This window comes from Micromys minutus, assembly GCF_963924665.1.
Source record: "Micromys minutus genome assembly, chromosome: 32".
Lineage (NCBI taxonomy): Eukaryota > Metazoa > Chordata > Mammalia > Rodentia > Muridae > Micromys > Micromys minutus.
In genome coordinates this window covers 15744548-15795951 of record NC_137967.1, presented here as the reverse complement: position 1 = coordinate 15795951, position 51404 = coordinate 15744548, and the positions used below count along the sequence as shown (strand labels likewise).

Sequence of the window (51404 nt, the reverse complement as noted above, 5' to 3'; positions counted from 1 at the left end):
AATGGGAGCTGAGAGGTGGTGGCTCACACCTTTAATCCCAGCACTCACAATAAAGAAGCAGGCAGGTCTGTCAGTTCCAGGCCGCCAGCCTGGTCTACATAGAGAGTTCCAGGCTAGCCTGGTCTACATAAAGAGTTCCAGGCCAGCCAGATCGACAGAATGAGACCCTGTCTCCAGAAAAGAAAACAATTTTTTAATCAAATATGGAAGAGGGTATGTTAGGGATCCTCTAAAGTCTAGGAAGGGAGGAAGTGGGTGTCACATTGCATCTGCGCAAAAGATGGTGTGAGTCAAGAGCTTTTCCAGAGCTTATCCCCTCCTGCTCTGTAAGGTCCTGATGGGAATGCTCTCCCCACCCCCGAGATACATGGGCCTTTCTCCTGGGGCCCTCAGAACTGTCTGCCACTCAGCAAGTAAAGAACGTCATGGCCACCCCAGCGAGTCATGTCAGCTCAGACTGTTATCTCTGCGAGTGAGAGCTTGAAGCAGGAGGATTGCCGTGGGTCTGGGGCCAGTCTCAACTACAGAGCAGTCCGAGCTAGTTTGAGCTGTCTCAAAAGAACAAAACAAACAAAGGAAAACCAGTCCTTGGCATAGTTGGGGCCCTCTGAGGTGTGCTCTGACCAGGTACATGTAAGAGAATTAAAATATTCTTGCCCTAGCTGAAGCAGCCTTGAGTCTTGCCTTCCTCCAGAAGACATGGCTCCAGACTTCCTTCAGAGCGTGGCTCACTGGTGCCCGGCAGCATGAGGCTAGCCCAGCCGGACATGGTGTCTGCAGCCCCTACTGAAGTGGACAGGTGAGGCTGTAGAATTGGCTCTGGACCAAAGTTCCCCCTACTCGATCCCTTCCCCAGCTCCATCTTTGTCCTTTTGTTCCTGAGCTATCCCTACACTTGGACCCCACCTCAGTGGCCAGCTTCACTATGACCCTTGACCCCCTGGAACCTGCACATTCCAGGCTGGTTTGGCCACTAACAGATGGAGCCAACAAGAGCCCACTAGGGGTCGTCACGACAGAGCCACTTCTTCGACTGCAGAGGACACAGAGGGTTTGGCAGGTCCCAGAGCTGGATGTTCAGCATGCCAAGGCCTTTCTGGAGCTGTGGCCACTGGGGGTGAGTACTCAAAGCTGGGCCTCACTTCTGACCTTGCCTGTGTCAGTTTGGATCGGGTAGGTAGGTGGTCAATGCAACACAAACTGGGCTAACCTAAAAACTTAGGAAAGTATTTTAGGAAAGGCTAGTCCCCAACTCACTGTGTAACAGACTGGCCTCAAATTTCTGATCCTCTTGCCTTTACATCCCCTGAGCGTAAAGATTACAGGTGTGTGTGGGGTGTGTGTGTGGTGTGTGTGTGTTGTGGGGTGTGTGTGTGGTGTGTGTATGTGTTGTGGGGTGTGTGTGTGGTGTGTGTGTGTGTGTTGTGGGGGATGTGTGTGTGTTGTGGAGTGTGTGTGTTGTGGGGTGTGTGTGTGTTGTGGAGTGTGTGTGTGTGTGTGTGGTGTGTGTGTGAGTGTGGTGTGTTGTGCATATGTGTGTATGGTGTGTGTGGGGAGTGTGGTATGGTTGTATGTGGTGTGTATGTGTGTGGTGTGTGGTGTGTGTGGTGTGTTGTGCATATGTGTGTATGGTGTGTGGGAGAGTGTGGTATGGTTGTATGCGGTGTGTTTGTGTGTGTGTGTGAGGGGAGTGTGTGTGTGTGGTGTGTGTGTGACAGAGAGAGAGAGAGAGAGGGAGAAAACACTAGCATGTGCAGTACTAAGTACTAGGGATGGCTGAGCCCAGTGTTCGTGCAGTCAAGGCAGGCACTCCCCCAGCTGAGCGAAATCTCCAGGCCTGTCCTATAGGGACACCAACAGATGGTTTGTCTTTCCAACAGCAAGGCTCCTGGCAGCCAGACTTTAGTAGCCCAGGGCCATCAAGACTGAGCTTTCCTCATTTCACCTAGGGTGTGGCCCTGACCTATGGTATGTGCATCCCAGGCAGGAAAAACACAGGTGCCAAGTGTCCTTGTGCCTTTGATCTGAGGAAAAACACATGGCATGGACCTGAGAGCCAAGCTTTTAAAGCTCCCTTGAGGCGGGGAGGGGCTGGAGAGATGGTTCAGTGGTTAGAGCACTGACTGCTCTTCCAGAGGTCCTGAGTTCAAGTCCCAATAACCACATCGTGGCTCACAACCATCTATATACTAGGATCAGAAGCCCTTTTCTGGCATGGAGTTGTACGTGCAAATATATTCATATTCACAAAATTAATAAATAAATCTTCAAAAACAAATAAACTAAAAACCTTACTTGGAGCCAGGCAGTGGTGACACATGCATTTAATCCCAGCACTCGGGAGGCAGAGGCAGGCAGATCTCTGAGTTCGAGACCAGCCTGGTCTACAGAGTGAGTTCCAGGACAGCCAGGGTTACATAGAGAAACCCTGTCTGGAAAAACAGAACAAAACAAATAAAGCTGGCTTGTGAGTTATACAGCACAGCCAAGCCAGCACAGAGTACCTTTACCTGAGCCAATTATCACTGTGTAATCAGGCTGTTCTAGAACTGGCCATCCTCCTGCCTCAGCTCCCAGAGTGCTAGAATCACAGGTGTGTGCTACCAAGCCCAGATGTCAGTCATTATTTCCTATAGCTCAGCATACTAATGCCTTGAACAAGACATTCCTTGGGGCTGTGCCTGGCAGCACACAAGGAGTTAGAAACAGAGGCTCAGGAGTACAGGCAGTTTTGGCTACTTAGTGAGTTCAAAGCCAGACTGTGCTACATTGAGACCCTGTCAAAATATAGATAGGTGGGTGGGATGGATGGATAGGTGGATAGATGGATGGATGGATAGGTGGATAGATGGATGGATGGATGGATGGATAGATGGATGGATGGAGAAATAGACTGATTGATTGATTCTTTGGGGATTATTAGGATAAATTTGGAGAGGACAACTGGCAGGCCACAACTGCCCCCTGGAGAGGGTGTTATCCTTGTTGTGATAAACACACTTAACAGTGGCAGGTATCATTTCTTGCACAGTGAGCAAAAGTCCCTGGCTTTAAGCCCCCGCCCAAGAGGAGGCTAGCTTTTTCCAAAGAATTTTCTCATGCTAGGTGTATGGGATATGTCTATAATTCCAGCATTTGGGAGTCTTCTGAAGGAGGGTTTTGAGTTTGAGGCTAACCTAGACTATATAGTAAGACCCCATTTGGGGGGTAAAAGAGAAAAGTTTAAAAAGAAACAACCAGTACAACGAATGTAGCTCAGGGGTCTAGGTTCAATCCTCCCCAACACTGGGGGCCAGGGGAGCCCACAAATAAACAACAAAAATCAAGATCTCCAGCAAAATCCCAAGACAGATGTTCATGAGTTAGAGAGACTTAAGCAATTGCCCATCCCTGAACCAGCCAGTAATCATGCAGTAACTCTTCCTATTGGCTAGGTCTAGTCCTGACTCCATCCCCTAGGGTCCAATCCACAGGAACTGAAAGACGGTTTCCCTGATATCACTGGGTTGCTAAACTCCCGGCTATCAGGTGCCTCCCTGATGGAAAGATAAATCTATTTGTCGATGTCCCTATAGGACAGGCCTGGAGATTTAGCTCAGCTGGGAATGCCTGCCTTAAAGGCATGGGGTTCAACCATCCCCAGAGGTGCTCAACCTGTGGGTCACAAACAACCCCTCTGGGGGTTTGAACGACCCTTTCACAGGGGTTCACGTACCAGATGTCCTGCATGTTGGATATTTGCGTTATGATTTATAACAGTAGCAAAATTAGAGTTATGAAGTAGCAACAAAAATGATGTTATGGTTGGGGGGGGAGGCGTCACCACAACAGGAGGAACTGTATTAAAGAGTTGTAGCTTAGGAAGGCTGAGAACCGCACCCCTAAATGAAAGTGTCAGCAAGCAGCAGAAAAACAACATCCGCACATACCTCCATCAAGCTGAAGTTCACCCTTGCCTCTCCTCTCCAGAGCTTCCTGGTCATCGGACAGGAACCTGGCCAGGTCCTGATGTTGAAGACAGGACCTTCATCGGGAGATATCAACACCTATCACATCCAGAAGTTTCCTGGAGGTGAAGTACCTGTCCTAGGTTTCCAGTTCACGCAGCTAATGGATGGAGAGCTATCTGCTTTGATCCCCAAATATTTCTTGACTCTCCCCAGCCTCACATGCCTCCATCACTTATTCTGAGCTTGCCCGTCCTTTGCCTGGACCATTGCAGTAACCTCCTTCCCTTACAATCCATGCTGAGCACAGCAAATAGGTATGTTCACACGTGGATGACCTGTGGTCCAACCCTACCCCAAACTCTGGAGGCCTTTGTTAACATCCTCAAATGCAAAGCGAAGTTCCGCTGTGAGCTACAGCGCTGTCTGATTCAGCCTGCTTCTCTCCCTCGTTGGCTTCTGGCCCGCACTCACGCTCCGGTTCCTGCTGCTCTGGTCTCTGTTCCTGCTAACCCAGCTGCAAGATGTTGCTCTTGTCCTTCCAACTGAACCATTCTTCCTTGAGTGGTTGACTTAGTATCTGGCCTTGAAAACCTTCATAAATAATAACAATAATAATAATGATAATAATAACCTGTGTTGATTGAAGAATTCAAAGGTTGGAACTGGAGAGATGGCTCCATGGTTAGGAACTCTATCAATATTCCAAAGTTCTCAGTACTCATGGCAGATGGCTCAAACCCCACCTATAACTCCAGCACCAGGGAATCTAGTGCCCTCTTCTGTCCTCTATGGGGACAGACATGGGCAGGCAAAACAACCATACACGTATAATCTTTAATATAATAATAAAAACAATTTAGTCTAGCCTACAACCATACATGTATATTCTTTAATATAATAAGAAAAACGTTTTAGTCTAGCCTGGGCTACATATAAAGGTCAGCACTGGCTTGAGTTACACAGCAAAACCCTGTCTCTAAAAGAACAAAAACTAAAGAAAGCTTGGCATGGTGGCTCAGGACTGTATTCTCAGGCAGAAAGATGGCCACATGTTTTAAGGCCAGTTTGGGACACATAGTGAGTTCTAGGCCATCAGATCTCAGAGGGTCTGAGGGATGTCCCAGGTATGCTGGGGATACCACTGAGTGCCTTTAGAACCCAGGGATGATTTTTTTCAGGTTTATTTACTTATTTTATGTATATGAGGACACTGTAGCTGTCTTCAGACACACCAGAAGAGGGCATCAGATCCCATTACAGATGGTTGTGAGCCACCATGTGGTTGCTGGGATTTGAACTCAGGGACCTCTGGAAGAACAGTCAGTGCTCTAACCACTGAACCACCTCTCCAGCCCCACAGAGGTGCTCTTGTCCTCTCCCATCGCAGCTACCTCCTCCTCCTACACAGGGCTTCTCTGTGTAGCCCTGGCTGTCCTGGAACTCACTATGTAGACCAGGCTGGCCCACCAGAAACAGTGAGACCCCATTTCGACAAAACAAATAAACAAAAAAACACTAAAGACGTTTTTGATGAGTCCTATCTTGTGTCAGAACTGGGATGTTAGAACTGGGTGTCAAAACATCAAGAGAGAAGATGTCAGCTCCCAGTGATGGACATTCCCTGTCTCTGAGGGAGGAGTACAGGGACAGAGGGAAGGAGAGCAGGAGTAGGGGTGTGGGAAGGCTGGGCCACAGGGGTGGTATAGCGGTGGCCAGTGGCCAGCCTGCAACTTCCCTTTCTCTTCCCCTCACCAGGTGTGTCCCTGGAATCCTCCAACCTCTGCATGCCAGACTTTCCCCACCTCCTGGCCTTTCTGTCAGCCAGCAGGTACAGGTCATCTGCAGAGGGGCGTGGGGATCTAGCTCTCCCTGAGATACCCCATCCATACCAAGGTTTCTCTTTATCTTAACTCAGGGACATTTTGCCAAGGACTCTGCTCTTGCCCACGCCTACTGCGGAGCCTGGAGACAAGCACTCAGGTGAGGTGCACTGCTCCTGGAGGGAGAGGCAGGGGGATCTCTGTGAGTTCAAGAACAGCCTGGTCTACAGAGTGAGCTCCAGGAAATCCAGGGCTACATTGAGAAATCCTGTCTGGAAAAACCATAAAGAAGAGGAAGAAAGAAGAGGAGGAAGAGAGGAGGAGGAGGGGAGGAGGAGGGGGGAGGAGAAGGGAAGGAGGAAGATGGGAGGAGGGGGAAGGAGGAGGGGGAAGAGGAGGGGAAGAGGAGGGGGAGGAGAAAGGAAGGGGAGGAGGGGGGAGGAGAAGGGAAGCAGGAGGAGGGGAGGAGGGGGGAGGAGAAGGGAAGGAGGAGGAGGGGAGGAGGGGGAAGAGAAGGGAAGCAGGAGGAGGGGAGGAGGGGGGAGGAGAAGGGAAGCAGGAGGAGGGGAGGAGGGGGGAGGAGAAGGGAAGGAGGAGGATGGGAGGAGAGGGGAGGAGAAGGGAAGGAGGAGGAGGGGAGGAGAGGGAGGAGAAGGGAAGGAGGAGGATGGAAGGAGGAAGAGGAGAAGGGAAGGGGGAGGAGGGGGAGGAGTAGGGAAGGGGGAGGAGGGGAGACAGTGGCTGCATCCACAGCTGTGTAGGAAGGGATAAGATAGACCCTGGGTTCTAACAGGATAGAGCTGGAGGGCTCAGAAGCTAGGGAGTGAGGTGGGGGGGCGGGGACTGCTTTCTTGGTCCAGAGTGAGGAGGGATGGGATGAAGCCTCCTGGTTCCCCCTGTACACCTGGGACTCCTTGTCTCTTCTGCTGACGCTCAGATCCCAGACGACTTGGCTGCATCCAGGTGGACACCTCAGGGAGGGTGCTGTCTGTGGTGAACCAGCTCTACCTGGAGACGCATGGAGGCTGGGGAACAGAAGAAACTCCACAGCAAACAGAGCCAGAGACTGGCCAGAAATACAGTCTAGGTTAGCTGGGCGGGGCCTGGGTACCTTGAGAGATGAGGGAATGGATACAGTAAGAGACCCAACCTACTTCTCACATTCAGCCCCCAGGAAGCCCACCCCACACCGGGTCTCCTGGGTGGAAGACTCTCTGAAACCGGAAGCTCACCATACTGGGCAGGAAGTGCATCATCCAGAAAGACAAGTGTATGATCCTGGACCAGAAGCTGACTCACTTGGGCCAGAAGTACACTTTCCTAGTCCTATTCTAGAAGAGGAGGAAGTGAACGACAGCTACAGAGATGACGAGGAAGGCTGCGAAGATATACTCACTGCCCACATCCGTGCTCTGGCCAGGACCCGGAGCAGCTATGTAGCCAGGCAGTACCGATACCTTCGGGCACGCCTCATCTCAGACTCTGGAAATCCCAGCCCTGGGGACCGGGCCACAGAGCTGCTTCAAGATGTGCGCCAGCATCTCACTGACCTCCAGAATTACCTGGCAAAAGACCCCGATGTCAGAGCTGTTTTGGGGAACAGGGGACCTAGCATCCCTCGGGAAGAAGATCTTGGTAATGGGAATTGGAGGAAAACTCCCCAAGGGTTTGAGGGTGCCATGAGTTGGTCCTGCATGTGTTCATATCTAATCTCTGAGTCCCCAGGGGCAAGCACACTTTCTTACACAATATCTTTTGCTTCATAGCTCCACCTAACACGTGCATCGCCCGCTAGACCCCCTCTCCCCCATCCTTGGGAGTGTTCATAGATTCCCCACAGCCTCCTAATCCCGCCTACACTATGTAGGTGGCCTGGCTCAGGAGACAGGGTGACTAGGGATCAGGGTGGGTAACCATGATGGCATTGTCCTCACATGCCCCACGCTTTGCAGGCCCCGCTGTGGAGGTGGCCCTGTGTCGAGCAGTTCTGGAGCCCCTGAAGCCCGCCCTGTGGACCAAACTCCGAACTCTCAGAGCCCAGGAACTGAGGCGACTGCGCCGGCGCCAAATAGCCTTGAGGGTAGGAGCGGGGCCCGAGGGACAGAGCCCAGCCTTGCGGAATCGCATCCACGCACGCCTCGCTCACCTACACGCGGCGTGCGCCCCGCGCCGCAAGGTGGCGCTGCTGCTGGCGGTGTGCAGCGACGTCTATGAGGGCCTGGCCGGCAGCGAGAATAAAGGTAAAACATCTGGACTTAGAGTGTTTTCATGGTGGGTACACACGTCCAGGAAAAGGGTAGCCCCCTTTGGTGGCAGGCACCCACTTGGGCCTGGGGACCTAAAGGAAGGTATCTGTGTGCTCCCCTGCCAAACTTATGACCTGTCTTCTGGTTTCCTTAGAGCCCCTGGGGGCCGATGCCTTCTTACCTGCCCTGACCGAGGAGCTGATCTGGAGTCCACATATTGGGGAAACACAGCTGGATGTGGAGTTTCTTATGGAGCTCTTGGATCCAGGGGAGTTGCAAGGAGAAGGTGAGCTCCCACTTCCGGGATGCTCTGACACTGAGAAGGAGGCGCCCTTTGATGAGTCCCAACCTCCTGTGCTTCCAAAGGGGAGGTGGGCATTCAGAGAATCCCAGAGGGCCATGATGATCTTGCTTTCTCTCCCGCAGCCGGGTATTATCTTACCACGTGGTTTGGGGCTCTCTACCACATTGCTCACTACCAGCCGGACACTGGCCGTGCACCCCAGGGGCTCAGCTCCGAGGCCCGGGCCTCCCTGCGTCAGTGGCACCGAAGGCGGACACTGCACCAGCAAGCCCAGCCCACAGCCCAGGTATCCACCTATGCAGGATCCAGGTGAAAGGGAGGGTGGGATCTGTTGCCTCTTCGACACAGCCTCCCATTTCTTTCCTCAGGAAAACCAGCCCTTTGAGGAGCCATGGGCAATAGGAGACCCATAATGATTGGAGTCCTCGGTCCCCAGCCACTTCTGAAGCTTTTGACCCATTTCCTCTGCTAAGCAAGATTCTGGAGGCATCTGGGTCAGCACAGGGGGTGGAGCAGGGAAAGGGACACGCTTTTCTGCACTGGCTGTTCCTACTTCCTCCCTTTCTTCCCCTCCTTCCGGTCTGTCCACGTGTTACCCAATGAGGCTCCCCCCAGCAAACAAACCCAGGCCCTAACAGTACTACGACTCTAACCCTCTCACCTGTCTCTTTGGGGTGGGTAGAATAAAGGCACAGTCCCCAAAGGGTGTCTGCATCCTGATCCTGTCTGTGGCTTAACCTGGTCAAGGGATCTTTATAAAAATGACAACGTGACTGGACCTGAGACGGAAGCTTCTTCTGGATTCTTCGGTGCCTTATGTAGTTAAGGGGGTGTCGGAGGTATGGGGGACATCTTGTGCTTGTGCCCCCAGCCACACAGCAGAATGGGGGCCAGGACCGTGAGGACATCGTGGGACTGAAACATAGTAGGTGTTCAGGACAGTAGCACTGAAACATAGTAGGTGTTCAGGACAGTAGCACTGAAACATAGTAGGTGTTAAGGAATGCCTGGCTGCCATGAGATCACACCACCTCTGTGACCTTTCCTGTTGTTTTGGTTTTCCAAGACAAGGCCTCTTCTATGTAGCCCTGGCTGTCCTGGAACTTGCTGTGTAGACCAGGCTGGCCTTGAGCTCAGAGATCTGCCTGCCTCTGCCTCCTGAAGGATGGGAATAAAGATGGGTGCTGCTGCCACCACCGCCCCGCTCAGCGGCCGCTACTGAAGAGGATAAGACGAGGGGTGGCGTCCCGGGGGTTGTGTCAGTGGCTCCAGGAGCATCCGCACAGTCCTGGAGACAACAGAGGGAAACAAGAGGAAGAGATGGGAGGGTCCGAAAGAAATGAAAAGATGCTGACTTTGACGTCTGAGTCACGGGACAAGCCACAAGACACAGAAGCCACCAGATGCTGGGCAACTCTAGCAAAGGCTTCTCCCCCTAGAGCTACACGGGGCCCTGCTGACTCCCTGGTTTCTGATTAGTGATGTCAGAAGTCTGACTTCCAGAATTGTGAGCAAATAAATCCCTGCTGTCTTAAGACATCAAGGTGGTAGTAGTAGTAGTAGTAGTAATAATAATAATAATAATAATAATAATGCATTTTTAAATGACTGGGAACGGTGGTGCAGACCTGGAATCCCACCATTTGTGAGGTAGAAGTCGGAAGACAGGAGACTGAGGCCAGCCTGGGATGCCTGAAGCCCTGTCTGACTCAGTAATGAAGCTCTTACCTAGAATTCGCCAGTGAAGGGCTGTGGATATGGCTTCCTTAGAGTTAAGGAGCTGGAGCATGACCTGGTGGTGAAATGTTTGCCTTGCACGCTTGAGGCTGTAGTTTTTATTACCATCACACCACACACACACACACACACACACACACACACTGGAGGTCAGTGCTGGAGAGCTGAATCAGCAATTTACAGCACTGAGTATTCATCCAGAGAACCAGGATTTGATTCCCAGTCCCCCCACCCCCACAGCAGTTCAAAACCATCTGTAACTCCAGTTCTAGGGGACCTGAGACCCTCTTCTGACCTCCACTAGTATCAGGTATACATGTGATACACAGATTTACACGCAGACAAGACACCCATGCACGTTAAAATATAAGTGAAGCATCCTAAATTGGCGAGTGTGCATATTAAGTTGATAAGGGTCTCTGAGTTCTGTGAATCGTCCTAACAAATTAAGTCCACGGAGTGCCCGTGGGAATGAGGAGCCCACTGGCCAGTATACAGTTCATTACCTGAGACTCAAGGCTGGTCCTGAGACAGCAGGAGCTGGGCGCATCCTGTAGGCCCAAGCTCATTATCTGTGGGATGTGAGCCTATCTCCAGATAGTGTCAGGATCAGGTTAAATTATAGGACATCCATCTTTATTGGCCATGGAATTTCTTGATGCATGTGTGGGAAACCTCTACACACATCTGGTGCCTGAAGTGTGTGAATTGTGTGGGAGTGGGAAAAAATGTACGTTTGGTATTTTGTTTGTTTGTTTAGTTGGTTGGGTGTTTTGTTTTGTTTGAGACAGGGTGCAGCCCTGGCTTTCCTAGACTCTGCTTTTAGACCATGCTGCCTCCAAACTCAGGGATCCGGCTACCTATTCTCCCTGCCCCCCACCCCCTTTTGTTTTGTAGAAAAATGATGGATCAGGCAATGACGCAGGTCACAGAGCAGAAGAAAGGGCGGGGCCACATCTGAGTGCATTCGTTACTCTGTGATAACGCCAATGACCAAAAACAACCTGAGGAGGAAAGGGCTCAATTTAATTTAAGGTTCTAGAAGAGTCCACAGTGGTGGGGAGACATGGCCTGGGGCAGCCCAAGCAGGAAGCTGAGAGATCGAATCTTCAGCCACCCACAGGAAGCACAGGGAACTGGAAGGAGGGGCTCAGCTGAGAACCCTGGAACCCTTTCCTCAATGACATAGTTCTCCCCATAAGGCTCTGCCTCCAAGAGGCCACACAACCCCCCCAAACAGTGCCACCCACCAGGGGCCAAGTGTCCAAGTACCTGAGCCTAAGAGGGACATTTCTCATGCAAACGACCACGACATCAAAATCGAAAACTACTAAACATGCAGGCCTAGCGTCCACCACAGCATTCAGAAAGCAGAGGCAGGAGCATTCCCTCTAGTTCTAAGCCAGCCTAGGCTACGTAGTAAGACCCTATCTTCAAAACCAAACTAGACTTGGGAGATGGCTACTGGACAGGCGTGAGGACCTAAGGTCAGGCCATTGGTGTGGTAACAGTGCCTATAACTGGCATGCTGGCCTGCCAGACTAACCAAAGCAGCAAGCTTTTGGTTCAGCAAGACACCCTGTCTCAAAATTTAAAAAAAAAAAAAAAAAAAAAAGAAGAAGAAAGAAAGAAAGAAAGAAAGAAAAAAGTAGAAGCTGAAGAGATGGAGCAATGGTTAGGAGTGCTCTGCTGCTCTTGCAGAGGACCCAGGTTTGATTCCCAGCACCCATGTGTCAGCTCAGAACCTTCCGTAGGATCCCAGTTCCAGGGGATCCAATGCCCTCTTCTGATCTCTATGGGCACTAGGCACACACATGCAAGCAAAATACTCACATAAAATGATGAAATGTGGTGCTAGCCCACCCCCCAAAAAAGAGTAAAGGGTTAAAGGGTTCTGCTGACAAGGCAGATGGACAACTTGAGTTTGAGGCCCGTAGCCCATGTGGCGGGAGGAGGGATCAACTCCTCTGACCTTCATACCTGTGCCATCAGACGTGTGTGAAGCATGCACAAATATAAGTTAAATACTGTTTCCAGGAGGTGGTCGCACGTGCCTTTATCCTAGCACTAGGGAGGCAGAGTCAGGAGATCTCTGAACTCGAGGCAGCCTGGTCTACAGGGCGAGTTCTGGGATAGCCAGGGCTATACAGAAACCCTGACTAGAAAAAAAAGTACAGAAAGTATTGAAGAATATACCAGTATCAGCTTTCACAGCATATCCCTGTGCACACGCACATATACCAGAGAGAGAGAGAGAGAAAACCCTGACTCAACCAAACAAACAAAAGAATGTGTGTGTGTGTTTAGGTTTTTCACCCACAATTCCTGCATCATGACCCTGACCTACTTCCTGGGCTAGTAGGTCACAATGACACAGGAGGAACAGGGTGAAGCATAAATGTTATATGAGGAATTCACCAGTCGACTTGCTTAGGAGATACCGCCCTGCACAAGGCAGGGCTTAGCTCAACCCGAGCTGTTCCTAAGTGACTTAGGATAAGTAGCCAGCTACCCAGGCTTGCTAGGAACTGTAGGGAAATTTTAGTGAATGTAACTGCAGTTTGGGCTTGCTGAGGATATATTTCTGTTAAGAGTTGTTCACTAAGATAGGCACCAATTAGGTTCCATCCCCATCTCAAAAACAAGCCTCTACCTGGCTTGATTAAAGCAGATGGCTCTGGCTAGCAGCCGCCATTAGGTCCTGCTTCTGTTGTTAAGAAGAGAGACTGCTAGGTAAGCAACACTGATATACTGACGGTGACAATCACGTTGGCTGTGTAAGTCTCCCAATTGTCTAAGACGGCCAGACTTGCAGGCTCTTGTCTGTGTAGTTGTGGAGTGTAATTTGGAGCCAGGACCTCAAAGAGAAGTATATTACAGATCACAGTGTGACAGCCTAAAGACTGGATCCTGTGTAGTTTGAAACAAAGGTTCGTCGGTGGCTGCTTTTGCACTATTAAAGAGTTGTTGGGTTTTTTTTTGTTTGTTTGTTTGTTTTGTTTTGTTTTTGTTTTTTTTCTATCAAAGAGGTTTTGTTGTTGTTGTTTTTTTTTTCTTGTTTCCCCAAGAGTTTGGAGTCAATTCAGGGGAGCTGAACCAGCTGCTTCAACCAGACTCTGAGCGCAGATCCTGCCCTTTGCCCCAGAGGAAAGAATGCTGCGAGGGAGACCAAAAGAATCTGAACCAACAGGGTTTTCTGGGTCTCCCCATCCAGCCTGTTAGCAATCCTGCCTGGGCAAGCTTCATAAAACCTCAAAAAGGGTTGGGCTGGGAGAGCTTCCAAACCGCAGAACTTTCTGTGGGAGGTGGTCCAGCACTAGGCCACTTGCCTGGCAAGCATCTACCTTCTGCTAGATTCAATTATTAGAGGAAATCTCGGGCACACACTCCGACTCGAACTCACACACACACCCTAGACAGCCAAACATACTACAGAAAGATTGTGGAAGCCCCAGGATTCCTTCTGCGTGGCCTGTCCTGAGCCCCTAGCAAATTTAACAACCGTGGAAGGAGGTGGTGTATACTAGGTCACTTTAACTGCCGATTGACAAAACCCAGACTCACCCAAGAAGGTAGTCGCAACTGAGAAATTGCCCAGATCAGAATGGCCTGTGGGGCAGAGACTGGGGTGGGGGGTGGGGACAACATTCCTTAGGCTGGTAGTCCTGAGCTGTAGATGGAAACTACCCCAGCATGAGCCCAAATGTGCCAGCCAAGAGCACTTTTCCACCCTTTCCGATTGAGTTCCTGCCCCGCCCTTCCTCATGACGGGACTATGGCCCTGTAAGTGAAACAACCCTCTCTTTCTTCAGAGTTGCCTTATCAGAGTGTTTTATGGTAGCAACAGAGAGGGAAAGAGAACAGATTGGACCCCTGGTTTCTACTACACTGTACTCCTATTTTTGTATCACTGTATCCAAAATATCCAACAGTTACAGCGTAAAGGAAGCCAGACTGATTTGGACTCAGCACTTCAGAGGGGCCCACCCCATCATGGCCAGAAGGTATAGAGGAGCCACCCCCACCCCACCCCCTATTTGTGAGTAGCACAGGCTGTTCAAATCATGGACTAGTGAGCAAGACAAGAATCAGCAACAAAGTCTAACTGCCCTGCCCCCAGTGACCTAGTGACCCACTTCTGTCAGGTAGGCTTCAGCTTCCAAAGCTTCCCCAAGTGACATTGACCAGCCAAGAAACAAGGGCTCCATGGCAGGAAACAACGAGGGACACTGCAGATTGAAGCAATGACATAAGCAGTCCCCTAGAAACACAGAAGCACATGTGTGAAGTCTTAGGATTGAGACCTCAATCTACATGTCCTGACATATCATAGTCGACAGTATCAGAACAGGGTCGGACCTGATTATCCAGTTAGGAGAACACCAGCTGGTGTCTGAGACAGGTACTTGCTTGATGGGGGAAGATCTGGTGGGAGTGAGTGAGTGTGTGTGTGTGTGTGTGTGTGTGTGTAACAATAGAATGTGGTGGGGGGCAAGAAGGTAGTTCATTTCAACACAACTAAGTAAGTAGCCAGCATAGGTTCAAACTTTGAGAGTCTAACCCCAAATAATTTATTTTAGGCATATTTAAGCACAGCACCATTTGATGAGAAATGTCCTGGTAATAATTAGCCCAGTTCCATGAGCACAGTAAAGTTTAAGACGTGACTTCTTTGAAACTCTTTGTAAAGTACATGTGACATCTTCCGTAGCGATGGGATCTATAGGTAGATACTATAAAAATGGGTTCCACAGATGGACAAGCTCACGATACGGATCTGGGGGGAGGATCTGGTGTGGTCCCAGCCACACAGAGAGTGCAAAGGTCACCAGGCTATTCTCCGTTCCCAGCTTTTTGGGCCGAAAACAGGTTACACGCCTCTGTCTTTGAAGAGACAATGTGTGTTTAACATTCCTGGTTAACCTGGTGCTTATATGTGAGCACAAGGACCTCCATGCCTCCCACACAATGTGCATACTCATATACATACACATAGATGTATATTTAATATATGGATGGGTGCTTTGCCTGCATGTATGTCAGGGTATCATCTGTGTGCCTGATGCTCACAGAAGCCGGAAAAGAGTGTTGGATCCCTTGAGACTAGAGTTACAGATTCTAGTGGGTTGTAGGAATCTCGAACCCAGGTCCTCTGCAAGAGCAGCCAATCTTCCCAGCCTTCAATTTTTTTTTTTTTTTTTTTAAGACCAGGTTTTACTATGTAGCCCGGGGTGACCTGGGACTCATGATTCTCCTGCCTCAGCCTCCCTGCTGTGGGAACTACAGATGTACACCACCACAGCCATTTCTTCCTCACGATTTCGTTTAATTCCCCAGGCTCTTCAAGATTTGGCCAGTGGGAGTAACTTTCAGGTATGTTCTTATGTTGGCCAGATGTTTCGTACAGGGAATATCTTATGTCTGTGTGGATGTGGCACCTGTCAATAATAAATCTGATGGCCTATGGCTTAGGCAGGAAATAGGAGGTGGGACATCTGGGAGAAGAAAGGATTCTGGGATAGAGCCAGGTGAGTCATGCACCCAGGGGAAGATGTGAGGAAACGGAAACACAGTACCTGAGCACACGTGGCCGAATGTAGATCAGAATAAATGGGTTATGTTAAATTATGATCTAGTCAGAGGACAGCCTAAACATACAGCCAGAGTATTTGTAAATATGTTTTGAGTCTGAGTCTTATTTTGGGGAGCATGGGGCTAGGAGAGAGAATGACCAATCTTCTACAATGTTTTCTGAATACATCTCTCTTTTCTGGCTCAACAAGACATTTCAGGCAATATAGCCTTAGGGGGCCACAAGGTTAAGTGCCATCCACTGTGGAATGCAGTGTTCTTATACAATGTGTGACTGTGCTTACACAAAGCCTAAAGAGCCCAGGTTCTAGACAAGAAATTAGCTGCATGGCTCCATAAGGAAATAAATGCTGGACATGTCAGACATCAGCCTACCTCTATATCCTAAATGCAGGGTTTAAAGGTGTGCACCAACACACTTGTCATGAACACATACTTCATGTATTTGTTTTTGCTTGGATGTGTGTGTGTGTGTGTGTGTGTGTGTGTGAGAGAGAGAGAGAGAGAGAGAGAGAGAGAGAGAGAGAGAGAGAGAACTGCTAGAGAAGCTGGGCATGGTAGTGGGCATGGTACTCTTTCAGCAGTGGAAGAGGCAGGGTCAGGAGGATTGCCATGAGGTCAGGCCCAGCCAGGATTCTACAGCAAGACCTTGTCACAACCACCTGTAACTCCAGTTCCAGGGCATTCAACACCTTCTTCTGAACTCTGAGGGCAGCTGCACAAAGGCTCTGTACATAAACCATGTGGGCACATATACATAGAGCATATAAATGAATAATACATAAACGATGCAGGTATATACATGCAGAACATATAAATGAATAAATAAACAAATAAAATACCAATAAAAGGGCTGGAGAGAAGGCTCAGAGCACTGACTGCTCCTCCTGAGTTCAATTCCCAGCAACCACATGGTGGCTCACAACCATCTGTAATGGGATCTGATGTCCTTTTCTGGTGTGTCTGACAGCTACAGTGTACTCACATATATTAAATAAATCAATAAACAAATAGATAGATAGATAGATAGATAGATAGGGAAGCTAAGCACTGTGGCCCATGGCTTTAATCCCAGCATTCAGGAGGCAGAGACAGAGGAACGTCTGTGAGTTCAAGACCAGCCTGTCTACGTAGAGAATTCTGCCAGCCAGGGATATATTTTATATCATGATAAAAATAACAGGAAAGATACAGGAGAGCAAGGTGAAATCTGTTTGGGGCTGTTGTGTCCCATACCTGTTTGAAGAAGGGTTTTTTAAATATATATTCTTCGTTATATTTAAATATACTTTAAACTTTTATTATTTTATATGTCATATGGCCTGCATGAATGTCTGTGTGTGTTATGTATGCCTGTTGCTTGAGGAGGCCAGAAGAGTGTATAGAATCCCCTGGAACTGGAGTCACCGTGTGGGTATTGGGAGTCGAACCCGGACGATCTGAGCTGCTAAACCATCTCTCTCCAGTCTGTGAGTACTGATTTGTTCACTGTCCTGGATATGGTAGGCAGGGCCTCTGCCAATGAGCTATGCTTCCCAGCCTCCTCTGGATGATTCTAGCAAGCTGTCTACTGCTGAGCTATAGCCCTGGCCCTGGAAGGGTTTTAATTTCTATTGATTGTTTCCGTTTTATTGTTTGCATGTGTGGGGGTGGGGTTTAGGTGTCATGGTACATATGTTGCAGTCAGGGGACAGCTTTGTGGAGTCAGTTTTCTCCTTCCACTATTACTGAGTCACCAGGCTCGTGGACCAGGCAGCTTCCCTTGCCCACTGGTCAGTCTCTCCCGCTGTTTTTGTTTCTTGAGAAGACAGGATCTCTTGTCCCTCAGGCTGGCCTCCGCTTCATCAAGAGTGGAGGATGACCTCGTACTAGGTTCTGAGGACTCAGATTACTCTGAACTGAGAAGTGAGGTACAGCGGCAACACCCCTGACCTTCTGGCTAGGAGGCAGGGTTTAAAGGTTAGGTTACATGAAGACGTGGCTTCATTAGCTGAGCTGGCTTTGTCCTTGTACCACTAGGGAGGATTAGCCAATGTAGCAGGCCAACAGCAAGAAGGCTCATTTTATAACCCTTTCTGTCCCACCGTGGGCCCAACATTCCAGGGGAATCAATCCATGGCCCTCCAGGTAGCCCTTGAGGCAAAGTCTCTCAGTCTGCCGACCTGCTTTCATGACTTCTTCCCTTGGCTATAACCTTGGGAATAAAACTGTGAGTTTCTGTGATAGTTGTTGCCCAAACCAGTTTCTCTCAGGAAATATACGTAATTAAAACTGAGTACGCTTACAGACTAAAATGGCTTAAGAGGTGCCATTTTAGCTGGATGAGAAGGAGCAAAGATAGAAACAGACTGGAGAGTTGGCTCAGACGTTAAAAACACTTGTTGCTTCTATAGAAGGCTGGGGGTTCAACTCCCAGCACCCACATGTCAGCTCACAGCCAGTCCCTGTCGATCGATCGATCTATCGATCGATCAGACCCTCTTCTGACCTCGGCAGAGAATCGGCAGATTTTGGTAGGTGTGGGTTTACAGAGGCTGTTAGAGTCAGATGAACCGCGTGGAGTCTAGATACGTAGCCCCAAGGTGTCCTTAAACTCAAAACTCCCTCCTCAGCTGCACAGCTGAACCCAGGCATAGGGTATAATCTCAGTGCTTAACTACGGTTCTCCAGGGTTCTCCGATAGGCACACAGACATCACCCTGCACCAGTTTCCAGCGGCTGTGGCATCCATCCTAGGTCCTCTGAGCCTGCTTACCCATCTGTACAACAAACATGTCTACATTTATCTCCCAAACACTCGGCCAATGGGGAAGAAGTGCCACGTAAACCGCAAGCAACTGGAGGACTTATTTTCCTGGCTAGGATGGAAAGAGGGACGGTGGGTGACCCAGAACGAGGATCCCGAACAAACACAGCGGCCCAACGTTCTTCCCATTCCGATCCAGACTCGGTATCTTCCTCAGTCCCCCCTTTCCCCCAGTGAAAAGAGGTCGTGGGCCCTTTAAGGTCCGCCCCTCCCTCCCCCAAAACTTCCCAGTGTCTGCTCTTTTCGATCCCGGACGGCCGGCCAAGCTCGCCGCCGAGCTGGTAGGGGACAGGGCCAAGGGGTCGGGGAGGGACGTGGGGGAGGGTGTGGGGGGACCAGCGGGACGCACGTCGCCTCGCCTGCGGGAGGGCGGGAGACGGGCTGCGGGAGCAGCGGGCGATGGCGCCAGCAGCTGCCCCGGGCGCGCGTAGTCTCCGAGTCGCTGGCACCGCACGGGGTCTAGCGGAGTGCGGACAGAGCGCCCCAGCGAGGGGCGTCGGGGCCCAGCGCGGGGGAGGACAGGAGACCTCCCGCTCCCCTCCCCCACCACCGCCTCTGACGTCGACGCGGGACCCCGCCCTCCCGCGTCACCTGCTGCGTACCCCATCTTGGGAGTGCCTGTGTCCCGTGAGACCGGTGGAGGTCCATTTATGTTCTCATCAGCCTCCACCGCTAGCAAACTTTTTTTTTTAATTGGGAGAATCCCTGTGTAGCCCAGGGTAGCCCCGAACTCAAGGCAATCCTGCCCGAGTCCGGAGCGCTGGAATTATATAGGCTTGCAACCACCACGCCATGCTCAAAACTTCTCCCAGCACACGGGGTTCTGTTCTTTCACTCACGCTTCAAACTTAGTCTCAAGCGGATATCCGCTTTGGGAATGACCTGGTGGAAAGGCGCCACAGCACGTTTTGGGGCAGCCTGTTAATCTTAAACCGTCTCAAGACCTGTGTGTGTGTGTGTGTGTGTGTGGCGGGGATAGAGATGCTCCTTGTCTGTGTTAGCCAAGCTCTCCATGACTGAACTCCATCCCAGAGACCGTTTGACCCTCTAGCGTCCCCATAAAGCGTCTGGATGGGACCGTGGTCGGGATCCGTCGTTAGAACGTTCCCTGAACGCTCGCTTCCCGGCGGGCACTGGCCCGCGATGCTGCTCTCAAGTGTCGCGGGACCCTCGGAGGGAGACCGAATGCTTCAGGGCAGTCTCCGAGGAGCGAGTCTAGGCCACAAAGCACTCTCGAGGACGCCGGGTGCTCGGGTGCCACGTGGGAACCGAGTTAAACTATAAAGATCTGAATTTAGAGCGAAATGACGGTGCCTGTCAGGGTCCGAAGTCAGATGGTAATGAGTGCTTTTTCAGTGAGAGGTGCTCAGATTTAGAGTTTTTTTTAAAAAAAAAAAGAGTAACAACCTCCAGCTTAGGCTAGCGTAGAGGTGAAGTAGACGTTTTAATGGATTATAGCTAGTGCAAATTGCTGTCTTGGTGTAGATCTCCAGGGCTTGCAAACAACAGGCAAGCAAGAGATGGTCCGGGTAGTCCAGTAGTCGCATCCCTTAGAGTCACCTCTTCTACGAAGGCCCCCCAAAAGTACATTAGCGCATGCGCCTTCACCCGTTCCTAGATTGCGCCAGAGAGCGCCTACGGGCTCTCCTTTTTCACCAATCAGAAGCTATCAGTTGCCCTATACCATCTGGCAAAGGGTATTCTTTCCACTCTCCATTGACCAATCGAGTGGTGACGTAGGAGACGGGCACCTAAGGGACCCATTGTAGAAACACAGAAGGGAAGGCCTTTCTTGTATCCCAGCGGAGTGGCGCGGGAAGATGGTCGTTGTGACTGGGAGACTGAAGGATTTCAGAGTGACCGATAAGCGAGGAAACCAATGAGAGTGGGAAGGAGGCGGAGTTTCGGAGGCCCTCTTCCATTTGCTGTCTGTGGGAAGGCGGAGCAATTCCAAAAATCTGGCCTATTAAATCAGAGTTTATTTTAAAGAGGTGGGGCCTGACGAAATGACTGACGGAAAGCGCTCACCTATAAGGAGTGCGATTGGGGAGCGGGGGCGGTCTTTCCAATAGAACGGCATGCGTTCTATCCAATAGAAACGAACCGTGCGGAAACTTCCCCTCCCCCCAAGATAGGGCCAGTGGCTCCCCCTATCGGGTGGGGGCGGCGAGTGACGGGCGTGTCCCTCCCCCAATGAGAGGCGGGGGGAGGCGGGTTCTGCGCCGCCATGTCGCGGAGGCTGCTGCCCCGGGCGGAGAAGCGGCGTCGGCGGCTCGAGCAGAGGCAGCAGCCGGACGAGCAGCTGAGGCGGGCGGGAGCGATGGTGAAGATGGCGGCGGCGGGCGGCGGAGGCGGCGGTGGTCGCTATTACGGCGGCGGCAACGAGGGAGGCCGAGCCCCTAAACGGCTGAAGACTGAAAACGCCGGCGACCAACACGGAGGCGGCGGCGGCGGAGGATCCGGGGCGGCGGGCGGCGGCGGCGGGGTGAGGCTGGGGCTTTAGACTCCCGGGAGGAAGGGGAAATTTCGTACTTTAAAGCTATTTATTTTTACGGGGGAGTCTCTGCGCACGCGCTGCGGCCCTCGCGCTTTTTCGCCGGGTGGGGGAGGGGCGGTCGTTGGGCAAACGGCGGGGTTTGCGCGAGGACAAGCGCTTGCGCGTGCGCGCAATCCGAAGCGGGGCTTGAGGGGGCGGAGGAAGCGGCTGACTCTGCAGGCATTGCACTGCGCAGGCGCCTCGGACCGGCATGTGGGGGGCCCAGGCACGCGGCCGGCCCGTTTTTTTTTTTACTTCTCTCTCTTTTTTTTTTTTTACCCTGTGTCCCTATGCGCAAGCGCGTTTCTACAACCGGGTCTAGTGAGCGGGAAGCGGGGTGGGCGGTGGCCTGACCCGGTCGCCCCATCGCCGTCTTAATTACGGTCGCATCCATATAAAAGTTCACTTGATGGAATCACAACGCCCGGGCCAAACGGTTTAACCTCTTTTGCTGTGTGCTTTGTAAAACGGAAGATGGGTTTGTGAAAGGCGGATTTCACTGCTTGAGACTTGAGCCAGGCTTAGAAATTACCACTCGGTTTGCTTAGGGCGCCGGGGCATTTATAAACTAAAATGTGTTACGGCCCTGTGGCCATGCACCGAGGTTTCGGCCTATTTAGTCTGCTGAAGGTCACAATTGTCATTTCTGAGTTCGGATGCGGTCTGCACTCCTTTTAAAAGTTTTACTAAAGTCCTCCTGCTGGGCATGGTGTCACAGGCCTTTAATTTCAGCGGTCGGAGGCAAAGGCCGGCGAAATCTCTTTGAGTTTGAGGCCAGCCTTTTCTGCATGGTTAATTCCAGGCCAAACAGGGCTATAGTGAGACTCTTCAAAAAGCCATGCAGTTCCCTCTTTTTGGGGTGCTTCTCGTGCTGTAGGCATTTATTAGCTTTTCCCTCTTGTTAATATGTTGGGATTTTTGTTTTGTATGCTTTTTTGGAATACATTTTAGTTATGTCTGGTAAGTTAGAAGGGGAGAAAAGACTCTAAAAGGTTGTTCTCTGAACATCTCATGGGCTGTGTGGTGTACAGTACACCCATCCCCAATAATTTAAGATGAGAGATACCTCACGTGATGTTGGCCCTCTGAGGTGGGGAAATTTATGGGCCCCCTTTACAAAGCAGGAAAGGGGTTGGAGAGGAGGTCCTGAGTTCAGTTCCCAGCAACCACATAGTGGCTCACAACCATCTGTAATGGGATCTGATGCCCTCTTTTGGTGTGTCTGGAGACAGCTACAGTGTTCTTACATATAATAAATAAATAAATCTTAAGAAGACAAGCAGGATTTAATTATAAATTAGCATTAAATCTTCGTGGTTAAGTTTAACCTGGAAGAAGACTATAAAATTGTTTTTTAATAAAAGGCAGGAAAGACTGGGTAAATTAGGTTGGGTTTCACCAGTGACAGACATTAGAACTCTGTCTAGGCTTAGAACTCAAGGCTGTGGAAGACAAACCTCAGCTGGAAACAGCCAGGAAGGGTGTGCCTTGTGTGGTTTACGGGGGTAGAGGAGGAAGTTTTCTCCAGAGCCCTAGAAACTGCGTGCATGATATAATAGCCCCTACAGAAGAGGAGGATCTGTGGGAGATCTTACAGGTTGGGATAGCAGTTCAGTGTGGAAGACTGGCCTAGACAGCATAAGGCAGGAACAGCATAGTGGAAGCCATGTGTTTTTGCCCTCCCTGGACCTGAAGGTGACTTGTGGTTTCGGGCATTCTTCATTAAATGACCACAGTTTGCTTAGCCAGAGAAAACACAAGAAGCTAGGGCACATTCAGAGGGTGTTCTTAAGACTAGCAGGCAGCCTTTCTGTGGGTGTGGCCCTTTCCCAAGCCGCCCTTCCTGTTGTACTTTGATTCAGAGATGGATTCCAGGAAGAGTGTCAGAAGTGAGGCTTTGGGTCTCCCTACGGATAGCCTTCCTTAGTAGCTACACTCATCACAGAGCCTAGAGGGTGGCACATGGCCACCCAGTCAAGGCATTTGGTGATCAGATGGCAATATATTGGGGTCCCTCTTCTCACTGTGTGTCCTTCCTTTTTCAGGAGAACTACGATGACCCCCACAAGACCCCTGCCTCCCCAGTTGTTCACATCAGGGGCCTGATTGACGGGGTGGTGGAAGCTGACCTTGTGGAAGCCCTGCAAGAATTTGGACCCATCAGGTACTTCTTGATGCCAGAGTTAGAGCTCCTTAGCATCCCTGGGTGTCACTGCTGTCTGGTTCTGAGCAGTGCGTCCCAAGGTCTGTGGCTGTATTCAGTCACCCAGAGAGTTGACTCTTGCTGTGTTTCAAGTTTTAGTTCCTCATTCCCCCATTTATTTCCACCCCACCCCTGTGGTTGTAGTCAGAGCTCTTTTATTCTGACTCTGGCTGCTTGAGCAGACCAGGTGCTTGCTGTGAATAAATGGTAAACCTGGCCTAGAGCCCTTCTCCCACAAGGTTGCCCAGGCAGTGATTGATTAGCACTGTGATGCTCACAGGAGAGAGGCCGGGGTACGGGTGACTGGCTTGGAGTGTTGGATCATTGTTCAGAATAGCAGGAATCACTTTGAAAGGTAGACTGGTTCCCATCCCCCAAGAGGACTAAAGCCTGCCTTCTCTCTGCAGCTATGTGGTGGTGATGCCAAAGAAGAGGCAGGCACTGGTAGAGTTTGAAGACGTGCTGGGGGCTTGTAATGCAGTGAACTACGCTGCAGACAACCAGATCTACATTGCTGGTCACCCTGCTTTTGTCAATTACTCTACCAGCCAGAAGATCTCTCGCCCAGGGGACTCTGACGACTCCCGGAGCGTCAACAGTGTGCTTCTGTTTACCATCCTGAACCCCATCTACTCCATAACCACGGTGTGTGCTGACGGCAGTCTACAGGCTGCTGAGAGCGCCTTTCCCTCTTGATCCAGTTTCACTCTCAAGCCAGCCAAGGCCCCTTATTTTGCTGTTTTTGCTTTTATAGGATGTTCTTTACACTATCTGTAATCCTTGTGGCCCTGTCCAGAGAATTGTCATTTTCCGGAAGAATGGAGTCCAGGCTATGGTGGAATATCCTTTTCTGGGGAACTGGTCTTTGTGTCTTGGAGCTTAGCAGGGAGAATCCGTGCCATGTACCTTCATAGAGACAATTATGTGTGAAACTGAACAGGGAACCTCACACTGCAAATCTTAAAAGATAATGCTATGAGGTTGTATATAACAGTGATCAGTGTACGTTCTAATGTGCTGTTTTGTTCGTATGTGTGTACCCCTCATGAGGATTGAGCCCAGGGCTTTTGTAGCTGTGCAAGTGAGCTAGACCACTTAGCTGTACCTGTGGTCCTCTTGCTTTGAGGTGGTTGGGTCCATTCTGTGTTAGAGGAGCTTAGATAAGGAGAAATCACACTCCAGAATGACGTGAAAGGAAATGGGTTTTGATAAAGATGGCTTGCTAGATTTTAGGTAAAATGACATTTCAGGTGGCAGTAGGTGTTGCTGCCCTCTCTGTTGGTAGCTAGGATAAGGTGTGGATTACAGTGAACCCTAGCCAATGACTTACTGCTGCTGAGGGCAGTCCCTGGTGTGTGTCCATAACTTTTGCTTTGGTGGTACTATGTGGTCCTTGTTTTCTTTGGCAGTATAGTAATTCTTTCCCAAGCTCCAAAGTGCTTCTTCCTTAATTTCTCTCACATTTGATTCTGTGCAAAGTGCTCAGCGCGCCAAGGCCTCACTCAATGGGGCTGACATCTATTCTGGCTGTTGCACTCTGAAGATTGAGTATGCCAAGGTAGGTCTGGGAAGTGACTCCCATGCTGGGTACCTGGTGAGATGAGGCATGGCCAGTTTTAGACTTTGTCTTGTCTTTGCAGCCTACACGTTTAAATGTGTTCAAGAACGATCAAGATACTTGGGACTACACAAACCCCAACCTGAGTGGACAAGGTAATCCTGATGGCTACTTGTTCTAAATACACCGCCTTGCCTCTTCACTCGACTAGTGCACTTGATAGGCCCAGGCTCAGGGTTGTGTAATGCCATTGGGCTCCCTGTGGACATGGGAGGGCTGAGACTGGGGCTTGGGCAGGGTGGGAACAGGGCATTGCTGAGGAGGAGGCTGGCAAGAAGGGCAGAAATGGGTAGCAGCTCCAAATGACTTTGCTGCCTTCGTTCTAGAGCCTGGTTAGGGTTGCTGGAATCTCCATTCCCTGGAAGATGAGAAAAATCCCTCGATCTCCATTGTCAAAGAGGGACTGAAGTGGGGGTGTCAGCAAGAAGGGGTGAGCTCTGCTAGGGTATTTGAAGCACAGCCTCCAAACAAGTAGACCTTGTAGAGGTCAGACACTTGGGATAAGTTGAGGCCAGACATTACTGGTCTCCTTTGTAGAAGGGACTCAGCATCTCTTCTGGGTCCACATGCACAACCCACTTGTAGTGTTGTCAAGAATGGTTTGCCTTGGTAAGCGGGTGAAGGATTATCTTTGAAAAACATCGTCACCCCTGTGAAAATCTGCAAGATGGACCATCTCTTGGTCTGATAACGTCGGACTAGTCTTGGGCTGTGGGAGGAGGCTTGATGGCTGACATTGCAGAGGCTCTGGGGGGCCAGAGACTCACTCTACACTTGTAGGGTGGGCCTGTCTTGCTTGCTTTGCAGCTAAGAACCGGTGGGCAGGGTGGGCTAGACTCTCCCAAGGACCCTCAGAACTGGCCCTCTGGGCCTGGCTGCTCCCACCAGAGGTCAGAGGCAAATTATGACCAAATGAATGTACCAGAGCGGGCAATGGCATTACATGACTGCTGACAGAAACATGGCAACCAACCATTTCTTCTCCAAGGAACACAAATAGAAGATGTGCAGACCGGCAGGGGCTAGTAGCAGGGGCTGGCTATGCATTGGTTTTGATGCCTCTCAGCTTGGGCTGATGAGGTAACCTGGAGTGAGGGCGGTGCTTGGCCACCCCCTCCGGAACCACACTTCAGCGGCTCTGCCTCTGCACATTGCGCACCAACACACAGGGCACAAAACCACTAGTTCTTCCTGGAGAACAGAACATGCAGCCTCCACCACGTTCCCAGAAACAGCCGCAGATTGAGCTCACTACATCAAGAACACCACACCGCGCTCCAAGGAACAGCTACAAGCACAGAGACAGAGGCAGACAGAGACAAAGAAAGAGACGCAACATGGCAGCAGACACTGCTTTTTTATTAAACATAAAAAAGGTCAAAATGCAAGCAAACTTGAACCCAAGAATGTACACAGACGTAGGAAACACAGAACAGATCTCGCCCAGCCAGCCAGCGGTGCTCCTTTCGGAGAACGATTCGATTCGTAGACTGAAGTAGATTCCATGAGCCTCCAAGACAATAGGATCCTCTCTCCATTCCTCGCCATGCGGGTTTTGATTTTTAAGTCCTTTGGTTTGGGGAGGGCCTTCTTTTTTTCTTTTGTATTTTGAATTTTTTTTCTGCAGTCATCGGCTGCCAACACAGTCTGCACCAACTGGAGATCAGAAATAAAAAACCACAACAACAAAAATCAGAAAATCAAACAGACCTAAAATCAAAAATCAGCTCAGAGGCACACAGTTACCTGCTGGTGGGTAACCGGGCACGTTACCAAGGCCACAGCGCGAGCATAGTGGGGCCACTGGCACACTTCATACCAGGAGACACGCACACGGAGCGCTACACAGCCAGAAGCACCGCACTGCAGCACACAGTGTGAGGAGGTGACAACATGGAGGGACACTACCCACTTCATACACCTTCATTTCCACTTTTCTGGTATCTTCTGAGGACAGAACATCTGTGTGCCATTGTGATTTAATCAGAACATTGACTTTTAAGACGGTTCTTTAAAGAAAATGTAGCGGATGTATGCCGTGACTTGTATTTATGACTGTAAAACCATGTGATGCAGGGTCGCAGTGTATGTTTGATGGGACGCCATCTTTCAGAACTGTGCTAACTCACTGTTGAAGCGTCCAATGGTAAGAGAAAAATACAGATTTGTTTTTTTGTGACAAATGGACATTGTACTCTGTACTTCTGCTGTAAGTAGCCCTTTTCCATCTTTGTGTAATGACTTGAAGACAAACTCAGGCAGGGTGGCAGGAAAGGGCAGTGGTTTTAAGGTCTGGGTCTTGGTGTCACCCAGACCTGGGTTGAGGTTGTGGCTCAGCCACTGATTTTGCAAGTGTCCTAACTGCTCTAATTTCTTATCTGTAAACTGGGGCTAAGAAATGAGTACCTACCTCATAGGGTTGTTGTGAGGAATCAAGCTGTGATGTCTGTAAAGTGCCTGTCAGTGTCTGCCACTTCAGCGCTGAACTAATTAAGAACTGCAGCTGGGGTCGGGAGGGGGCGCTGCGCCATCACTGGGTCTGGAATTGTTGATGCCTTGTATCCACCTAACTGCTCTTTCAAACTGATGTGCTCTTGCCCTGCTTGTCAGCTCCTACAGTCCCTCTCCGCTGGATGGGATGTGGAGGGTGGCTGGGTCCAGGGTTCATAAAGATCCTGGAGTGTGGAGCCTTGAGCTCCCAGGACATAGAGGCATTGAGGGCAGTTCACCTCGTTTGTCCACCTTGGACTACGTAGTTTGGTGTTACCCTTAATCTTTCTCCCTTCATTGGGAATTACGTCATAAAACTGCTCTTCCCTCCATATGTAATACACCCATGCTGTACTTCCTTCCATGGCCTGGGAGCCTGGCTGGTCCTGCCTGTTTCCTACTATGAACCTTAACATGGGAGTGCAAGGGATCCCAAAATCCATAGCCAAAGAGAGCAGCTGGTCTGTGTGGACAGAGGAGGAAAAGTGGATCCTAGCCGGGAGACCTGGGCTTCATGCCCCTTCCCTGCATCTTAAGAAGGAGGCCCCAGCAGCCCTTCTAAGGAAAGAGCTTGTAGCCATGCTCACAGAGCTCAGTGGCTTTGACATTGGCCTCTGTAGTCAGGAGTCCAGGGATTCTTCTTGAGTTCTCTTCCTAACTCTGTTTTCAATCTACAGGTGACCCTGGCAGTAACCCCAACAAACGCCAGCGGCAGCCCCCTCTCCTGGGAGATCATCCCGCAGAATATGGTGAGGGCAGGGGGTTCCCTTCCGTGGACTCCCGTGGCTCATGTGCCCCTGCCCGTCGTCCGCCGCGAAAATTCTCACCCGTCCTCCCTCTCTTTCCTTCCCACCCCCCAGGAGGGCCCCATGGTGGGTACCACAGCCATTACCATGATGAGGGCTACGGGCCCCCCCCACCTCACTACGAAGGGAGAAGGATGGGCCCACCTGTGGGGGGTCACCGCCGGGGCCCAAGTCGCTATGGCCCCCAGTATGGTCATCCCCCACCCCCTCCCCCACCACCCGACTATGGCCCCCACGCTGACAGCCCTGTGCTCATGGTCTATGGCTTGGATCAATCTAAGATGAACTGTGATCGAGTCTTCAATGTCTTCTGCTTGTATGGCAATGTGGAGAAGGTGAGCTTTCTTTCCTTGAAGAGCTAAAGGAGGTCCCATGTCTCAGACTGAGGGGAGCAGAGGGGAAGGAGCCAGTGAGGTGTATGCTACAGCACGGACAGCCTTCTTCATGAGAGCGTCAATGTTTGCGGTCTGGGTTACCCACGTTACAGTCCAGTGCCTGCCTTGTCGTAAAAGTATTGAGGGTTACTGTTGAATAGAAAGTCCTGAGAATATAGGTGCTGAGGACTGTGATTGCCTCTGGATAGCTCCAGGTAATCTGGCAACTCAAGACCTTCCTGCATTCTCTCCTGGAAAGTTGAGTTTGCCTGGCTAGTTGGAACAAACTAGTATGGTCTCAGGTTCATCCAAATGTGTATGCCACAGAACTGTTTGAGACAGGAGCATTAGTGCTCTTTCTGTAGTGGTTTGAGGTTGTGTCTCCGCTGTGTAAAAGTGGAGAGGAAGGCAGGTTAAAATAAATGTCATTATGTGGGAGCATGACTTGGCTAGTTGGCCTGGCTTCTCAGTATTCTGTGGTGGCCGCGTGGAGATGTTTGGGTCAGAGGCACTTAGGAGGCTCAGGATTCTTGGTACTTTGAGACTGTGACAGGATAGACAGCCTGTGATGGTGAAGTGCAGGTGGCTGGCGTCCTCCTGTGTAGTTGGCTTCATGCAGCAGCTCTCCAGTGAGAAAGCAACTGCCTGGGCTCCACTGCCCGCTTTGGATTGAGCTCATTGCACGGTCCAGGCCCATTGTGGGATTGGTTCTGATCCCCATTCACCTGGGAAGAAGTGGAAGTCTAGAACCAGAGCAGGAGTTAGCTTGTAGCTTTCGAGGGAGAGGAGCTTCACAGCCAGACACTGGTGCTAAATCAACCTTTTCTCCCTAAGGTGAAATTTATGAAAAGCAAGCCGGGGGCTGCCATGGTGGAGATGGCTGATGGCTATGCTGTGGACCGAGCCATTACTCACCTCAACAACAACTTCATGTTTGGGCAGAAGATGAATGTCTGGTGGGTACTGTAATCAGGCAGGGACAGGTTGGAGGGAAAAGAAGGACAGAGGGGTTGGTTTAAGTTGTGATTGAGATCAAGGTGCTGACATAGGATTGGGGGTGTGGGGATGAGAGCCATGCTCTGCTTTCTGTGAAGCCTTGGGAGAACAGGATGAGCCTCACTGCAGCTACGAAGCAGTGTGTGTTAAAGCACCCTGCAGTATCATATAGGCATGAGGCCAGCTGAGCCTCTGGCTGGTCTTAGAGGACAATTCAGCATATAACAAAGACTTCTTTTCTTCCTTCTCAGTGTCTCCAAGCAACCAGCTATTATGCCCGGTCAGTCATATGGGCTAGAAGACGGATCCTGCAGTTACAAAGACTTCAGCGAGTCAAGGAACAACCGGTTCTCCACTCCAGAGCAGGCAGCTAAGAACCGCATCCAACACCCTAGCAATGTGCTGCACTTCTTCAATGCTCCCCTGGAGGTTACTGAGGAGAACTTCTTTGAGGTAGGTGTTAGGGAACTGATCTGTCATGACATTGTCTTGGGTTGGGTTCATTTGGGACACAGCAAAACCAAAAAGCAAAAGCCAGGGCAGATTTGCCCACTCATCATGGCTGTGGTAGGTGAGAACAGAGGCTGTGTCCCGTGTAGGGCCCTGCACATTGCTTGCACATTTGACCAGGCTGTTGGGTTGCCACAAGCCTGGTGCTAAGAGTAGAGTTGAGTCTTCTGGGCGCGTAGGCGACACCAGAAGGTGATGCTTTGGAACCTGGGCAGAGGGAGCAAGGGGGGATGGGGGGACATGGATGTTGGCCAGCAATTGAGCATCGCCCATCTAATGTCATACTGTGGGCTGGCCACGGTTGGGGTTTGAGGAACAGTCTCCTTCTTGTGTTGCCTCATTGGAAAGTGTTTTATTGTGCTGGTAGGGTACATTCCATGCAAGACCACAATTGTCTGGTTTGATTAAGGTCTTCCATATGGTTTCTAAATAATTCTTATACTGTTTCTGCACCAGATCTGCGATGAGCTGGGAGTGAAGCGGCCAACCTCTGTGAAAGTATTTTCAGGCAAAAGTAAGTCAGAGCACACTTTCTTCCCCCAGCCCTCTGCAGCTGTGGGTGGTTGCTGGGAGGAGACTTACTTTTGCTGCCCTGCCTAACCTCTCTGCTCTCTCTCGCTTCATTCAGGCGAGCGTAGCTCCTCTGGGCTGCTGGAGTGGGACTCCAAGAGTGACGCCCTGGAGACCTTGGGCTTCCTGAACCATTACCAGATGAAAAACCCAAGTGAGTGTCTGTGTGTCCTGCAGAATCTCCCCAGTGGCTTGCTGTCTTGACTGGCTGCATGCCAGAGCCATCTTTCTACCCTCAAGATAGGACCCTAGAGATTGCCTTTGTCGCAGGCACAGGCAGGTGGGACTTGGTCACCAGGAGAGCAGTCTGATGACATTCTCCTGGGAGGCCAGCCAGGCTGCCAGGTTCCACCCACCTGACAGCTTGGGAGTTGCTCCAGCTTGCCCTGCCTGGGCAGTGATAAGTTAGATCCCTGTAATTGACCTGCAGAGGAGGGTGTGGGTGCAGATTGGGGTGACTGGTCTGGGAGCGGCAGAGGAAGGTTCTAGCCTGGTGTCTGTCTTGTTTGCAGATGGCCCGTACCCATATACTCTGAAGCTGTGCTTCTCCACCGCACAGCACGCCTCCTAATCAGATGCTGGAAGGAAGACTCCATCCGAGCAGGAAGATGTTTCTTTCCTTTATGCTGTTGGTTTCTTTGGTTTTGTTTTTATTTTTGCAGTTCTTTTTCCTTTTTAAATGCTAGGTCAGTAGAGCTTAACCACAACAAATGCTGGAACTCTGGAGGGGGGGAGGGGAACTGGTATCTCCCAAGATTAACCTTCACTTTTTAAAATGACTGTATGTGTGATTTTTTTTTCCTGTTCATACATTTGTGCTGCCCATGTATCTTGGCACATTTCAATAAAATTGTTTGGAAAATAAAACTATTTCCTGGGGCTCCCGGGTGAGGTGTGTACTTTTCCTCTCTCCCACTTAGCATTCTGAAGAGTGGCGGGCCCAGCCTAGGTAAGGACAGGATGGGCGGTAAGCAGGACTTAGAGTCCAGTGTCATTCTTGACGGCACTACCCAAGCCAGGTTCCCGTTCTAGGTAGTGGTTGAAAAGGTGCTCTGACTTCAACCCCATCCGGGTAGTCCCGATCTTGTGTGCATCGTATCAAATGTACAAACTCACGCAAATACATGGGTACAGTTTAAGTGGGCCAGCAGTAGTAATGCACACCTTTAGTCCTGACACTCAGTGGGGGGCAGAAATGGGCAGATCTGAGTTCTGGGACAGCCAGGCTTACACAGAGAACCTGTCTTGAGAAAAGTGGAATTGGAGCACATTGTGCTGTCCTGTAGTCCAACTGCCCAGCCCTCAGTAGGAGTGGGTGACCTGAGGCTGATCTCTGCAACATGATACTGCTGAATGACAAAATGGTTGCCAGACTACAGGAAGACTCACGTGAACTCAACGGCTTAGTGGGAAATGCCCTGACCTGCTGAGTGAGTGTGTGTGTACACGAACTAGAAGGAAAGGGCCAACGGTTCTAAGTTCAATTAACAGGTACAACTACATGGTGGCTCACAACCATCTGTAATGGGATCTGATGCCCTCTTCTGGCATGCAGGCATACATGGAAGTAGAGTACTCAGATTTAGAAGAACGAGCTAGTTCTGACACTTCTGCGTGACAGGTGGACCATGTGCTCAGAGTATTGGTGTGTTGTTTACTTAACCTGGTCCTGAAAATAATTTTCAGGTCTTGCTAACTCACTGAGGTTTATCCTGAGGCAAAGTTTATAGTGGGGTTGAAGGATGCAAATTCTCATACACAGTGGATAGTCCTGGGATTTAGATGGAAGGCTTTGGTAGAAGCAAGGCCTAGGAGAGCATAGGTTAAAGACCAATGATGTCCTGGAGGGAGGAGGAGCAGGCCACACCAGTGACAGTGGTAGACAATGTCCTGGAAAGCCTGAGTGGGTGGCATTTCAGTATCTGGAGCCAGGGCATCACATAGAAAGTACTAAATGCCGCCCCAGTTTGCTGTAAAACAATCAGGGAGATTCAAAGTTACCTACTCTCCAGTTCATTTTCTGTTGGCAGTTTGACTGATAGATGTATAAACACTCCATGTATGTCATCCACAATTGCTTTCTTATACCAGTGAAATGACGCGCATCTCACTGAATGAAATGAGGAACCTGTCCACTCCAAGGTGTGGCTGAGGTTTAGGAGATAGGAGGGGAGCGTACAGCCAGAGGCATCTGGAAGGGTCCAGAACAGGGACAGAAAGTAATAGACGGAACATGTAGGGAGTCAAAGGAAGGGTGGGCAGAGAACATACACGATCAAAGCGGCAGGGTTATATAGGAATCTGAATCTGGAAGGGGCACCCAGGAGCTGGAGTTTGGGGTAGGGGGCAGGGTGAGAAGAGTTGAGGAGTCACGTGGGTGTAGACTAAACCTGCTGGTGCTAAAGCCACCACAGCCATTTGTCCCAGGGTTTCTTTTGGACCTAATGTTCCAGCCTTTTTGTTGCTAAGAGGCAACAGTCTCCTCCCTAACTCCTTAGCAGAAATTAGGGTGTCTTTTCTGTTCACGTTCTGGTATCTGCGTAGGATTTTCAGTTTTCCAATGAATACAGGATAAAGCATTACTCCTGGTGGTTTGCTACATCTGTCTCTGTGGGGGGGAAATCTGCTTAGCTCAGCTTGTGAGTCTGGGTAGCAGACATCCCCTATTGTCCCAGTGGCCCAGAGACATCTGTTCACCCTCTTGGTAAACATCTCCCTAAGGAGCACACTTAGACGGTATTTTATGCTCTTGGGTAATACTTTTCAGGCTTTTTTTTTTTTTTTTTTTTTTTTTTTTTTGTGGTATGTCTGTTTTTAAAATATAGCCTTTTGCCAGGTGTTGATGGTGGCACATGCCTTTAGTATCAGCACTAGGGAGGCAGACATAAACAGATCTCTATAAATTCAAGGCCAGCCTGGTCTACAGTGTTCCATGATAGCCAGAGCGGCACAGAAACCCTGTCTAGAAACAAACAGAACATATTTTATTTTTAATTTAATTTATTTATTCGTTTATTTATTTATTGAGACAGGGTCTCTGTGTATAGAACTTGCTATGTAGAAGAGGCGTGTCTCAAACTCAGAGATCTGTCTTTTGAGTGCTAGGATTAAAGGTATGAGGCATCATACCGAACTTCTTTGGGTTCTTTTCAGAGTCCATGTTGGGGGGAGGGGAGTACAATGATGGAAACCACCTTCTCCGGAGGCAGAAGAGGATCCTTGGAAGCTCCAGGCCAGCCTGGGGTTTTATATAGACCTTACATAAAAAAGGGAGACGAGGCTAGGGATATGTTCGCGTTCGGTGTTAAGTGTTTGCCTGTGCTGCCTCAGTCCCCTGGCACCACCAAAAAAAGGAGGGCAGACATTAGAGCTATCTAACCCTGCCTACGCACTTCTAAACGTCCAGTAACCTTGAATCAGTAACTTCCCCGGTCCAGGAGCCAACTTCTTAAGTACCTCCTTCTGGCGTTAAGGGAATAAAATCTGCTTAATTCTGGCCAGTCTGTATCCTAGCAACTTTTTTGTTAGCATATCCTGGCAAGGACGGTAGATTGCCAAGCTGCTGCCATTATGTCCTTGACTATTTCAGTTGTCTGCATTTTTGTTGTTCCAACACAGCGTTGTGATGAACTTTATACACAATTTTCCAACAGCACTGTGAAATATTTTCTCAGGCCAGCTTCCCACTGGGCTAAAGGTTTAAGCAACGTCCTAAGCACGTGAGAGAAATTTCGTTTGCCATTAGTAAAGATGGCGGACTAGGTGGAGCCTCGCTGCTATAGGGCGGTGGCTGTGGTGGCTTCGATGCCCTTGACCAACATGGCGAACATTTGTGCCCGCCCCCTGTGTTTTTCTCCATTAGTAGGTCGCAAAGCTCCAGAGCTCCAGAGATGGCTACCGGGATGACTGTTTCCAGCAAACTCCGCGGCCTGCTGATGCAGCGTGAGTTACCCCTTAATCCGTGGGGGCCCGTTGTTGTGTCGTCTTGTTAGAGCGGCGATAAGACGGGAAGTCTCCACGGGTCACTTTAAACTCAGGAGTCCCTGTGTAGTTTAATAAAATTATAAAAAAAAAACTAAACAACTTTATTTTAAAAAACAGAGATAAATGCACAGATTTTAAAAGCATTTTTGCACAAAACTATATGAATATTATTTTTGTCAGTACTTGATATATTTTTTTAAAGGTTTGATAGTATGTATTGAAATCTTACTAGTTACAATGAGCACAAAGTACATGTAAAACAAACCGTAACATGGAAGTAGTCAAAGTTTTCTTGGTGGGTAAAGATTAAACATGATGATTTTAAACACCAAGTATTGCCACAAGGCTACATTCTTAGCTCTTGAGTTATTAATGATTTAAGACCTAGGTGTACCCCACTCTGAGAGGGTGCTATACACATTTTTTTCCTAAGAAGGACTGAGGGTTCCACTTTTTGGCCTTCCTTCTTTTTTAGCTTTATATGTTCTGTGAGTTGTTTCTTGGGTATTCAGAGCTTTCTGGAGCTAGTATCCAATTAACAGTGAGTGCATACCATATGTGTTCTTTTGTGACTGGGTTACCTCACTCAGGATGATATTCTCTAGATCCATCCATTTGCCTAAGAATTTTGTAAAGTCATTCTTTCTAGTAGCTGAGTAGTACTCCACTGTTTAAATGTACCACAATTTCTGTATCCATTCCTCTACTGAAGGACATCTGGGTTCTTTCCAGCTTCTGGCTATTATAAATAAGGCTGCTATGAACATGGTGGAGCATGGGTCCTTATTATATGTTGTAGTATCTTTGGGGTATATGCCCAGAAGTGGAAAAAAATTATTATTATTTTTAGATCTGTCTTTCACATGCTTGGGTCATTCCACAAACAAAGGTCTAACATAGTCTCAGACTGAAATCACTTTAAGCAACAACCTAGTCTTTTTGTTTGTTTTGTTTTTGTTTTCTTCAAGACAGGGTTTCTCCGTGTAGCCCTGGCTATCCTGGAACTCTCTCCCTGCAGACCAGGCTGGCCTCGAACTCAGATCGGACTGCCTCTGCTTCCCAAATGCTGGGATAAAGGGTGTGCACCACCACCTCCTGGTTTGCATACCATACTCTCAAAAGCTATGTCGGGTCATGCCAGTGTCTCTAAGGAGCCTGTGTTGTAGTCACTCAGAATATATACTGTTAAAGTGTCCCCATTCTAGGCTCTCAAAGGCTCTTCCTTTTCTCTTCCCAGAGCTGAGAGGTACAAGCCAGCTGTACTTAAACATCAGCCTTCGGTCTCTGAGCTCCTCTTCACAAGAGGCCTCCAAAAGAGCCCCGCAGGTAGTCTCAGACCACAACTACGAGTCTATTCAAGTAACATCTGCCCAGAAGCATGTTCTGCACGTACAGCTAAGCCGGCCAGAGAAGAGGAATGCCATGAACAGGGCTTTCTGGAGGTCTGGCCTGCAAACTCACAAACCTATGCTAAGTGGGCAGGGACGGAAGCTCCCCACCCCAGATATAACCCTTTACCTCTTGTGCCTCTGAAGGGAGATGGTGGAATGCTTCCAGAAGATATCGAAAGACTCCGACTGTCGGGCTGTTGTAGTCTCTGGTGCAGGAAAGATGTTCACTTCAGGTATTTCCCCTCCTGCTGGAGCCCCTCCCCCTATGGTACAGTGATGCTGTTTTTCTTCCCTGGTTTTATTCGCTTAACCTTGCTTTTTGTTTTTTTGTTTTCTGCCTGGTTGGCCTGGCTACTCTCTCTTTAGACTAGGCTACTGTCTCTTTAGACCAGGCTACTGTCTCTTTAGACCAGGCTACTCTCTCTTTAGACCAGGCTACTCTCTCTTTAGACCAGGCTACTCTCTCTTTAGACTAGGCTACTCTCGAAGTTGAAGTAATCCTCCTACCTCGGCTTCCTAAATGTTGAATGCTGGGATTATAAATGTGGCTCAATGCTTTGGCCTCCTCCTTTTGTTTCTAGAAGGAAACAAAAATACTGGGCTTGCAGTAGAGGCAGGTGGATCTCTGTGAGTTTGAGGCCACCCTGGACTGCAGAGCCAGATCTAGGACAGCCAGGGCCACACAGAGAATGCTGCCTAGAAAAACAGAAAAGAAAAAAAAAATGTCCTTTTGTTGTGTATGCACGTGCATGCATACGACAACTTTCTCTCCTTTCCCATGATCAGGCTCAGCTGGTTACTGGTTCTACTTGACTGCAAGCCTTCAAACCCCTTTTCCTGCTGAGTCATCTTGCTGGCCCCATAGTGGTTCTCAATTAGAGGTTTTATTTAAGAGTTATTATTTTTAACTATGTGTCTGTATGTGACTGTCTCTATATGTGTGAGTGCAGGTGTCCTGGGAAGTCAGAGAGGTAAGATCCCCCTAGGGCTGGATCAATTTGTTATGGTTGCTGGGACTCAAAGCCCGTCTTCTGTAAGAGTGTGCAGGCTTTGAACTGTTGAGCTATCTCATTAGCCCTCAGTGGGTTTTTGTTTGTTTTTTTTTTCTGAGACAGGGTTTCTCTGTGTAGCCTAGGCTATCTCGGAATTCGATCTGTAGACCAGGCTGGCCTTGAGATCTGCCTCTGCCCCCCAACCCCAGGCACTGGGATTAAATGCTTGCACCACCATGCCTAGCTTTTTTTTAAGTCTAATTTAAAACATTCACGTGTGTGTGTGTGTGTGTGTGTGTGTGTGCGTGTGCGTGCGCGTGCGTGCGCTCAGGAGTTGGCACGAAGCCCAGAATTCCCTCCCCATCACAAATTCAAATATAGAAATTAGCTCAACAGAACCTGACAGGATCCTGAAGTTGGATTACCACAGTGGATCTGTAACCTCAAATGAGACTCTTAACTTCTCAGAGCCCACAGGGGTGTCAGCCAAGTGTGTTACGTGCACAGGTTTTCCCGAAATGACTCCACACACAGCACTGACTTCTGTTTACAACCCCAAAACGTGAACATCACCCCACTGCCCTTTCTCCTCTTTGACCCCTTCTCCATTTATTAGCATAGCTCGTTTTCCAAATCTCTGTTCTGCTGTGAAACCCACCAAATGATTTTTTTTTAAAAATTTTTTTATTTAATTTTGTGTGCACTGGTGTTTTATGTGCCTGGATCCCCTGGAACTGGAGTTACAGACAGTTGTGAGCTGCCATGTGGGGACTGAGATTTGAACCCAGATCCTCTGAAAGAGCAGCCAGTGCTTTTAACTGCTGAGCCATTTCTCCACCCTTGGGATTGTATATTATTATTATTATTATTATTATTATTATTATTATTGGCTTTCTCTGTGTAGTTTTAGCTGTTCTGGAACTTGCTCTGTAGCCCAGGCTGGCCTCAAACTCACAGAGATCTGCCTGCCTCTGCCTCCTGAGTTCAGGGATTAAAGGCTGGAACACCAAGCCAGGCTTTCTGTTTGTTTTTATTTGGATTGTTTTATTTTTAACACATTGAAGATGAAACTCGAAGTGTTATTCAAATGCAAGGGCTTCTGCACTCTAGGCAAGTGCCACCACAGGCCCCCTCAGTGGCGGATTCTAGGCAAGTGCCACCACTGAACCACATCCCCTTTTCACTCGTGGGGTCTAAGCAAACAGAGCCATGCCGTCTACCCCACTTTGTGAATTCTAGGCAAGTGTTCAACCACAGCTACAAACCAGCTAAGACTTGCACATTTATTCTGCATATAAATTCTGGGAGATAAGAGCTCACGGGTTCCCCCTAGCTATGTGTGGAAATAGTTTACCATTCAGGGAGAATGTCTGATTGAAAAAGTCTATAGTTAGTCTTGGGAATGCCAATATTCCCAGCATTGGGGCAGCTGAGGCTGGAGACTGTGTAGATTGAGGTTAGCCTGGGCCACACAGAGAAACCTTGTCTTAAGAAAAAAAAAAAATGCACTGATTCCCCTAGACCATCGTGAGTTTCTTTCTCTGTTGTGGTGATGTTTTGTTTGGACCCACATTCCTGGGTTCTAAGTGGGGCCATGAGAGCTACATAACCTCTCATCCCCTTCTCACCAGGTATTGACCTCATGGACATGGCATCGGACCTCCTGCAGCCCTCGGGAGATGATGCGGCCCGCATAGCCTGGTACCTCCGTGACCTCATCAGCCAGTACCAGAAGACCTTCAGTGTCATTGAGAAGGTGACTCTTAGAGCTAGCTGGGTGGCATCCCCTCTGCCTACCCCTCCTCTGACAGCTTCGACACCAACTCTCCATTTGCATTCTAGTGTCCCAAGCCAGTGATTGCTGCCATTCACGGAGGCTGCATTGGCGGAGGTTAGTCTGTAGCTGTTGGTCACCGCTTGGGTGCCAACTAGTGGTGAGGCTGCTAACCCCCTCCACTCCTGCCACTCAGCTCAGACGGTGCTAATCAGACTAGTTCCCATGATTTGGGAGGACGGATTGGTCCCTGTCCTTATTCATTGTCCCTGGCCTTTTCCTCCCAGGTGTGGATCTCATTTCTGCCTGTGACATTCGCTACTGCACCCAGGATGCTTTCTTCCAGGTCAAGGTGAGCCCTTTCCTGAGCTTTCTGGAACCCCTGCAGTGCTAGGCAGCCTCTGGCTAAGGCAGAGCAGAGACCAAGCTGGCCAAGGAGCTGGTTCTGAGGGCTTCCTGGAAGAAGCAAATACCCCCAGACTAAAGCAGGCACAAAGAGGTACCGCTTGTAGTCTCAGCACCCGAGGGGCTAGGACAGCCCGGGTTATTGCGTGAGTGGTGAGCATTGGGATTGTTTTTCCTGTCACTGATTAAAAACACTTGGAAAATCAGCTTATCGGAGAAGGGGTTTACTGTAGCTCACGGTTCAAGGTACACTCAGTCCGTTACGGGGAGGGGGTGTGTGGAGTCAGGGCAGCAGGATCTTGAAGAGCCTGGTCACATCACTGTGCAGTCAGAAGAGATCAGTGAAAGTTGGTACTCCACCCTCTCCACGATCCCACCCACATAGGTGCATCAGTGAATGCAGTCACGGGCTGGAGAGACGGCTCAGTGGTTAGAGCACTGACTGCTCTTCCAGAGGTCCTGAATTCAATTCCCACCAACCACATGGTGGCTCACAACCATCTGTAATGGGATCCAATGCCCTCTTCTGGTGTGTCTGAAGACACCTACAGTGTACTCATATAAATAAAATTAATTAATTAATTAAAAAAAAAAAAAGATAGTACCTCACAGGCAGGCACAGAGGCTGGCCTCTAGATACTGTCAGGCGTATAAGCATTAGCCAGCACACAGCCCAACCTGAGCTTTCTAGCGAGGCCGTGTAGCCGTGGTGTGAGGAGGGGGGAAAAGGTCTGAGCTGCCTCTGCCCAGCACCAAAAGGAAAATGCAGGCTCATTTGTACAAGATGCCATCTCTCATAGGCACTCTCATGAATGAGGTCGTACGCAGAGACAGAGCTAAGACTGCTGGCAGTTGTGCTGGGGAGGGTTGGGGGTGGAATGGGACCCAGGGCTCTGGAAAGGGCCTTGTGAGCAAGCTGGAGTGCCAGGGCAGCAAGCGCATCATCTCGGGTTGTCCGAGCTGGAGGCAAAGCTCTGCGTGATGCTCCGAGCTCACGTCCGGAAAGGACAGGCAAACACTGGTAATCGTTTTTCTCTAGGAGGTGGATGTGGGCCTGGCTGCCGATGTAGGAACACTGCAGCGACTGCCCAAGGTCATTGGGAACCAGAGGTGAGAGGGGTGACGGGGGGAGGGGGGCGTCAGCCCAGCCCCTCCCAGACCCAGGATGACAGGGTCTTCTGATCTGTAGCCTGGTCAACGAGCTGACCTTCACCGCTCGCAAGATGATGGCTGATGAAGCTCTGGACAGTGGGCTAGTCAGGTAGGGCTGTTGGCAGGGAAGTACACAGGGCCATCCAAGTTGGGGCTCTGTGGTCCCCTGTATCCCCACTCCAGAGACCAGATGGTCTTTGCCGGGGTGCCTGTTTCTTCCTCCGGGCCTCATGATGTGGTTGAGCCTTTGGTTGGGGTTTCCCATTTTCTCTGGGAGGCCACCTGGTCATCCACAGGGCAGGGAAGGGGTGTCCCCTTTACTTCATCCTTCCCCCGGCAGCCGCGTGTTCCCAGATAAGGAAGTCATGCTGAATGCAGCCTTTGCCCTGGCGGCCGATATTTCCAGCAAGAGCCCTGTGGCTGTGCAGGGGTCAAAAATCAATCTAATTTACTCCCGAGACCATTCTGTGGACGAGAGCCTGGACTACATGGTAAGGGCCTGCCTACACCAACCGGGGCCCACCCTGGTCCACGGTAATCAACCGTCGGCTTGGGAAGGGGCGGAGCCTGTGCGTGCTCGCCCCTCTGATTGGTGCCCTGCCGGTCTTTCCCACACCCTTGATCCAGGCCACCTGGAACATGAGCATGCTGCAGACCCAGGACATCATCAAGTCAGTCCAGGCGGCCATGGAGAAGAAGGACACAAAAAGCATCACCTTCTCCAAGCTCTGAGTGGCCTTCCTGACCCTGAGAGAGGAAGACTCGGTGGAGTCAGGCTCATCCCCTCGGTCCCTCCTCCCATGTGGTCCCCCACACTTTATGACTTGGCTCTTCTGTTCCCAGGGCCTTATCTTCACTGTGAACAATAAAGTTTGAACGTAGCAGGGTGTCTTTACTGCAGTGGGTGGGGGCTCGGAGGCACTGGCTCCAGGGAGGGCGGAGGGCGGCTGGGACGGCAGGGAGGCGGGCAGATCTGACCAGGGCCAAGAGGAAGTGTGCAAGAACAGAAGTGTGCGAGGAGCAGAAGTGTGCAAGGAGCAGAATTGCAAAGGCTGAAAGGGACACGTGTCCTGTGCCTGTCACTGCGCAGCTCCGTAGGGCCGTGGAGTGGGGCTAACTTCATTGCTACCAATCCTGAGCCAATCAGTTCATTTCTTTCTCCTTTCCATGCAAAAGCAGTGAGTCCCCTAATTCACCTCCTCGCCATCTCTACGGCCCCTTTACAGATAGATTTTTTTTTGGTTACTTATTAGTGTGTGTGTGTGTGTGTGTGTGTGTGTGTGTGTGTGTTTGTAGGTAACTTGGTTCTCTTTCTACCACACGGGTCACTGGGTTGACCTTGGTGGCAACTGTCTTTACCTGGTAAGCCACCTAGCTGCCCCTCCCCAACTTCCCTTTTAATTTAATTTTTAGATTCAGTCTCATGTAAACAAATCTGACCTGGCACTCACTGTGTAGTTGAAAATGACTCCAGTTGACAGATGCTCCCCCCCCCCCGTGTTTGTTTTCTTACCCACAAATCATCCCAGTTTATGTTTGGAATGAGTGTAAGAGGTCACACATTTACTTAGTGTTTTCTGTATGCCCAAAACAGAGTCCTGTGATGGGCATTTATTAGCTTGCTGAGCCACTTGCTCCTTCCTTGTGTTGGTGGGACTGGGTCCCAGGATCCCACGCCTGCCAGGGGAGTGCTCCACCAGGGGAGTGCTCCACCAGGGGAGTGCTCCACCTCGGCGCTAGCCCAGCCCGCTCTTTACTTTTTATTTCTATTGTAATTGCACTTCGGGTTTTTGTCTGAGTGTCTGCATGCGTGCCTCAGTATATTCCTCAGGACCCCTCAACCTTGTTCGGCTTTTGCTTTTTTTAATCTTATTTTTATGGATGGGTGTTTCAACCTGTATGTTTGTGTAGCACGTGCATGCATCACCCACAGAGGCCAGAAAAGGTTGTGGGGTCCCCGGAAGTGAAGTTACAGATGGTTGTGAGCCACCATGTGAGTCTGGGAATCCAGCCTAGGTCTTTTAGAAGGGCTTTTAACCACTTAACTGCTGGGTCACCTCTCTTGACCTGTTTTTCTTTTTTTGTTTTGTTTTGTTTTGTTTTTGTTGTTGTTGCTGTTGTTTTGTTATTTGCTTTTTTTTTAAGATTTTTTTTTTTTTTTTGAGTCAGGGTTTTCTCTGTGTAGCCCTGGTTGTCCTGGAACTTACTCCGTAGACCAGGCTGGCCTCAAACTCACAGAGATCTGCCTGCCTCTGCCTTCCAAGTGCTGGGATTAAAGGCATGTACTACTACCACCCAGCCTCTCTTTCCTTTTCTTTTCTCTTTTACATTCCTTCCTTCCTGTCTGTCTGTCTGTCTGTCTTTTTACATGGCCTTGGTTGTCCCAGAACCATTTAACTATTAAGCCACCTAGCTGCCCCTCAAGTTTGAGGCTGCAGGAGCACCTCAAACTTCACCTTCTTTTGTCTCCTAGATGCTAGGATAAAAGTTACTGCCACTGTGCCCAGCAATTTTTTTTTAAGGCAGAGTCTTGCTCTGTGGAACAGGCAGCCCCTGAGCATGTGAGTAATTTTGCCTCTGCCTCCAAGTGACGGGATTACTCTGGTGTGAAGACCATCTGCAGCCAGCCAACCCCTCCCACACAGCTCTTCTCTCTAGATAAGAGATCTGTCGGGACTCTCAAGATGGCCTATGTCCCAGCCCCGGGGTGCCAGCCCACCTGAGCTTGTTGTTGGATTTGGATTTGTTTGGGGCAGGATCTCAGGCAGCCGCGCCTGGCCTTAAATTCACGGTATACTGGAGGACGATCACCATCACCCGGGAACATCCTGGTTGGTCATGGGTGCTTGGGTCCAGGCGTGCACTAGCATACTCCGTAGTACTGGATGTGAGACCCAGGGCAACTAACAAATAAGGGAACATCAAAATTGCAGCAATCCTCCTGCCTCAACCTTCCATGAACTGGGGTTATGGGTTGGGTCCCCAGTGCGGCCAACCACTGCCACTGCAGGAATCTGTGATGTCATTTCTACTATTCTTCCATGTTACACACGAGCAGAGAGAGACCCTGCGTAGCCAGGAAGTGGCAATGGCAGAATTGGAACCCAGAACCCGTGGCCCCAGCTGTGTGTGCCCTAAGCCCCTGTTACATAGTATGTGGGGTCAGCAGGTACCCTGCCATTTATCCTCTCTATTGCCCACCTGTTCAGACATTCCTGTGGCCTAGCCCCTGCCCTGCCCACCTGATTCACCCTCCCTCTGCCAACAGTCCTCTCTGGGCAGGGTTTTATGGTTCTGATAAGGCCTTCCAAGGGCAAAGTCCAGAACTACTTCCTCTTTGTCTGGGCCCTGGGAAAGTCAGCATCCCTGCTGCCAAGATGGGAGGCGAGGGCGTGCCCTAGAGGTCCCCACCAGAGAGACATCTCGAACTCTCTCCCCTGCCAGCCACTCCCTCTAATATAAGGGTCACCTGCAACCAGCCACCACTTCCCACACAGCTCTTCTCTCCGGACAAGCCCTCAGCCCAGACTCTCAAAATGGCTGCCTTTGTCCCAGCACCAGGCTACCAGCCCACCTACAATCCGGTGAGATGCCTACCTGAAGCCCACACCTCCTCTTCCCCCAAACCCCATTTTCTAGTTTTCTCCTTTTGCTATGCCGGGCAAGTATTCTTCTACTGCATCACGTCCTTAGCCCCGCACCCCACTTATCTCCCCCACTTAAGGGACTGAGGGGTCTTTGGGGTGTGAGAAAAGGGCTTCAACAGGCAGCCAACCTCTGAGGCTCTTCAACTGGTGCTTTCTACAGACTCTGCCATACAATAGGCCCATCCCAGGCGGCCTCAGTGTTGGAATGTCCGTTTACATCCAAGGAGTAGCCAAAGACCACATGAAACGGTGAGACAACCCCCCACCCCCGGCCAATCACCCTCAGGGAGGGGCCTTCGCCTTCCCTGACTCTGGTGCCATATTTGAAACATGCTGGGATTCCAACATTCACAGCATTCCTCTGGCTGTTTGTGGGGTACAGATGGCCTTTGGGGACAGAAATAAACAGGGAGACCCTAACCTAGGAAGCCGACAAAGGAAGGAAGCGACGGAGGGAGAGTAGACTAAGGGCTGCGTGGGTCACAGTGAGAGGTGGCCCCATGGCTGGGACAATTCCCTGAAGTGACAGTTTTGAGAGTGGATTCAGATCACAAGCTCAGAGCCATGCCCTGAAGTCACCTCCCCCTGCCCCCTGGGGGTGTACTCAGCCGCTGTGTGATTCAGATTGCTACTGAACGTCTCCAAACTTAAGCTTCCCGTGAACAATGGGATAACTGTCAGGTTTCAGTGTGCCAAAGAGCAAGTCCACTAAGCCTTGGCTTTTTCCATGGTTCAGCTTGCTGCACATGTGTGTGCAGAACATGCATGTATGTGTGTGTATGTACATGTGTGTGTGCCAGCCAGAGGTTGACCTCAAGCATCTCTTTCAGGCACCATCCACCTTTGTGTTTGTGGGAGGCACACGTGTGTGTGCAGGTGCGTGTGTGTGCACATACATGTGTGTGCAGGTGCATGTGTGTGTATATGGAGGCCAGAGGTCAACTTCAATCACTTTTCACTCTGTCTTTTGTTTTGTTTTGTTTCTGAGGCAGTGGTCTCACTTTGTAGCCCTGGCTAGCCGGACCATGCCTAGCACTGGGAGCAGAGAGGGTGGGGACAAAGACCTTTGCCCTCTCAGGTGGCACACACCAGTAATCCAACACTCTGGAGGCTAAGTCAGGAAGATCACAAGTTAGAGGCTAGCCTGGGCTACATCCTCCACCCCTCCCCCAAATCTCCCAAAGAAGGAAACAATAAAGAGAAGATAGGAATCCGATTTGCCCTGACCGTTGAAGGGACACTGTCGAGATGAGAAAGAGAAGTGGAGAGGAGGAGTGGCCACAAGACGGCCTATGGAACACAGGCTCCCTACCTCCCCCTAAGTTGGGTCAGTGGTGGCCAGTCAGAGTGACCCTAGGACAGGATAAAGTCAGGGCTCCCTAATGAAGGCCCCACGTACGGGTGGGCAGCAGTTGGAACCATCTATCCCACCAGGTTCCACGTGAACTTCGCTGTGGGTCAGGATGACGGCGCGGATATTGCTTTCCACTTCAACCCCCGCTTTGATGGCTGGGACAAGGTGGTCTTCAACACGAAGCAAAGCGGACAGTGGGGCAGCGAAGAGAAGAAGAAGAGCATGCCTTTCCACAAGGGCAAACACTTCGAGCTGGTGATCATGGTCATGTCTGAGCACTACAAGGTCTGAGCCCTCTCCTTCCTCCTCAGCAGCCCTCCTCCCCTATGGCCTCCCCAACTCCCTGTAACCTACTAGGCAGATGCAAAGTGCCCTTCTCTAGAACTAAGCCACAGCCCTAGTTCTCTTCCATTTTATATCCTTTATATATTCTTTTTATAATTGTTAATCATTCCATTCATTTACATCTCAAATGATATCCAATTTCCCGGTTACCCCCCCATCCCACATCCGCCCTCTCCCTCCTCCCCTGCCTCTATGAGGGTGCTCCCCCGCGCTCCCCACCGCTCCAGCATCCCCCTATGCTGGGGTATCACACCTCTCTTTTTATAGTCTTTATATATTCGCTGTATAGGCCAGGCTCTCCTGGGTCTCATATAGACCAGGCTGAACTCACTCACTGAGATCTACCTGGCTCTGAGTGCCTCAGAAGTGCTGGATTAAAGGCATGCCTGGCTCTCCTGACCTTTTTCAGGGGATGCTAGGACCTAATTTAAATTGTCAGACTCTGTGGGGAAAGCTTTTAGCTCCTGAGCCATCTTTCCATCCCTCCAATCTTTTTTTTTTTTTTTAAAGTTTTAATTTTTCACTTGTTTGCCCAAACTGTCCTGAAGCTCTGATAGTCTCCTGCCTCGGCCTTCTGAGTGCTGAAAATGCAGGCGTGTACACCACATCCATCTTGAGAGTGGCATGCTGATGTCACCAGACCCAGCACTTAGCATACAGGAAGTCCTCTGTCCCTCGTCTGTCACATGGATCCATGATCAGACACCTGGTGACATGAAGAATAGCAGTCTCCTTCCAGCTTGCCATAAGCCTCTGGCATGCCTGGCCAGGTTGACATCCTTTCAGCAAACTCAGATATGAGCAGCCCCCTTTCATGGAAGGTTTTAAATAAAAGTTCAGAAAGGTAAAGTAACTTACCGGAGGTCACATGTGGCCAGGACCGTGCCAGAGGCAGACCTTACGGCCAATACTTTGTGCCAATACCAACCCTCAGGCCTGATTCTGCTCTTTCTGACCAAAGTCTCCATTATTTCTCACCCACCACTATGAACTGACTTTGTACTTCAGTTTGACCTCTGGTCCCTGAGTCCCTAAAATCCCTGCTGGTGAGGCGCTCCAAGAACCCTAGAAATACATTGGACTTCAAGCCAAAAAGATCCCTTAGGGCTGGGGAACTGGCTCAGTCAGTGACGTGCTGGCTAAAAGCTTGAGTTCCATCCCTACCACCCACGTAAGGAGCTGGGAGTGGTGTGCCATGCCTGTAATCCAAGTTCAGGGAGGCAAGGACTGGACGCTCCTGGGGGCTGGCAGCCAGCCAGCCTCGCCTACTTGACAACTGGCCAGGATCCGTGAGAGACCCGATTCAAACACCAAGGCAGATGGAGGGTACTGAGGCCCAACACTCACAGCTGACCTCTGGCCTTCACATAAATGTGCACACGTGTGTGCCTGCACACGTTTGAACGCACAGGCCCACGCATACTCACTAAATAAATAAACACCACCCCGCTTCCATCTTCCCACAGTTTCTGGCCAGCCGTGGTTGCTGATGTCCGACAACCTTGTCTCTGCCCTCTAGGTCGTGGTAAATGGAAATCCCTTCTATGAATATGGGCACCGGCTGCCCGTGCAGATGGTCACCCATCTGCAAGTGGATGGGGACCTGGAACTTGAGTCAATCAACTTCCTTGGAGGCCAACCTGCCCCAGCCCCGTATCAGGTATGGAAATGTCTCTTCATTTATCTCCTTGGCCTATTCACACATTTGTTTCCGTCTCTGCTTCCACTCCTAGTCCCTTTAATGAAGGGGTCCAGGGACCCCGAGGTAACCAAGACAGCCCACCAGAAAGATAGACACAGGACCAGGCAGACATGGTTAAGACCACCGCGGTGTGTGTGCAGATAGAGAAGTCAGGATGCAGACAATGAGGCTCAGGCAGAGAGTTAGTCTCAAGGAAAGGCTTAACTAGGCGTTCTGAACATCCAAAGGAAGGATCTGACTCTGTCAAGAAGGGCTTCCAGGAGGAGGAAGAGGTGTGTAAACTGGATCAGAAACCGAGATAAGAAAAGACAAGCAGATAAAGAGTAAAGAGTTTAGCAAACAATTCAGGACAGGCTGCTTAACACATAGGTCACCCGGAAAACACAAAGCCACAGTGACTTGTTGCTGGGCCTCCATCAGGTTACAGTGGAACGAGGTGGGAGGTGACCGTGCGACCTGTTGGCATACATACGGCCTGGTTAGCATGGCCGCCATATGGCTGTTGGAGTGTAACTTGATGCAATCACCTTGGAAATGGGCCAGCAGAACTTGATCTGAATGCCAAGAAAACATAGGACCCAGTGTCCTAAAAGATCCCCACCCAGGTACACAGCAAAGAGCCTCCCTCTACCACACACCCACTGCAATAAACCAGCACCCCACTTCCAAAAGTCCCAAGTTGAAGCTTGTTTAATGATAGGGCAAATGCCCACAGTGCCCCAGTGAGGAGGTAGGGGCCTGGCTCGGCTGTGGTAAGCTAACTTAGGGTGAGGGGTGGGTTCCTGAGTTCCTTTAATACCAACCAACAAGCCAACAGAAGCCTGAAAGTCGACTCTCAGCCTGGGGGCTGGGGAGATGGTAGTGACAAGCGGGTCAAACAGCATCAGGTGGTGGTGGCACACACCTTTGATCCCAGTGTGGGAGAACTAGAGGCAGGTGGGTCTCTGAGAGTTATGTGCCAGACTAGTCTACATAATGAGTTCCAGAACAGCCAGGCCTAAATAGTAAGATTCTGTCTTGAATAAACCAGAGGGATCTGGGTCCGGTTCCTGGCTCATAACCATCCGTAAGCCCAGTTCCAGGAGAATCTGAGCCTTCCTTGGACCCCTACAGGGGTCACAGATGTGTACTTAGGCACATACACAAATATTTACTGAATAAATATATGTTTTAAAAGATTCATGGGCTGGAAAGATGGCTCAGTGGTTAAGAGCACTGACTGCTCTTCTAGAGGTCTTCCAGTATTCTGCTTGAATGTATGCCCTCTTTGGCATACATTCAAGCAGAATACTGTATACATAATAAACGAATCTTAAAAAAAGATTCATTTACTTTATGTATATAAGTACACTGTAGCTGTCTTTAGACGCACCAGAAGAGGGCATCAGATCCCATTACAGATGGTTGTGAGCCACCATGTGGTTGCTGGGATTTAAACTCAGGACCTCTGGAAGAGCAGTCAGTGCTCTTAACCACTGAGCCATCTCTCCAGCCCATAAATAAATATCTTTTAAAATAAAAATGATCATCCTGTTCTTCAACAAGTTAATGCACCAAAATGATGAGTTTATCACCCAAAGGAGAGAAGGAACAAGTTACAGTGACACAGTAGTGGGGGTGGGGTGGGGGAGTGCTGACTCAAAATATGGAGTCTAGCCCAGCGTGGTGACTACTGCCTGTGATCTCAACATCAGGAGGCTGAGGTAGAGTGTTCAGTGCCAGCCTGAGCCAGCCACAAATCAACATGCTGATGTTTGTGTTTGCATGAGGGTTTTGGGGGGGGGGGAGCAGAGAGATTAATTGACCGATTGATTGGAAGAGTTAGGAGCTAATTAAAAAGAGGAGAAAACAGAGAAAGTAAAATTGAGGATGATGAGCCTGGGGGTGGTGGAGCACACCTTTAATCCCAGCATGTGGGAGGCAGAAGCAGGCAGATTTCTGAGTTCGAGGCCCGCCTGGTCTACAGAGTGAGTTCCAGGACAGCCAGAGCTACACAGAAAAACCTGGACTCAAAAAGGCAAACCAAAGGGAACAACTAAACAAACCAACAAACCTACAACAGCAGGAAAGGAGGAGGGGGAGGGAAGGAATTCTAGACAGAAGTTATCTGCACAGAACTGTGGTTCCAGGAAAGGTGGAGCCCCAAAAACTAGAAAAGATGTACTCAAAGAGAGTGGGAGCCTGGTAGACAAGAACTTGGGGTGACTCTCAGGACCCCGACTTGCTCTAGGGTTGGGTTTGGGACACAGGTGACTGGGGATAGGTGACAGAAGCTTGGTCATCACAGGCCTAGAAAGAATCACTGAGGTCCCATTTACCCCCTGAATTCTACTTCCTAAGCTGATCCTAGGGAGGAAAGGGGTGAATGAGGGCCTGGGACAGAAGGGATCCACACAAGGTTGTGGAATGGGGAACAAGGAACAGAATTTACCAGGAGTTGTCCCAAAGTCACAGAGACTCTGGTCATTACAAAATACAGCAGGGGCCATAAAACATGTACTTGACGGGGTGCCCAGGATTCTCCTCAACACTTCCAGTCTAGAATTGTGGTCCCAGACATGACCTCCTTCCCTCTTTGTACCCACAGGGACCCATGACTATTCCAGCTTATCCTGTAAGTACCTGCTGTGGGGTGGGCAGTTTCCCACAGGGTTGGATTAGTGGCAAAGGAAGTGGGGACAGTCAAAGGACCCCACATTCCCATGACACTCTTTCCTTCTGTCTTTCCATCCCATAGGGTCCTGGGTATAACCCTCCACAGATGAACACCCTGCCTGTAAGTGGGAGGGGTAGGGTGGGCTTGTGGAGGGATGGGGATGATTTGGGGTTGGAATAGGGGTGGGGACATGTTGGATAAGGTATTTGTCAACTCTTACACGGTGGCATCCCTTTCTTCCTTCGCAGGTCATGACAGGACCCCCAGTCTTCAATCCGGTATGACGCTCCAAGGGCTAGTGTCTCTGGGGAGCAAGTTGAAGGAAGCAGAGAATATGGGAACCCCAGAAAGGGTGGACTATATATGGGCTGAGGGTTCGGGAGAAGGCATGGTTGGAGGGGAACGATTCACAGGCAAAACACTGCCTCTCTGTGGAAAAAGATGTGCTCTTATGTCTGGGTTTCCTCATCAGAGACTGAATGGGACCCCGTGTTCTTTCTTTACAGCCTGTGCCATACGTGGGGAGCCTTCAGGGGGGACTTACGGTCCGAAGAACCATCATAATCAAGGGATATATACTTCCTACAGCCAAGAAGTAAGCACCCAAGCTGAGGAGGGGCTCCTCCTCAGACCCCGGGGTCCAGGTCCCAGTTTTCTCCCCTTGGAGCCTCGGACACTGGACCCCATCTGACACCTGTTTGTCTTTAGCTTTGTCATCAACTTCAAGGTGGGATCGTCTGGAGAAATAGCTTTTCACATGAACCCCCGCATAGGTGACAGTGTGGTTCGAAACAGCTATCTGAATGGCTCTTGGGGCTCCGAAGAGAGGAAGGTGGCCTACAACCCATTTGGCCCTGGGCAGTTCTTCGACGTGAGTCTGGGGGTCCCCCCTCCCACCTCCCACAGATCCCAGTCCTTCTGGATCTCACCTCTCCCCCTCCCCCACAGCTGTCAATCCGCTGCGGCATGGATCGATTCAAGGTGTTTGCCAATGGCCAGCACCTTTTCGACTACTCGCATAGGTTCCAAGCATTCCAAAGGGTAGACATGCTGGAGATCAAAGGTGACATCACATTGTCCTATGTCCAGATCTGAGCTCCTCCTGGGGAAGCAGAAAGATCCCCAAGTTCCAGCTAAGCCCCTAATAAAATGTTGAAGGGGTCTTGTGTGTGTGTGTGTGTGTGTGTGTGTGTGTGTGTGTGTGTGTGTGTGTGTGTGATTCATTCACCTCTCCCTTGTCTCCTGTGACCCTGGCTTCTATCTTACACTGTTGAAACATGTGCCCCTCTTCCACTACAATAAATGGAGGTATGCTCCACACCCTGGCTTTATGTCTGTCAACCCGTTCACTCCTCATACCAAATGTCAAGAGTTAAGAAGTACTGCTTTATTTTATCCATAACAGATGAGGAAATGGGGGTGGGAGGAGGGACAGATAAAAAAA

The 51404-nt window shown here is 50.1% G+C and overlaps 4 protein-coding genes across 6 annotated transcripts; all 4 read left to right on the top strand.

Annotated features, from left to right (window-relative positions):
• Positions 1-746: 746 nt before the first annotated feature.
• RINL (Ras and Rab interactor like) lies at positions 747-8733 on the top strand (the record flags this gene model as incomplete). The annotated part of the gene is made up of 11 exons (XM_080908609.1): positions 747-799; positions 961-1117; positions 3970-4072; positions 5706-5778; positions 5866-5930; positions 6708-6857; positions 6938-7405; positions 7723-8010; positions 8171-8302; positions 8443-8606; positions 8689-8733. 11 exons carry the CDS (start codon positions 747-749, stop codon positions 8731-8733), a joined length of 1698 nt encoding a protein of 565 aa, XP_080764735.1.
• A 9964-nt stretch (positions 8734-18697) lies between these two features.
• Positions 18698-31449, top strand: HNRNPL (heterogeneous nuclear ribonucleoprotein L). 3 transcript variants are annotated; one of them, XM_080908665.1, is made up of 13 exons: positions 20647-20940; positions 23037-23155; positions 23602-23839; positions 23949-24036; positions 24658-24752; positions 24835-24907; positions 27980-28051; positions 28163-28443; positions 29317-29438; positions 29730-29931; positions 30445-30502; positions 30617-30712; positions 31071-31449. In XM_080908665.1, the coding sequence occupies exons 1-13, from the start codon at positions 20683-20685 to the stop codon at positions 31127-31129; spliced, it is 1761 nt and encodes a 586-aa protein (XP_080764791.1). In that variant the 5' UTR covers positions 20647-20682; the 3' UTR covers positions 31130-31449. The 3 variants fall into 3 exon arrangements, with proteins under 3 accessions (XP_080764792.1, XP_080764790.1, XP_080764791.1); XM_080908666.1 differs by lacking the exon at positions 20647-20940 and adding an exon at positions 18698-18736 and having other exon boundaries at positions 27980-28443; XM_080908664.1 differs by having other exon boundaries at positions 20635-20940; positions 27980-28443.
• A 2936-nt stretch (positions 31450-34385) lies between these two features.
• ECH1 (enoyl-CoA hydratase 1) lies at positions 34386-41137 on the top strand. The gene is made up of 10 exons (XM_080908399.1): positions 34386-34500; positions 35780-35984; positions 36078-36166; positions 38557-38681; positions 38768-38816; positions 38987-39051; positions 40144-40214; positions 40294-40365; positions 40597-40747; positions 40884-41137. Exons 1-10 carry the CDS (start codon positions 34449-34451, stop codon positions 40986-40988), a joined length of 984 nt encoding a protein of 327 aa, XP_080764525.1. The 5' UTR covers positions 34386-34448; the 3' UTR covers positions 40989-41137.
• A 2655-nt stretch (positions 41138-43792) lies between these two features.
• Positions 43793-51055, top strand: LGALS4 (galectin 4; the record flags this gene model as incomplete). The annotated part of the gene is made up of 10 exons (XM_080908673.1): positions 43793-43840; positions 44064-44152; positions 45338-45542; positions 47122-47262; positions 49892-49936; positions 50042-50080; positions 50209-50238; positions 50467-50555; positions 50669-50831; positions 50909-51055. 10 exons carry the CDS (start codon positions 43793-43795, stop codon positions 51053-51055), a joined length of 996 nt encoding a protein of 331 aa, XP_080764799.1.
• Positions 51056-51404: the final 349 nt, after the last annotated feature.

Bases quoted from the DNA above. Each gene is read 5' to 3' on its own strand.
- ECH1 (XM_080908399.1), top strand. From the start codon at position 34,449: ATGGCTACCGGGATGACTGTTTCCAGCAAACTCCGCGGCCTGCTGATG. The intron at 34,501-35,779 runs GTGAGTTACCCC...TTCTCTTCCCAG, and splicing joins CCGCGGCCTGCTGATGCAGC to AGCTGAGAGGTACAAGCCAG. The intron at 38,817-38,986 runs GTTAGTCTGTAG...TTTTCCTCCCAG, and splicing joins CGGAGGCTGCATTGGCGGAG to GTGTGGATCTCATTTCTGCC.
- HNRNPL (XM_080908664.1), top strand. From the start codon at position 20,683: ATGTCGCGGAGGCTGCTGCCCCGGGCGGAGAAGCGGCGTCGGCGGCTC. The intron at 23,156-23,601 runs GTACTTCTTGAT...TTCTCTCTGCAG, and splicing joins CAAGAATTTGGACCCATCAG to CTATGTGGTGGTGATGCCAA. The intron at 30,713-31,070 runs GTGAGTGTCTGT...TCTTGTTTGCAG, and splicing joins TTACCAGATGAAAAACCCAA to ATGGCCCGTACCCATATACT.